At 34.3% G+C, this 68,486-nt stretch overlaps 10 protein-coding genes and 1 non-coding gene across 16 annotated transcripts; 1 reads left to right on the forward strand and 10 right to left on the reverse strand.

The window, feature by feature from the left end:
• Window positions 1-1,263: 1,263 nt before the first annotated feature.
• Window positions 1,264-3,497, reverse strand: LOC129886143 (translationally-controlled tumor protein homolog). Its single transcript, XM_055960695.1, has 5 exons — window positions 3,396-3,497; window positions 2,213-2,286; window positions 1,969-2,097; window positions 1,725-1,882; window positions 1,264-1,585 (listed from the first exon to the last, which is right to left on the reverse strand). Exons 1-5 carry the CDS (start codon window positions 3,421-3,423, stop codon window positions 1,468-1,470), a joined length of 507 nt encoding a protein of 168 aa, XP_055816670.1. The 5' UTR covers window positions 3,424-3,497; the 3' UTR covers window positions 1,264-1,467.
• Window positions 3,498-4,903: 1,406 nt separating this feature from the next.
• On the reverse strand, window positions 4,904-7,454 carry LOC129886142 (translationally-controlled tumor protein homolog). The gene is made up of 5 exons (XM_055960694.1): window positions 7,184-7,454; window positions 5,837-5,910; window positions 5,592-5,720; window positions 5,348-5,505; window positions 4,904-5,209 (listed from the first exon to the last, which is right to left on the reverse strand). The coding sequence occupies exons 1-5, from the start codon at window positions 7,209-7,211 to the stop codon at window positions 5,092-5,094; spliced, it is 507 nt and encodes a 168-aa protein (XP_055816669.1). The 5' UTR covers window positions 7,212-7,454; the 3' UTR covers window positions 4,904-5,091.
• A 1,794-nt stretch (window positions 7,455-9,248) lies between these two features.
• LOC129886144 (26S proteasome regulatory subunit 6A homolog) lies at window positions 9,249-14,931 on the reverse strand. Its single transcript, XM_055960696.1, has 9 exons — window positions 14,698-14,931; window positions 14,439-14,555; window positions 12,920-13,027; window positions 12,326-12,709; window positions 11,548-11,666; window positions 11,271-11,358; window positions 10,941-11,060; window positions 10,688-10,828; window positions 9,249-9,639 (listed from the first exon to the last, which is right to left on the reverse strand). The coding sequence occupies exons 1-9, from the start codon at window positions 14,812-14,814 to the stop codon at window positions 9,562-9,564; spliced, it is 1,272 nt and encodes a 423-aa protein (XP_055816671.1). The 5' UTR covers window positions 14,815-14,931; the 3' UTR covers window positions 9,249-9,561.
• Window positions 14,932-16,079: 1,148 nt separating this feature from the next.
• Window positions 16,080-20,948, reverse strand: LOC129886145 (uncharacterized). 2 transcript variants are annotated; one of them, XM_055960697.1, is made up of 13 exons: window positions 20,709-20,948; window positions 19,740-19,877; window positions 19,563-19,644; window positions 18,826-18,902; window positions 18,617-18,732; window positions 18,416-18,533; window positions 18,218-18,334; window positions 18,005-18,096; window positions 17,699-17,765; window positions 17,536-17,617; window positions 17,355-17,446; window positions 16,840-16,983; window positions 16,080-16,414 (listed from the first exon to the last, which is right to left on the reverse strand). In XM_055960697.1, exons 1-13 carry the CDS (start codon window positions 20,847-20,849, stop codon window positions 16,268-16,270), a joined length of 1,413 nt encoding a protein of 470 aa, XP_055816672.1. In that variant the 5' UTR covers window positions 20,850-20,948; the 3' UTR covers window positions 16,080-16,267. The 2 variants fall into 2 exon arrangements, with proteins under 2 accessions (XP_055816672.1, XP_055816673.1); XM_055960698.1 differs by having other exon boundaries at window positions 19,558-19,644; window positions 20,709-20,841.
• Window positions 20,949-21,329: 381 nt separating this feature from the next.
• Window positions 21,330-26,729, reverse strand: LOC129886146 (probable U6 snRNA-associated Sm-like protein LSm4). Its single transcript, XM_055960699.1, has 8 exons — window positions 26,576-26,729; window positions 26,321-26,357; window positions 26,185-26,226; window positions 25,594-25,692; window positions 25,431-25,508; window positions 22,216-22,255; window positions 21,896-22,054; window positions 21,330-21,639 (listed from the first exon to the last, which is right to left on the reverse strand). Exons 2-8 carry the CDS (start codon window positions 26,321-26,323, stop codon window positions 21,617-21,619), a joined length of 444 nt encoding a protein of 147 aa, XP_055816674.1. The 5' UTR covers window positions 26,324-26,357; window positions 26,576-26,729; the 3' UTR covers window positions 21,330-21,616.
• Window positions 26,730-26,871: 142 nt separating this feature from the next.
• On the forward strand, window positions 26,872-26,943 carry TRNAE-UUC (transfer RNA glutamic acid (anticodon UUC)). The gene has a single exon. It is a non-coding gene; the product is annotated as a tRNA-Glu (tRNA).
• Window positions 26,944-27,760: 817 nt separating this feature from the next.
• On the reverse strand, window positions 27,761-34,622 carry LOC129886147 (F-actin-capping protein subunit alpha). 3 transcript variants are annotated; one of them, XM_055960701.1, is made up of 10 exons: window positions 34,362-34,619; window positions 34,094-34,209; window positions 33,345-33,434; window positions 32,366-32,430; window positions 31,413-31,574; window positions 31,038-31,116; window positions 30,716-30,793; window positions 29,589-29,663; window positions 29,408-29,443; window positions 27,761-28,384 (listed from the first exon to the last, which is right to left on the reverse strand). In XM_055960701.1, the coding sequence occupies exons 1-10, from the start codon at window positions 34,483-34,485 to the stop codon at window positions 28,277-28,279; spliced, it is 933 nt and encodes a 310-aa protein (XP_055816676.1). In that variant the 5' UTR covers window positions 34,486-34,619; the 3' UTR covers window positions 27,761-28,276. The 3 variants fall into 3 exon arrangements, with proteins under 3 accessions (XP_055816676.1, XP_055816677.1, XP_055816675.1); XM_055960700.1 differs by having other exon boundaries at window positions 28,322-28,384; window positions 29,408-29,663; window positions 34,362-34,622; XM_055960702.1 differs by lacking the exons at window positions 29,408-29,443; window positions 29,589-29,663 and having other exon boundaries at window positions 34,362-34,622.
• Window positions 34,623-35,655: 1,033 nt separating this feature from the next.
• On the reverse strand, window positions 35,656-39,275 carry LOC129886149 (uncharacterized). Its single transcript, XM_055960703.1, has 7 exons — window positions 38,810-39,275; window positions 37,712-37,830; window positions 37,573-37,638; window positions 37,270-37,467; window positions 36,970-37,088; window positions 36,525-36,630; window positions 35,656-36,331 (listed from the first exon to the last, which is right to left on the reverse strand). Exons 1-7 carry the CDS (start codon window positions 39,036-39,038, stop codon window positions 35,750-35,752), a joined length of 1,419 nt encoding a protein of 472 aa, XP_055816678.1. The 5' UTR covers window positions 39,039-39,275; the 3' UTR covers window positions 35,656-35,749.
• A 638-nt stretch (window positions 39,276-39,913) lies between these two features.
• LOC129886150 (uncharacterized) lies at window positions 39,914-46,196 on the reverse strand. Of its 2 annotated transcripts, XM_055960706.1 has the most exons (8): window positions 45,615-46,196; window positions 44,929-45,006; window positions 44,699-44,841; window positions 42,432-42,502; window positions 42,145-42,240; window positions 40,514-40,606; window positions 40,320-40,421; window positions 39,914-40,188 (listed from the first exon to the last, which is right to left on the reverse strand). In XM_055960706.1, exons 1-7 carry the CDS (start codon window positions 46,047-46,049, stop codon window positions 40,339-40,341), a joined length of 999 nt encoding a protein of 332 aa, XP_055816681.1. In that variant the 5' UTR covers window positions 46,050-46,196; the 3' UTR covers window positions 39,914-40,188; window positions 40,320-40,338. The 2 variants fall into 2 exon arrangements, with proteins under 2 accessions (XP_055816681.1, XP_055816679.1); XM_055960704.1 differs by having other exon boundaries at window positions 39,914-40,421.
• A 361-nt stretch (window positions 46,197-46,557) lies between these two features.
• LOC129886151 (ATP-dependent Clp protease proteolytic subunit-related protein 3, chloroplastic) lies at window positions 46,558-59,337 on the reverse strand. 2 transcript variants are annotated; one of them, XR_008766182.1, is made up of 11 exons: window positions 58,960-59,337; window positions 58,142-58,243; window positions 55,349-55,471; window positions 51,306-51,365; window positions 50,802-50,898; window positions 50,621-50,694; window positions 49,023-49,076; window positions 48,856-48,939; window positions 48,611-48,736; window positions 47,190-47,274; window positions 46,558-46,954 (listed from the first exon to the last, which is right to left on the reverse strand). XR_008766182.1 is itself a non-coding variant. In XM_055960707.1 (10 exons), the coding sequence occupies exons 1-9, from the start codon at window positions 59,242-59,244 to the stop codon at window positions 48,635-48,637; spliced, it is 981 nt and encodes a 326-aa protein (XP_055816682.1). In that variant the 5' UTR covers window positions 59,245-59,336; the 3' UTR covers window positions 46,558-46,954; window positions 48,611-48,634. The 2 variants fall into 2 exon arrangements, 1 of the variants encoding a protein (XP_055816682.1); XM_055960707.1 differs by lacking the exon at window positions 47,190-47,274 and having other exon boundaries at window positions 58,960-59,336.
• Window positions 59,338-65,032: 5,695 nt separating this feature from the next.
• Window positions 65,033-67,303, reverse strand: LOC129886152 (stress-related protein). Its single transcript, XM_055960708.1, has 3 exons — window positions 67,056-67,303; window positions 66,719-66,943; window positions 65,033-65,600 (listed from the first exon to the last, which is right to left on the reverse strand). Exons 1-3 carry the CDS (start codon window positions 67,092-67,094, stop codon window positions 65,184-65,186), a joined length of 681 nt encoding a protein of 226 aa, XP_055816683.1. The 5' UTR covers window positions 67,095-67,303; the 3' UTR covers window positions 65,033-65,183.
• Window positions 67,304-68,486: the final 1,183 nt, after the last annotated feature.

The following is a 68,486-nucleotide window of genomic DNA, read 5'->3' on the forward strand; positions in this document are numbered from 1 at the left end:
AAATTAAATAAATTATTAAAATTAGTTAAATTAAAGATTAAAGTATTACTATTTTTCGCCCAAAAAAATAATAAAATAATAAAATATAAAATATTTTTTTACCTCACTCCACCACTTTCTATCACCATACCTCCACCCACCCTAATTTTTTATTTTTATTTTTATTTATTAAATTACTTTCATTTTAAAAAAATTCTTACTTCATCTCCCTCTCCCTTTTCCCTTCAAATAATAATTTAGATATTTTATTTTTATTTTTTAAAGAAAAATTCTATCCCACCCCACCGAACTCTCCGTTTTTAATTTTTTTTCTCGTTTTGTGTTAGATATATACATATAATTTTAGAAAAATATTTTTTACTTGCCGCAATACTTTTCTTAAAATAAATTTTTATTTCTATTATATTCGATACGCAAGTAAAAAAAAATATTTTTCTAAAAATATATGTACATATCTAATATAAAACCAGAAAAATATATAAAAAAATAAATATAACTTAAAAGCGGAGGACTAGATGAGGTGGGTATAATTTTTTTTTCCAAAAAATAATAATACTTTTTAGGAAGGAGTTACAGAGAGGATGAAGTATGAATTTTTTAAAAATATTTTATAAAAGAAATTTAAAAAATTTAATAAAATAAAAAGACGGGGATTGTGATGGAAAAGAAGTGGTAGAGTGCGTGTGTAAAATATTTTAATTTTTTTAAATAATCTTTATAAAAAAGTATTTCTTTTATAAAAATTAATTTCTTTTTTTTGGAGATAGAAATTCTTTAGTCTTTAACTTTTAATTAATATTAATAATTTATTTAATTTTTACCAAGATGAAATATTTTATCAATGTGGAATGTCATGTGACAAAAAATTTTCAAAAAAATAAAAAGAATGATAATTACACACAAGATGTGTTTCTCAAATTAGTGTTTCTCAAATTAATAAGTGATGATTTAGGTATGAAATTCACACTTCTAATAATTTAAATATGAAACTCAAAAAAAATAAAAAATTAAATATGTTTTTAACACTTTATCTCATGATTAAATAATAATAAAATGAAAAAAAATTATAGCTTAAAGTGAAAAATAACAAATAAAAACAGCCATTGAGTTAAATATCATATGCGGATAAAAAAGAGAGTCTACCTCCAACACAATCCTCTCCATCACACTTGTTGTATTCTTTTCCCTTCATTCAACAAAGTAGGATAGCTGACCTAAACATATCTCCCAACACATTGATAAAGATGAAATTGGCAAAATTGCTAGTCAATAAAACGAAGTTCCAATTCAACCAAGGATCACTTTACTGTCCCATATAATAAGATCATATAATGAAGAAAAAAGTGCAGGTACTGATTACAAGTACCCAAGGTTTAGAAGAAACAGAAATAAATAAGCAAAAAGGAACAGATATTTAAAACTACATGAAACGTAATCTCTAGTTCAAAACTTCTAGCTGAAGCACATCTAGCACTTGATCTCCTTCAAGCCAGGTGCAAGGTACAAAAAGGTAGGATCAGTTGCACCTTCCTTGTAGTACGCAAACACCAGGGCACCGTCGTCATGCATGCTCTCACCAACAAAGCTGCCAGCACAAACACATAGTATCACTTTCTATTTCAAGGTGCAAAGTATGTAGAAGTAAAACAAAAATGCATTCAACTTCAGTAAGAATTAGCTGTTAGACGATGTCATAAACTGATACAGAGTGAAAACGGACATACAATTGGAAGTCCTTGAGCTTCGGCAAAAGGAACTTAGTTGCTGATTCAATGTTCTTTTTAAATGCATCTTGTGCTTCTCCTTCTAACTTGGGTGTCAGGTTCTTGATGTATCTCTTAATGAATGTAACAAATTGTTTCTTGTCAAAAGTAGGTTGCTCCTGCAAATAGCAAATCGCTACTTATTCACATGTAATTAACAGGTATATAAAAATCGACTGCAATTTCCATAACAATGTATACAAACCTGAAGTCTAAAAGTGTCAACAATATCGACAACCTTGACAGCTTGATCATCCACACCTTCATCGTCACCTCCACCCTCAGCAGAAGGATTTGCCCCAATGTTTACATCAACGGCACCTTGAACAACCCACTGTAATGTAATCAACAAACCACATTATTTAATTTTTACATAGACTAGATAGTCCACAAAAAATTGTTGCTAATATATGGAGATTTTGGGAGCAATCATTATCTGGAGATCCTACCTTCCCTTGAACTTCCCAAATCATTCCATTCTCGAGTTCTTTGTAGGGAAATGAGTCTGAGAGAAGCTCATCACCTGCAATATGTTTTCAAGTGTTTTAAGTTTCAAAAGTAGCAACATATCATGAAAGGGGGCCATATATGAAAACCAAAAATTCCCACAAACTAAATGTCCTCTTTTAAAGTCTGTATAACAGAAATAAGCCTACACGCTCTGAGAATCCAAATCGCGGAGATATATAGGAAGCCCATTGAGATTGAGTGCAGAAAAGCAAGGTAAAACTCGACAGTTTGTCCAAAACCACAGTTACAGCACTCCAAAAAAAATAGGGAACTTGTGCATGTAAAGCAGCTCGGAGGTGCACCTAACAACCAATTAGCTAACCAAAAGAAACGTAGAAGAATCAAAGATCAAAAAAAAAATAAGAAGAAAGAAGCCTGCGTATTCTAGTTTTCTTTATGATTACCGTAGCCCAGATAAACTTTAAGACGTCCAAATTGATATAGAAATTACTTGAATCCACTGCTTTCACACACCAAAAAGAAGCAGACCTATGGGGCTTGCGCAAGAACCCATCTTTTTATGTTTCTTACGTAAAATTGATTATATTTGCACTACAAACAGACACGTAGAGTAAATTAAATGTGGCTTGCTCACACAAGAAACGACCAAAATTTAGACTTCATGGATCAAAGTCACTCCTACACAATACTCAGGATCACAGGTAAAAGACTTTGGGGCTTATATCGTCTAAGATGCGGTTGAAACGTAAAATTCAGATCAGATCCAGTTCCTTCTCCCAATAATTATTTTTTTTTAAAAAAGGAAGCCTTAATAGCTTAGGACCTTGGGAAAACATTCAGTAACACCGTTCAAATCAACCAGATCTTATTGACAGCTGCTTATCAAACATCAAAGAAACAGAAATTCATGCAGAATTCCATTATCGTAGAACAAAAACTGACCCATCAATGAGAATAGATACAAGCCAATCATCCAACAACAAGGTTCAGCGACAACAGAAGGTTAAAACAACACTCAAGATCACAATTTTTCTACCAAAATATTAACACAAAACAAAACCGAAAACGATAACCAGAAAGATTATATATAAAAAAAAGAGCTCAGAACAGAACCAGATTTTTTTTTAAAAAAATAATTAGCATGAAAACGAGAAAGATTACCAGTGAGGAGATCTTGATAAACCAACATGATGGCAGATTAGCCTTTTGCTTTCTCCCGATAAGAAGAGAGGGGAACAAAAAGACGGTTTAGCGAAAGCTCGAGAGGGATACGGGTATTTATAGCTGTAAGATTTGGGATTGCTGTAACCGAGCAGGACTTGGAAATTGACCAAAATAAACCGACCTGTATCCGGAAATTACGTATTTACCTAATCTAATTTGTGTATGGTTTGCCGCCACAGTCTGCACCAGGACACCAACCCCTTGTAACAACGCCTTGTTTGTAAGGTTGTTATTCATTGTATTATATTATTAATTTAAATATAATATTAGTTTTTAATTAATATTTAAATTTTATTATTTTATATTATTTAAATAAGGTAACGATAAAAGAAATTTATTTCATGTAATGTCAATTTGGTACGATCGTGTCATTACTTATTTATTTATTATTTAATTATTTTATTTTATTTTTTATCTTATTTTTTTATAATAGCTCTACATTGTTTTCTATTTTTCTTGTAGGTTTATCATTCAAAATCCGAATGTATGACATCATGTAACAACAAATAACGATACAATCTATTCAAACGTTATATTCATTAAAATAGTACTATGAAACAATACTTAACAACCATTCAAATGGAGTGTAAGAGAAATGGATTAAAATTAACTTGTATTATAGGATATTTTTGTCAGTTGAGGTCAAGGTGACAAACATTCAAACTTGTTTCAAATTCAACTAACATTTTAAAAAAATAATCAAAAAATTCTTACTAATGAAGCAAGTGTGTTTTCTTGATTTAGTTGAGGGACAGTTTTGGTTTTTTAATTAATGTGTCGTGTATTTGTGTATTTTTGTGAAAGAAGAAGGTGAAACTGTGCGTGTGAAGAAGAACAATTTGCCTTTTGAGTGATTCATGTATGTGATATGTTTGTTAGTAGAGAAATTAACTGAGGTGGTGTTTTAATCCTCTAGAGCGTGTGATATGAGTGCTAGTTATGTTAAAAGTGTTGGATCCAAAAGAGGTGGGCGAAAATGATTGTGGAGTATCGACGCCGAAGGATAATCTTGTGAATTGTGATAATCAATAAGTTATTGTCAATGAATGTAACATGGTAGAAAGATGTGGTGGCACATCACAAATGATTTTACTCATATATGAATTTTTAACCTAAAAATTACTTAACTATGAGCTTTTCTATCAAAAAGACCTATAATTATGAAACATCGACCTTTCCTTTAAGGCATCTATTTTTTTCTACTACAAATGAGCAACATATTATTCAGTTATATACCTCATTAAATATAAATAAATATATACAGCGGATACTTATAATAATATATGTTAAATGCTACACGAACGACAAGTTCGAAAGGCCCTCAAATGAGCAGAACGGTGTCTCACCACACCTTTTTCTCCGCCTCATAATAGCTTCGGATTCGCAGAGAGAATAGAATAAAATATCTCTCAACACACTGATAAAAGATCAAATATGCAAATTGCTAATCAATAAAAGAGAACTTTCAATTCAATCAGAGGATCATTTTGCTGTCTCACATAATAAGGATTATATAATGAAGAAAAACTGCAGGTACTGGTTTGAAGAAACAGACATAAATAAGCAAAAAGGACCAGATATTAAAACTCCATGAAACATAATCTCCAATTCAAAACTCCTAGCTGAAGCACATCTAGCACTTGATCTCCTTCAAGCCAGGTGCAAGGTACAAAAAGGTAGGATCAGTTGCACCTTCCTTGTAGTACGCAAACACCAGGGCACCATCGTCATGCATGCTCTCACCAACAAAGCTGCCAGCACAAACACATAGTATCACTTTCTATTTCAAGGTGCAAAGTATGTAGAAGTAAAACAAAAATGCATTCAACTTCAGTAAGAATTAGCTTTAGATGATGTCATAAACTGATATAGAGTGAAAACGGACATACAATTGGAAGTCCTTGAGCTTCGGCAAAAGGAACTTAGTTGCTGATTCAATGTTCTTTTTAAATGCATCTTGTGCTTCTCCTTCTAACTTGGGTGTCAGGTTCTTGATGTATCTCTTAATGAATGTAACAAATTGTTTCTTGTCAAAAGTAGGTTGCTCCTGCAAATAGCAAATCGCTACTTATTCACATGTAATTAACAGGTACATAAAAATCGACTGCAATTTCCATAACAATGTATACAAACCTGAAGTCTAAAAGTGTCAACAATATCGACAACCTTGACAGCTTGATCATCCACACCTTCATCGTCACCTCCACCCTCAGCAGAAGGATTTGCCCCAATGTTTACATCAACAGCACCTTGAACAACCCACTGTAATGTAATCAACAAACCACATTATTTAATTTTTACATAGACTAGATAGTCCACAAAAAATTGGTTGCTAATATATGGAGATTTTGAGAGCAATCATTATCTGGATACCCTACCTTCCCTTGAACTTCCCAAAGCATTCCATTCTCGAGTTCTTTGTAGGGAAATGAGTCTGAGAGAAGCTCATCACCTGCAATATTTTTTGAAGAGTTTTTAAGTTTCAAGAACAGCACCATACCATGAAAGGGCCATCAACGAAAATTTTACAAATCCAACAAAGCTGAATGTCCTTTTAATGTTTGCATAACAGAAAAAAGCCAACATGCTCAGAAAACCCTAATTGTGAAGACAAATAGGAAGCTGCATTTGTGTGGGCACCATAAAAATGTAATGATATTTTCCAATATTTAAAAACCAGGTAAAAGATAGTTACCAGTCCACGGATAAGTAGCTATTTTATTTCTTTTTCATTTTATTACAAGTCCATCTAAACATCTCATTCACACATGCCTTATTTTGTGCTCAAATTCCTATAATATTGAATAAAATTTAGAACCAGCATAAATGTAGTTTATCTAGATATAATGGTTCAGCCAATATAATAGTTCACTCTATTATATATAAGAAAGTAAGACACCCAATTAGTGCACAAAAGCAAAGTAAAACCTCAACGGTATGTCCAAAGCTACTGTTGCAAACAAGCTAAGAAAAGTGAATTTCGCATATCAAGCAGCTACAGCAACTCGAAGGTGCACATAACAATAAATACTTCAATGGATTGCTAACCAAAGAATAAAGATTAAATTATGATTACTGTAACTCATATAGACTTCAAGATGTTTAATTGAACCAGAACTTTGAGACTTGCAAAACACATCTTTTTGTGTTCGTTACATAAATTTGCAGTAACCGGATTTCCTAAATAACATGAGGCACAAGTCTAGCTAAACTAGAAGCAACCAATATCAAGACTTTACGGATCTAAATTACTCATATATGGCTCTTAAATACAGGATTACATCATAAAGCAAGGTCAAAAACATTGGGATCAAATCCTCCACAAGACCGTGTTGAATTATAAGATCCAGATTAGTAGATCTAGTTTCCTTAATTCACAACAAAAAAAAAGAGCCAGCACAGCCTTAATTGTTTAGGGCCTTTATGCAGATCATATACTCAGTAACATCAGTCACAAATCAACCAGATCTTATTGACAGCTTCTAATCAAACATCAAAGCAACGTAAATCTGCGCAAAATTCCATTATCTTAAAACAAAAGCCGACTCATCAACAAGCCCCAATCATCCAATCAAGATTCACCACACAGATTGCTAAAACAAAACTATTCTAACTTCAATATTACAACTTTCTACCAAAATTTTAATACAAAACATAACAAAGAGGGGCAGAAACAAGAAAAAAACAAAACATATTAGAAAAACGGAAGAAGGATAGAAGATTACCCGTAAGAATATCCTGATAAACCAACATGATTGCAGATTAGTAGCCTTTTGCTTTCTCTCTCTAAAAGGGAAGGAGGACGATAAGAAGAGAGAGGAAGAAAAAGACGGACCAGTGAAGGCTCGCGAGGTAGGGATTGCGGGTGATGTACGCGGTCTTTATAGCTGGAGCACTACGGGATTGCTGTATGCGAGTGGGGACTTGGTAAATTGACTAAAATAAACCGACTTGAATCCGGAATTACGTATTTACCTACCCTAATTTGAGTAGGGTTCTGAATGCCGCCGCAGTCCGCACCATGTCCCAACAGGACCAAATGCAATTTTACGCTACTAACAAAATCAATATACCCTAGTCCCAGAATGAAGATTTTTTTTTTTATAAAAAAAATTATGATCTAAAATAAATTTTTAATATTGTGTAATTATAAATTAATTAATTAGATTAAATATTTTTTAAATAAATAAAATTGTTTTAAATAATATAAAAAGTGATTTATTTGAGACATTAGAATTAAAAGTGTGCTACATGAATAAGAATTAAGAGAGTAATAATAAATAAATTTATATAATTCGATCAAAAATCTTGATTTTAATTCTTAGTTATGAAAAAATTCTTAGAAGAGGGGGATAAGTTTCATCGTCGAGAGAGAAAGAGCCCGGATCACCAGCTAAGGTCTCTAAATGACCACTCATAAAGGAGGTAGGGGTGCAGAGACAACAAAGAGGTTTGTCTAGAAGCAACCACCCTTGAAAAAAGAGTGTGTAATTCGAGCGCTCTTGCGTCGAAGATGACTGGGGCTAAGCGATCTGTCGAAACTGTGGGATGTCAAAATACATCGACAAGGATATTTGAATTCCTTGTCCACTCTTTTCAGTATTTTTCGAAAAACAACAATTAGGAATAGAAAATCTATATCAAAGAAAGGTCTAACTGTTGGAATCATTTTATCATCAGAAGACTGTTGGAATCGTTTTATCATCAGAAGTGGCACAAAAAATATTCTCATCATTGAGGCCATACAAATTGAACATTCCAGGACAGGAGATAAACTCTGAATGAGTGTTACATGATGTAAATACAAATTAGTTAGACTTTCAATACGAATAGGAGACCAGAAGGAAAAAAAGAGAGGAAAGACCGACCCCTAGGTTAAATATTGATCCACTTGTTTTATCTTTGAATGGTTAGTATATGATCAATATTGGACATTATAACTATAATTAGTATGTTTAATTTTTGGAAATGTTGGGAAAATCTATAACCTTCGAAAACTATATTTATTCTTGAAAAGTTTTATGGAACGAGGACAATTTGATTCCTTCTTCAAAAGGTATTCTAATCTTTTATTATTTATTTTTTGCTCTTTTATAAGAATCTTCTTCCCGGAATTTGCTTCTAAATTTTAAATTAATTCACCTTCATAATTGGATATTGCAATATGACAGTTTTTAGAAGAAATTTATCCCCAAAAAACTGGTTTGTTCTTTTATTGTACATGCATAGCACCACCATTACTACTCTCAACATAAAATCTTATGATAATGAATATGATCACGGTTGAAATTCCGGGAAATTGTGCGCTTAAATTTAGGTAAAATTTCATTCATATATTGTCAACTAATGTTAAGTCACGTTACTAAAAGATATATTAGTAATAGCTGATTATTAAAACTGATGTTTTTCACTTTCTAAGATCTTACTTGAATTATTTTATGTCGAAATTACTTGAAATATAAAAGCATTTGAGGTTTTCTTTCTCTTTCTGAAATTCCATCTCCGACTTCACAATATTTTGCCTTATTTTCAATACATCAATAATAATTGGTAACATTGCATTAATTTTGAAAAAATAAAAGAATTACGGGTTAGTCCAGAACCAGTCCCTCTATAGAGTTCGGTTTGTAAATCCTCCTAACAGATCCAGGTGAGCCACAACACAACAAATCTCTAAGACTGCTGCTACTCTACAAGGTTGGAGCTGCAACTAAGTCATCCCCAATCACAAGCACATACAAGATCGACTAACAGATCTTATTTTGGGTAGCTATCGTCCAAAACTAAAGATAGAGGTTCCAATCAACATGTCTCAATTGCCAATATAGCTCAAGGCTATTCTAAGTCATTAAGTTATACAGCAGGAAAGTATACAAAAGCACAAATTCAAGAAGAGATCAACATACTACCAGATACCTTTCTGATATCAGCAATCAACAAGCAAATGTTGCACAGAGGCTAATGTCCAAAGCTTCTACCCCTACCCCCTCCCTGGCCAGAAAGAAAGAAGAGGAGAGATATTGAAAGGGGTTTGGGGTGTGGCATGCGGCCATGTTCAGCTTTGAAAAGTTAAAAGCTGCTTGCCATGGCCTCTGCAATAAGTTTAGGCATAGTAGTTTAAGCTGGCTTTCTTCTTGGCTTGAACTTGAATGATGCCTTCATTGAAGTCTTCATGCGTTACCTGCAAGAGTGTGGAGGCGGAATTAGAGCTATCCAGCTTGCCAACCATAAAAAGAATGAGATTCTGTTTTCGCACAGTTGATTAGATCTCACAGGACACATGCAGAAGGGTATTAAAAATCATCACATTTGTTTGTGATGGAATGCAGATTATCGTCCATATTAATCACCACTAAACTGCAAAAAGGACAGACTTAACGGGCGAGTTCAATTTTTTAATTAGGATCATATATGTAATCCTAATTATTGATTAAACCAAAGTACAAGTCTAAATTTCATCGTGAGCTTAAAAATAACATGAGTCAGTAGTTACATAACTGCCAGGAAGCAAATATTTTTTCAAGTTGCAAGGAGGAAAAAACATTTAGCAAAAGATCACTTGGGGGCCGTTTGGTAGAGTGTATTAGAAAAATTAATGCATGCATTAGTTTTGTGTATTACTAGTACCTTGTTTGATACACTTTTTCAACATATGTATAATTAATGGTTATATTAGTTATACACTCTATTGTGTATTGAGGTGTGTATTACTACTACATGAAAATCCAAGGTATTAGTGATGCAAAGGGTTTTAATGCATGCATTAGCATGCTTAAAAGACACAATTGCCCCTCAAAACTTTTTCAACATCTTTTCCACCATATATGTGGAGGGTATTTTTGTAAACAAATCTTTTTTTTAGATATTATGCAATGCATGTTATTTTTGATACACCAAACCAAACATTGCATAAGAAATAATCTTAGCATTACTACTACACCATACTCGGTACTATTCTTATATACCCTAGCAAATGACCCCTTACGGTTTCTTATTAGTTAGTATAATCGTCAATTCTTATACTTCTTCATTTCTAAATCATGAATAAAATTTCTTAGGTTTCTGGTATCGTCAAAGCACTCAAACCATCTGAGCTTTGTAAGCTCCCTAGCATGATACGATGCAGAACTTAAGACAAACATCATAAAGATCAGATCCAGAACTTCTACCCAATTATGCACATCATGCACATATTTGGGAACACAAAAAGTAGGAGAGAGAATGGAGACCTCAGTGGCATCGCGACGGAGTGCTAACATGCCTGCCTCAACACATACAGCTTTCAATTGTGCCCCATTAAAATCATCTGTCGATCGAGCCAATTCTTCAAAGTTAACATCTGGGTTAACATTCATCTTTCTGGAATGGATCTGCAGTTCCAACAAAGAATCCTCAAATGTTAATACTCAAGAACTCATTTCATGTTAGCTAACAAGGCAAGGGAACAAAATGACATGACATATGTTTTGGCAGAATACCCACCTGCAAGATCCGAGCCCTGGCTTCCTCTGTGGGATGGGGGAACTCAATTTTACGATCCAATCGACCAGATCGCATCAAAGCAGGATCCAAAATATCAGCTCTGTTTGTTGCTGCTATCACCTGAAGTGAAGGAAAGAAACCAAAACAATTCATGAAAAAGCAGGAAACCAGAAAACTGAAGATCACTTTGTTTTAGCTTTTACAGTTATCTGCAGCTAAAATCAAGGAACCAACAAGGTAAAATTTTTGGAAAGGAATATCGTGATCAATACCCGAACCACAAAGTAAGGAAAAAAATGTATAGATAAATAGTTTCAGCTACAAAAGAACCTTAATCCGATCATCGCTGCTAAAACCATCGAGCTGATTAAGTAACTCCAACATAGTTCGTTGGACCTCTCGATCCCCACTAACTTCACTGCAAGAGAACAACATTACGCAGTACGAGAAGAATCAGCACACACATCTATGGGGAGGGTAATGGTGCTCGATTCCTTTTTCGCAAGCACACGCTACTCCTTAACCAGTATGCGCCAAGACTGAGGATATTATGGGCATGCAAGGTTAAGTACATATATGAGCAACGGAAAACAAAGATATAGTGCACCTATCAAAACGCTTTGTGCCTATAGCATCAATCTCATCAATGAAAATTATGCAAGGTGATTTCTCTTTTGCCAGCTGGAAAGCATCACGAACAAGTTTTGCTCCATCTCCAATGAACATCTAAAGTTAGTACAGGCATTTGATCAGCAGCATATTTGAGTCAATTACTTTAAATTACAACTTAACAAAATGGTAAAATTCCATGCAGTAGTTGGTTGCTAACTTTAGAAAGACAAACAATAATATAATAAACTATTACACGAAGCAAGAACTAAAATTTGCTAACTTTAGAAAACCAAACAATAATATAATAAACTATTAAGAGCTTAATTAGACGATCATAAAGTAAAAGCAAGAACTAAAATTTCTTGTTTGAAGACGATTAACTCAGGGTCTGTTAGAGCTGTTTGTTTAAAACCAAACCGAGACCAACAGTGCTGCCTTTTGGTATATTTAAAGAACTCAACATGTTTAGTGGTAAATATGAAGGATGATTTTAGACCTTCCTCCAGATATAAAGGACCATATTTGTCATTTTCTCCAGATTAATCTTCCAGTTTCAGTCAAATTCAAGTAGAGAGCCATCTTACATATTAAAAATTTAATATATGTACTTTTAAAAAAGACAAGTGTACTTTGCAGCAGCTCTTAGTCGGAATCGCCAGGAACAGTGAAAAGAGGGAAATCTAGGCTCCCACCATAGGGCAAAAGAGAGTTCAATTTCGTACAAATCTAGTGCAATTAAACACAATAGAATAAAAACACCGAAGATGATCTACCTGCACAAGCTGAGGTCCCGCTAGCTTAAGAAAAGTAGCATTTGTTTGTGCAGCACAGGCTCTGGCCATCAGGGTTTTCCCAGTCCCAGGAGGCCCATACAAAAGGACTCCCTTTGGAGGACGAACACCTAATTTCTGAAACCGTTCTTGGTGTGTCATAGGCAGTACAATTGCCTCGACAAGTTCTTGAATCTGTTTCTCCAAGCCTCCAATATCATTGTAGTCTTCAGTTGGCTTTTCATCAACTTCCATTGCCTTTACCCGAGAATCATATTCAGATGGCAGGGTATCCAATATCAAATAACTGTCTTTATTTACTCCAACCAGATCACCAGGTTTTAAGTTGTCAGGATCAACAAGACCAACAACAGGCAAGAAAATTGTCTACAAATGGCAATAAAAAAGAATTCAATTAGTAAAGAACCTTAGCACCTAAACATAGAAAAGCCCAAAGAACTGAGGTAGAAGGATAAAGCACAAGATCACCAATTTCGTTCAAGAGAAATAGATAAAGGGAATTTTGGATAGTAATACCGACAATATACACCTAGTGACCTAGAAGCAAATGATGTAACCCTATGATTTGACACTTACCTGGCGTGTGGATGTTTTTAGTACAACACACTTGCCCTTCCTTTGTGAGTCAAGATCAATATTTGCACCATCTTCCTCAGCTTCTTCCTCTGGATTCATTTCCAAAATCTGAAAAAGACCGGAAATAAATGAGTTCCTCAAAGCTAGACTTCCCTACCAATACTTCCATGAACCAATATTCCTAATACTCAAAAACAAAAACATAAAGAAAGTCAAAATTTGCATCCTCGCAGTTCAATGTATTAAAAATATAAGACCTGAATCTTCTGAAAAACATACTCAAGCACTGAAAGAAATGGTAGGATATTGGTCATTCTCTTCTGTCCTGCCCAATTTATGTTTTTCTTGATCATCCTCCTATTTTCTTTCTTCTTTTTTGTTACAAAAGGAAAAAGAAATAAGGGGATGGTCCAGAGAACATCTTTTCCTGAGTATAGTCTCCCAAAAATGCAGTTTGTATACTTACATTGACACTTCAATTAATTTCTCCAGGAACTCTTCATTTAATTGAACAGGAAAATGCTTCAAATAAAATCAACAAGAATATATGCATCTTTAGAATGTTAGTTCATTCATAGTCCATGCTATACAGAAGATTATTTCGTGGCACTAAATTATTCCAAGCAAAAGATATACATCAAGTCAGGTACCGAAGCACATTCTAAAAGTTGTAAACCTCTAAATTCTTTGTCGTCGCACAAGAGATGTTCCAAATCAACTTATAAAGTGGCTAGGAGCAAGAACAAGTTTAATAATTCTATTGTACTTGAGATATCATCACAACGGAGCTGTTCCTTCGAGTCCCTTGGAAACCTCCATTTTTTTCCCTGTTGTAACTTCTTAACATCTAGCTTTTGGCATTGAAAATTTAGCATGGTACAGTACTCTTCCTGTTGATGAAACAATTGCTGATGAATTACCCAAGTTCCTCTTCCTATTTTTGTGCAGCCAAAGACCTGCACTCCTTCTGTGATAACACTATTGGTACTTGTCATTATCCCAAAATCTAAAGTTCCTGCCTACGACAAGATTACTCATTATACTCTTGAAGCCATCATGAGGGAAAAAAATCCATTCTTTGAAAGCCAAGAATGTATAAGCCCAATAAAGTGTATGCTGCATAACCCATAAAAAGCTTAACGTGGTACATAAACTTACTGCACAGCAGGCACACTGGTTTTAGCAAAGATTAATAGGCTTCAGGTTCAATGTAGCCAATCCCCATATTCAAAGACGTCCTAAACCCTCTCTGCACTACTCTTAAAAATAGATTCTTTTTCCCCCTTTTTGTCAACATCACTTGCTAAAGATAGGCGTCAAAACAAGGGAGATCCTCATTGACGGAAACCTAATTACTCACCTCAACAACGTTGCCGACCAAGTAACTGGTAACGAAGTTTCTTATTGAGCTCAATTTTCTAAAAAGAAAATTCTGTTTTCCTTTTCTTGTAAATATCACTCACTAAAGATAGGCGTCAAAGCAAGAGAAATACTCATCGAGGAAAACCGAATTACTCACCTCAACAATGTTACCGACCAAGTAAGGAAGTTGCTTATTGAGCTTAATTTTCTCTTGATTCTCCTTTATCTTCTCCTTGAATGAATCCGACTCTAGATTCGTCCTCTGCAGCTCTTCCTATAATTCACCAGTCAAGTCAATTAGTCAGTCTCCTCGGTAAATCCCAAAAATTGAGACAAATAGACAAAACAAAACATTCATCAAACACAAAATAACTCGTGATAACTGTGAATAGGGCAAACTAAGAGAGATCGCAAACCTTTATGATTCGAATTTCGTTGTCAAGCAGGCGTGAAGCCCTAATAATATCTTCAGTGGACATAGCATGGAGCTGGTCATCTTCGAAGTTGCTATCCTCAGCCATCGGCGTTGCCATCGTCGACAGAGATTGTGTTTGTATGGGAATCCGGGCAGAAATTGGAATGAAGGAGTCGATCTGTATAAGCTTGTATAGTCCGAAAGCTTTATATTCTATTCCTTTCGTTGCCAATATTTGCCGTCTTCTTCTCCAAGAAATATATGTTACATGGGCCATTGGTACTGGCCCATGATAAGCCCAATATCCTTCTTCGGTCCGCCGGGAAACAGAACGCCTAGGGCAAATTAAAAAGAAAAAATGGATAAAAATATCATTACCTAAATCACGAAATTGTGCCGTGGAATTCACAACTTTTAAAGGTGAAACTCTGGGTTGAAGTAGGGAATTTTTAAAGGAAAAATTCTTTTATATATAATCTCGCGAAAGTGCGGATATCTCTCTATTCTGAATTTATATTAATAAAATAATTTTGAGCGTTAAAAACTAGACTTATACACCTTAAATTAGTGGGTGGATCACCCCATAAATCCAAGTTCGTATTCATCAACACAACTACATGTGTGCTGGAGTTAATTCCGTATTTTACAAGGATTTTTATTCATATGTTATTTTAGCATTAAAAGTGGCTAATTTTGACTTGCTTGATAGTACATTTTGTTATTTACATTTTGGTCCATCAACATCCGATTCCATTTGTATGTTGCTTCCGGGTCGAAAATAAACATTTGATACTAGTTTTATCATCAACATTTAATTGTCAAATTACAAAAAATAATAAAAATTGATGTGCACCAGCCTAAGGTCCTTAGGTGTTAGTACTGGTAGTTTATAATCTTTCCTATTGCAGCAATGGACATAAAGAATAAAGAATATAGGAAATTCCATTTGGTCGAACTTTGATATGAATTTCAGAAAAAAAATAAAAAATTCATTGAATCAATTACTTAATCATGGTAAATTAAATTAATTTGGCGTAAATACTTACTGCAGATAAGTCTTGTTTACATTGATCACTTATCAGAAAGATCAAGGAGGAAACGATCTTATTCTGTCATCTTATTGGATATATATTAGGAAAAATTACTATAACATGATACCATAACGTATAAATATCACTACACCAATGATAAAATAAAACCTGATTTATAAGAAGATACTTTTAAAATAACAAAAGTCAAATTTAAGACCTGGAGCGTAAACTTTTACGTGTGTGGCTTATGCCCCAAATTCTCCAATGGATCTACTAATTTCATTTGCGCTACCTAGCATTTTGGTACACCCCATTCCGAAACCCGCCTTTGAAAACATTGGTCCAAATAAACTTGAAGATTTGATATGAATTCCAATATGGAAAAAAATAGCTTTCTTACAAGCAAGAAGAACCAATGATATATGTATTGTTCATTTGGATTTTGGACTGTAAGATGTATTGAACTTCATCAAACTGAGATCCATGGCTATATCTTATCTTAAGATAATAAGCAAGCAAAAGGTGCAAATTTCATCAGAACTAAAGCTTCCAGTATATGCCTAATCGATGAAGTAGGCCAGCAACAATAGCCCAAAACAATATCTCAGCAAATATGACATAAAGAAGAGTTCCCACTCTTGTTGAATGCCACACTCCAATGAAAATGTGCTTCTTGATCCAATATATCTGCAAATGTTGAGTTCAATCAGTTTACTTAGACAACTATGAACAGGTACAAGAGAAACATTGTACTGAGTTCACTTCTTATTTTCTGTTCGATCTGTAAAAGGTTTGTTATCAAGCCAGAAGCAACACTTGTAGTATGACCTATTTAAGTTCTGACCAACTAGCTGCAGAGGGACATAAGGCGGATTAGTGCAGAAGTTACGAGGTCATGTTCACCCGAACTCGGTAACTTCTAACTCAGAGACCTTGCATGTGTGCTAAGACAATCACCAAATAAGTACAAATTTCAAACCACCTAGTAACCAATGTGTTGTGGTAGAATTTCAAAATCGAACCCATAATGTTCAAATCCTGAATCCGCCTCTGACTAGTTGTATACAATGGACTGCAGCATATCAAAGTGAGAAGAGTAATGAAAGAAATACCAGCGTGTTATGAGGGTCCTCATAATACCAGCCGTTGATAAAACCTGCAAATATTCCTCCAGCAGCCATTACATAAACAAGCATGGCATTCATACCAATCCATTCTAGTGGCAGAAATAGATACTTCAAGTTCAAAATGTCAACCTGCATTCCAAAGGGAAAGAACTAGGATTAGAAATTTGTGAATCTTGCAATGGTGATCACGCATCAGAATGTTGTCATTCAAAGCTTTTCTTGTTAAAAGTATACGTTCTTCAAAATTCCAGCTACATTCTCATTCTCCCGCTTTATATAATCCAGTACTGATTGATAAAAACATAAAAACTTGGAACGTTTTCCATCAACTTGAACCTCGAGATTTTGTTTCTAATGAATGCCTTACAGTTCAGAGGGAATTGTGATTTAATCGTAAAGTTCTAGAACTTCCAAATCTAATGTACTAAAATTGATCTGTTCAATTTGTAGCAAGGAACAAATAATATAAGTGATCAGATTTTTGGACAAGACTACTGTACCAGAATGTAGAAAGCAGAGAACACTAACGCGGCTGCTCCTGAGGTTACACAGACATAGCTGAAGGTATATAATTGCTTATTTAAAGGAATAGCTGCATTCAGCACCATCAAAGGAAAAATGAGGTAGAGAAAAGAAGATATATCCAGCTTTCGAGTGCATTTCATACACTGGGAATTTTACCATCTGTGAAGTGGAGAATAATTCCTAAAACTAAAAGAGCTATGCCCATGCCAATCCAATGCAGAAGTCTGGATGAGTGATCCTGGAGATCACAAAAATTGGAATATCAGTAACTTGGCTTTAATTTGGTGAGACAGTCAAGTCTAGAAGATTTTGACTTAACCTTCATATGAATAAGGACATGTCCAAAATGAACTCCAAGGACCGTAGAGAGAATAGCAGAAATTGAGCTGTAGTCATAAGTAGAAGAGTTTACCAGACAGGAAAACTTGAACATAAGTAAGTAGCATAAAAGGTATCAGATTTTTAAAACTTTTATTAATCAAGCAAGTAGAAATCCATAGATAAAGATTGTATTTAGTCCTCATTGGAGAACATTTTAACGCCACTCGAGCACACAAGACTAGAAGGAAAAGAGAAGTTATTTCCAGTCTAATAGGCCTTAGAGAATTTATAATATGAATCCTACCTAAGAATTCCTTCAGGTTCAAAAGGAGCCCAACACCATGACGGAGCATCATCCTTAAAAGGTCCCTCATATGGAGAATTTTTAGTGCAAGCCTGCAGAATAAATATCCATCAAAGGTGTTACAGATGAACTTAATCCAGTGATAATGGAGATGGAAAATCACAAAGAACAACAATAGAGGGGAGATAAAAAAAATTGTGAAGAAACAATCACCTTGGATCTCTTCCAAGCCGGACGTGGATACATGTGATTGATTCCAAGCACCTGTCTGTCAATATAACCCACTGCATTGCAAGGAGGATCAAGATTTCCTTTCACATCGCAAGTTACCTAATATCAAAAGCAAAATCCTTTTGACCTGAGATATAGAAATATTAAAAGTAATTTGGAACATGGACGAGTGAAACTCACAGTTAAAGTCTTCCCAAAATCAACACTGTCCGGGTTCTGGACAATAAAATTCCAGTCAGGAACATGTGTTCCATATAATATGGCCAAGTAAACTACTAAAACACATGCTCCAATAACCCTGAAATCATGAAGAAATGTTCAGTACTAACTTGGAGATCCTTAATGCTATCATCACTTCAGAAATACCAAAATAATATTCACCATTGCCAACAGTATAACTTGAATATGGAGAACCATCCCGTTGGTAGTTCTTTGGATTGGGCTTGTCTTGTTGTTATTTCTATTATGGCCACTACCAAGTAAGCGAGAGCAATTCTCTACAAAGATAAGAGGCAGAAGAATTATCACCAACACAAGATATTAGCATTCAAAAGAGAGACAGAAAATGGGGTGGGATCAGAAACTGTTACCTGGAGGATGCCACACCACCTTATCCTATTCATGTCAACACCATATTTTAGCTTGTCAAGATCATGGAAATAACCCCCTTCACAATTCAAAGAATGAAGTTAGACTTCTAATGAGTTTGGGAAGAGGAAAGATGAGATACAATACCAGGTTTCACAAATGGATTCCCACTTGGTTGAAAGTTTCTATCCGTAGCCAAACATAATTATGTTTTGCTAAAGGAAAGCTAATCACTAGATGTCATTACTGATCATTCATTCTATGATAGGTGCATTAGAAAAGAGAAAGGATCTGTAGATTCATCAGAGCTAAAAAATAGTTACAACTTATTGCAATCGCAAAGGTTGGCAGAATCACAGAGAGGGGGCTAATAAAGCAATAATCCCCTAAGGAGAGTATTTGTGGCTATTTTAGGAGATCCAGTAAATGTTTAAGTCCTACAGAGCTATTCATCAACTTCTAAAGCATAGCATTGATTAATTACTACGGATATTCTCTACTGAAGACATCCTAAATTACTTTTTCAAGTTTCCAGCAGATTATACATTCAGTTGATAGCATTAACGAACTGTGAAACTTCACCAAAGAAAGGAGGAAAGGTTACTTCTTTATTTCAGAAGCTAGTACACATTGTAAGCGATTTGATATGATGTACTGGATATGAAGAATGCATCTCTCATGAATTATGGAATCTTGAAGGGAAGAATAAAATAAAAGGAAGGAAAGAAAGATACCTGACCTTGTAAAAGGAGGCCCCAAAATAGAAGTTTGAGTGTCCTTAGAATCACCTTTCTGATGGCCACTAGCTTTTCTGGTATTTTCTACACAATAAGCAGTTAAACACCAATGAGTAGGAACAGTTACCTTACTTTATCTTCTTAAGAATGGGAAGAAGAAAAAAACACGTGGGGATAACCTTCAGAGCAAGTGCTATGGCCATTCCCACAATAAACAGAAAGAATGGCATCACAAAATCTGCAAGATTGCAACCGTTCCATGGTGCATGCCCGATCATAGGCCATTCTCCTCCCGCATCATCAACCAAGACCATCAGCTACAAATTCAACAAACCTTTTTCTGTCAGGAAGTTTTCGAGGCAACAAATGATAACGTCTGAATTAGTGTACATCCAAATGCACTAAGCAGGTTACTAAGTCCAAGAAAATCATGAGACTAAGGAGATGGATTCTTAAGATTATACATGAGGTAATTTAGTAAATATAATGATTTGAATTCATTCAGGAAGATAAACTCTAATATTTGCCAGGTTTCATTTCAGGGGACAAAACAAATAGGATATAGAAATCAATCTCTTCGAGACAAATAGCATGAAGACTTTTTCTCGTGAAATCTTCAAGTCCTTACTGGTCAACAGCTTGACAAAAAGGTTAGAAACGAAGACAGACTTCAGAAGTTTCATACCTTTAAGATCTACAAGCATTACATTCATAAAATTACCAAGGTAATGTCTCCCAAAACTACAAGTATTCAGAAAAAGAAAACAACATTCTAAATTTATCCCTAAGCTTTTCTGTGCATCAACTATTTTCTTTTCTTCAGATCTAAAGTTTAATTGAGATATTAATGCCCTTCGTTTTACTCCAGATGACGGGGATCATTTCTAATCCAATGAACACCTTCCAACATTCCACAGCACCTGTAACAGTAGGTAACTACTAAGGGTGATATGGAGGAAAACATTTTCCAGAAAAATAAGTCATTTTCTGACAATCAAATACCAAAAGATACTTTCTTCGTTTCTGTTTTCATTTGCAATAGTTTCAAAATTTTAGAAAGTGTTGCATAGTGAGACAAAGTTTCTTCTGTTTCAAGAGTCCAGCCATTACCTCGCATGAATCTATGACATATAGATGGTCAAACTTACTGCAACAGTGAGACCTCTGAAAATATCAAGGGAAGCCACTCGCTTTGTCTTCTGAGGCTTTACTTCTTCTTCTTTTTCCATTTCTTGAGATTCAACTATCACATGCTGTTGCTGCTCCATATCTACTTTGATGCCAGCCATCAACTACACTAACGGCTTATGACACAAATGATGATGAGGAGAGAAATATGCCCAAGACAAAAATATATTTTTATATAGCAACATTTTAAAACTCTTTGATAATCAGTTTGTCTTTATACTAAAGATTATGTGACTGCCTTGAAGTGGGTTCAATTATTGGATAAGTTCTCATTCAGAATTGAAAAAGGAAGTACAAAAGAAATACTCGCTCCGTGGCAAATGAGTGACGAAACAAAAATACAAGTCAAAAAATTCATATTTTCGATGACCAAATTTTCCATATTTAAACTATATATAAAGATGCAATAACCACAACCTCTGAAAAATAACAGCTAATACAAATGTTTGCCTCCCTAATCTTAAGTATAGAAAAATTTATTATGACCTGCCAATGAAACTCTGAACGGTTTCGTCTCGTGTTAATTAACATTCTAGGTATAAAGTGAAAATCGACTTTAACTAGAACCTCAACATCTCGGATTCGGTTAAGAAAGCTAGCTCAGTTTTCATTTAAAATAACACACACACATATACTGATGGCCAGAATATTTTTAAGACACGAACTCTTACATATGTCTTTAGAAAGGAAAGAGAGCATTTCAAGCCTACATACATTCCATCTCAAACTAATAATAACTGGAAGCAGCCTTTCCTCCGGTAAGTTTCTTTATAATTTGACAGTACAAACAAAATTAGATACAATATATCTAGTAGGCCTTTAAAATGTCAATTGTCATCTGGCTTCTTTGTCTCTAAAATGACGATGATTAGCCACGTCCACGGCCTCCACCTGTACAATAAATAACATCCAGAATCATCTGATGACTGTTACAACTTAGAAACTTGATGTATGGAGATTAATTTCAAGCGTTGAACATTGCAGGCAGTCTCCTAAATCTACTAAGAATGTATTGCTAGATAGAAATATGCATGACTATGATATCTCACATGGAAATGCAATGCCTCGGATTGAGACTTGTGGATAACATAAAATTTTAGCAGAATGAGAATAAAATTACATATAACTTGCATTGAACACTTCATACCTTTTCCACCAGACTTGGCACCAGGTCCTCCTTTGCCTCGGCCTTTGGCACCCGCATCTTCCATTCCACGCCCAATACCTTTCGCCTGTCTTCCAGCAGCACCTTCATCCCTACCTCCTCTTCCCCTTCCTCGTCCACCTACACCAGGTGGTTTTCTATCTGCAGAAGGAATTAACAATATACTAATCAAGCTGAATGTTCAGAGACTAATTCTAGGCTAGTAGGGCAGTATTTGTAAAATCAACAAACCCCACACTGATCCAATAGCTAAAATAGAGGTGGTTATAACACTTCCTGATAATAACTAGTCAAAGTAGTACCTCCACGGCTTTTTGTTTCTTCTTGAACTTTATCAATTACCTGGAAAAGAACACAAATAGCATAGTTAACCAAACAGCACTAAGAGGGATTTTATCAACTTGCTCAAATGAAGAGCCAATGGCAGATCAAGTGATAAAAATGAACAATTAAAACCAATAAAAACAATGGAAAAGAACACATTTAGCACAGTTTACCAAACAGCACTAAGAGGGATTATTAACTTGGTCAAATGAACAGCCAAGGGCAGACTAAGCTTCCATAATTTATAAACTACTGCGAACTCAGTCTCCAACCCCAGAGATAAAAATGAACTGTTCAAACCAGTAAACGCAAGGTATGTACATATTTTGGAATATATATAATCAAGAATATCTACAAAGCCTACCTCTCAGGAAAATAATGTTGCAATACTGAAGTTATTTCATGTATAAAAGAAAAGGCAATCTACATTCTTTTCCATTTTGTTAGAAGTGGAAGTGTGAATCTGCCATTTACATCTGAAGGTATATAGGAGGTTTTCATTTTTCAGTTACTACAAGTCTACAACACAATTATGAGGTATGTCATGTTTGGTTGACATCAAATCTCAGAAACTACCTAATTATGTTTTTGACACCACTTTGTATCTGTTAACATTGTGAACATTATACATTAATATGGGAAAGTCTCACATGCGAAGAGCACACGATGCTATCAGGAACTGCCCCAAGTCTCAAGAGCCAAATCCTCATGTGTAAACAAGTGATCCAACACAAATTACATATATGCACTCCTTTTTTTGATAGACCTACATATTTTTACTCTTAACATCAATTGAACTGAATTCCCTGAAGGCTTCACCTTTTGACAAGGAGAACCATTCAACTTTATGACTTTCTTTATAAAGAAAATGCTAGCTGCTCATGAAAACTCCTCTCACCTACCTCTCCTTTTCAAACACACCTGCCTCCCTATGTCCAAACAAAGGAGTACAGAAAATTAAGTTAAATACCTGCATTCAAACATCATCTCCCATCCTAGCTAGTATTGAAAGCCCACACAAACAAAAAGAAAAGCATTTAACAGAGGAAACAAACACTGGGAAAAGATGGTTCCTGGCATTCCTAAAAGATCAACAAAAAGATACACAAGTATAGCTCCAGAACACAAAGGCCATTCCTAAATCAACTATGAATGTGTGTGGAAGGCGAATGGACTGAGAGAAGCTAGGATAACTTCCCATATGGGCCTGTCATGAGCTATAAGAAAATAGGGCTGAAGAGTGCATAATACGCTCTAAGAAGAAAAAAAAAACAGAAAGCAGGCACCGCCACTTTATTTAGTCAAAACTGCAAATGTTGGATTTCACAAGGAATCTCTTGTCATCACTAAAGCAGTCTCCCATTTCCATTCATAGAGTTGCACTCCAACCTAAGGTGTCAGAATCAACAGCCCATAGAGAGCACAACAATGTCTGATTTGGCTCAATTGCATCACATCAGCGTAATCAATTCTCCTCTTACAGGAATGTTCTACTCACAGTCATGGGGAAATGAACATACAGTGGACTACAGGCATGCAAGAACAACAACGTCAATAGTGGTTTAATCTTATGATATCTAACATTTTTTAAATCTTTTTTAGTATAGGATATCTGATATAAATAAGCCTGTAGTATTGGGAAATAATTACAGTACATAAGAACTATGAATTATCTAACTTCCAAATCTTATATGAAAACCAATTGGCTACACATCTTATTTGAAAAGAACAATCTGTTCGAAGTCCAAAACGCTAATGTTCCAACCACAGCAATAATTTTATTTCAAGAAATCTATTTTATCAGTATTAAAGAGGCAACAAGAATATGGATGCACTCATATTTAGCCTTTAGGAACATCAGAGTTGTGTTATAAGTTTTTAACCTTCAGTTCCCACCCTGCATTATTGCTTAGACATGTGTTACTGCTGATACCTCTTTTAAATTTTCTACCCGGTTCACTATGGCTTTCCTGCTCTGTTTCCAAGTATGTCAAACAGTGTAGTCAAAGGCGCGCCTAAGCCTTGAAGCGAGGGTCAAAACGTGTTGAGTGCTTCGCTTCGCTTTATGTGCGCTTCAGTGTCGTCATCAAGGTTCTAAGGCAAACTTTTCCTTGTCAATGAGCCTCTACTTAAGAAGTGACACTAAAACAATTCATATTTCACTTTATCATAATTTGTTTTCAATTGCTTTGGTCATATATTTGTCATTTATGTTTATAATTATTAGTCTTGGACTTTCATATATATTTGTATTTTTTTTCTCCCTTTGCACCTTTTTTAATTAAAGCCACACTTTATTTGCGCGTTGTGCTTAAAGCCCCAACAGACCTTAGAGCTTTTTTGTGCATTTCGCCTATGATAACATGATGTCAAGCTAAATTTAGCCCCATAAATCTAGACACCATAGATTAGCTAGTAAGATAACTTCAACTTACAATAGCACAAATGAAACCCACCCCAAAAAGCCCCGTTGAATGAGTAACCAGACAAGTATATCCATGAGTCTGGTCATTCCAAGATTAGCTAGTCTCTTGATTCCACCTACCTATATCAAACCAAGCCCCTACAATGCACCACGACAAAGGCGTAAATGGACTATCTTGCATGTTCTGTAAAAGATTTTATTAAGTAAATAAAAATGTGCTCTACCTAACAAGTAACAACTGAAGCTTTAACATGAGATGATCACACATTTCACATCTCAACATGGTTCAAGTCTCAACCCACCCATTATCAGAAAAGAACTTCTATGTGTTTGGCCCGGGAAAAAGAAATCAGGCCTGCACATTAGGAGGCATGTAAAAAAAATATTATTGTGTAAATAAAAGTGTACTCTCCATGACAACAAACGATTTTACAAACTCATTGTCACGTTGAGTGATAGCACTAAAGCAAGTAGTTTAGGCCTAGTTACTGAAGTAGAAACCACCATTCCAGAACTAGTATACAAATTTTACAGTTGCCCATGCAAAGCAACCATTTATAATAATTACGTACAAAATAGGCACCCTTCTTCTGTTCTAGAACAAGGTCCAAAAGTGCCATAATTTATAATAATTACGTACAAAATAGGCACCCTTCTTCTGTTCTAGAACAAGGTCCAAAAGTGCCATACACACTATGTTGTTAGTGAAAAGCGAATTATACTACACGAAAACATTATTAATCATAGTAATTAAGAAGATAAACTAACCTCGTCAGGAACTCTAAGATACTTTATGGTATTGCCACGAATATAACATTCGGGCATTCTCCAAAATCTATCTCCATCCTGCATTAATTTTTCAAAATCAGGTGGCCTTACAACAATACATTTGAAAACCTAGCAATAACATTTAAGAAAAACAATGAATTACCTTTGACGTACAGATAACTTCACGAAGATGGATATTCATCCAAGTATCACAATTCACCAAATGACCGTTATAAGTCTCTCCATTTTTTAGCTCCACTAACTGTATAAGAAAAAAAAAGTCTCCACATTGAGATAATTATAAGTACAAGCAACTTAAGTGACAATAATCGCATACAGCAATTTGAGTCTTGACTACTTCAAGTGAGTTCCAGGGACTTGTGGCTTATTTTGAAGATATTCTACCAATATACAGAAACTGATACACTATACCAACAACAAATCTGTTACCTTTAAGAATGTTCGCCAAAAGCCCCAACTAACAAAAGGACAAAACATGAAATCCTTATTGTTATTCTCTCTCTAATTTCCCAAACAGCTACAACAGGAGAATTACATTTCTGAATTTGTATAACCATGTTTATTCGAGGGGTATGTTGTTTTTTGTATTTTATTGATAAGTTCGGAAAAAACTAACTGAGCTAACTGCATTACCACACAAAAAAGACCTAAGATCAGACTAAACAATAAACTAGGAAGAGAGGGAAAAAAAAACGAGACACTACCCCTCTTCCACATGAGTTAAAAAGCTTACCATGGGATGACCCTGTGCAGTCTTGAGCAAAGAGAGGGGAAGCTGAGACAGAACAAAAATAAAAATTAGAGCTTCATAACACAACATATAGAACTCAAAACCCTAACCCTACACCTCAGAAAACGACTATCGCTACCATCTTTAGATGCGGGAAATTCCGAATTCAAGATTGTCTGCAAAAGTCAAAACACACGGATTACCAATAAAACAAACTGATCCCGAAGAATTAAACACACACACACACAAAAACAAAAGAACACTTAAATCTTGAAATTCTCTCTTCTTTTACCATCGAAACCTAGAAACCGCATGAGGTTTTACGCAAAAATCTGTGCTAAATACAAACAATGAATCCATTCAATTGATTAGAAAAGGATATTCAAAGCCTTACCAAGCTGATCTTCGTCTTTTTTCTTCCACTTTCTTGAAAAAAAACCGAAAGCGTAGGGTTCCTAGATTACACTTGGAACTATATTCAGTGGAGTCCAGCTTTATTCGTAAATTGAAAATTTTCTGTTGTACCGCCGTTAGGGCTATGAAGTATGAATTGTGTGGGCTCCACGCTCCATGGGCTGTAAATTGAATCGTCTACTACCTTCACTTTCACCGTATTTTAACCAATTTAATTGGACGATATCTCATAGTTATGTTTAATTTTATATTTTAAGTAGAACGAAACATGTAACATCCGTTATCGTCCAGCGGTTAGGATATCTGGCTTTCACCCAGGAGACCCGGGTTCGATTCCCGGTAACGGAACTTTTTGTATAATTCGATATGTTCACTTTTCAACCGAGTTCGGATGGTTATAAAATACAAGTTTTGTTTGAACATACAATTTGAATTTTTAAGTTTATTTTTGACTTATAAACATAAAAATTTCATAAATTATGAAAACTATTAAAATCACATCAATTCTTTATAGACTCTTACGAAATAAGCAAAAGTTCATGACAAAAGTATTACACAATATCACAATTCACAAAGTTATTCTAAAAGAATATAACATTTATTGATTGAACTTTAGTTTAATAAAAAAAAATTGAACATGAGTTGTAGTGTACTACTTTTTAAAATAATCCACAACATTTATAACTATATCATCATGTCCATATTTTATATTTGTAAATACATATATTATTATTATTTTATAAAATATAAACTTGTGGGTCAAGTTTATATTTAAAAAATGTGAAATCATGATATGAAATTCTCAAATCAAGTTTTTTTTTTGGAAAAATTGGGATTTTATCTCATGATTTAGAATAACAAGATGAAATCGCATATCCAAACGTCTACTTAAATTTCATTATATCCATCGTTAGTAACATTGGAAAGTCTAATTTTATATAATGACAGATTTGATTTGATTATGCCATTACCTTGTTTGGTTTTTCTTATTTTATCTTTGTTTATTACCTAATAATCATATTTTATCCTTTATCTCACCCTTTTTATAATAACTACACCTTTGTACCCTACTTTTCTTATAGGTTTGCCCATCAAATTGCTCTAGCATTATGTAACACATGAAATGATACAATCTATCCAAACATTTATATAGTGGAATATAATATAATCCAATACAATATGATTATGAAACAATATATAATAACCAAACAAACAGTCACAGGTTCATATGTACAGGGAAGTCGCATAATTAAGTCAGTCCTACATCAAGGATGCACAAATCTTATGATCCAACAAAATCTTGAATGAAATCACAACAAAGTTCGAACATTTTGATGGTTGGACTCGCCTCGACCTTTCAGGCCTTTCATTCTTTACCACTTACCAGCATCGTTCAGTCATTCCAAGGTTAAAAACCATGAAGAAAGACTTCCAATTCAGTACTATACAACTCTTCACAGCATACACAACTCTCTCAGGCCAACTGGCAAATGAACAACTAAGGGACAATTCCCACATTAACAAACATGGTAAAACAACACAAAATGAAAATCCCTCTCTCAAAGGAATACAATATGGAGAAGACAACAAATAGCCGGAGATGGCAATCTCAAGTAAACTCGCTTGTCATATCAAGAATGGTGTATACATGTTCAGCTTGTATAAAACACAACAAATATTTCTATTTTCCAATTCCAAGTTCTTTTTCAATGTCTCTTGTAAGGCTAAATTGTGCAGTGTTGTGCCATGGGAACAATGTGCGAGTAACAGGAAGCTTCCTCCGCAAGTCCTGCAAAAGATGAGGATTTATTAATTTGTATCCTTTTCATGGTGCAAGGTGGTGAGAGGTGTTTCTGTTATCTCCTGTATTATAGTTAGCGAACCATAAAAAATTAAGATGAAAAGAAAGAAACAGTATCCGATTCCACAAAATTCACTGTGTGTCTTTAAAGGAATTTAATCCCCTCACTGTATCCGAGGTTATGGATTATTTACTCACAGGATAAAACAGATAGACCATTAAAACAATAATAGTACCTCAAACTTCGACAATTCCAGCAAAATCAAAAAGCAGCAACGTAATCACACAAAGACACAACTTTGTTTGTAAGAAAATATATACAGAAAAGGGAGAAATTTCGATGTCGAAAACTGAGAGGAAGCCTCTCTATTTATAGCAACAAAGAGTGCGAACTCACCTGTTCAGAATAGTCTCATCTGTTCAGAACAAGCATAGTGTCTTTTGGGAAGGGAAATATTTGTTCGAAAGGAACAAGTCCTTTTCGAATCCGTGAAATTCAAATTAATTCTGTTTCGCGAATTAATTAATTAACTCAGTTAATTAAATCCGCGATTTAATTAATTCAAATTAATTCTATGAATTAATTCAATGGATTAATTATTAATATTAAAGAAAAAAGGAAATTAATTAATGAGATTGATAAATAAATTGTCTAAAAAATTATCAATCAATCACATCATTTGCCGAAGCCGAAGCCGAGCAACGACGACGACTTTGCGAGGGGGCACCCTCTACTTAATCCTTTAAGAGCTAAAGGAAGTGTTTCCTAATATAAGGACAACATTTTTCCTTTCTTGTACCAATGAGGGAGAAATGACTTTGCATTTTCCCTTCAATTGGTTCCCCACATTTCCCAATTCTTATTTCCCATCACACCTCACTTAAACCCAACAGTTTCTCCCAGCTAAGACATAGTGAGAAAACATGACTGCTGTGAGATTGTAATGACAAGCTCTCATGCATCTTCATTCAAAATATTTTGATCTAAAGGCTTTGAAGTTGAAAGAGTACCTTGAAAGTGGTATCAGGCAATTTCAAGTAAGATATCTGCCAGTAAAAAGTCCATCAGTAACTTGGAACAAAATACCCGGTAACAGAGACTCAATAGAAAAGTGGAAGGAGGGCAAGGGGGAACTGTTAGATGACATGATAGAAAGAGGGGTTGAATGTGATGCAAGGACAACATAAAAACCTGAAGAGAAGCCAGATACTCGGTCTCATGGTGGCGAATAATGTTGACCAAGGAAATTGCAGAATCATCTGGGGACTAAGAAAGACACCACAAAATCAGTAAATTCAAACTTAAACCATTGAATAATATAAACGAAATCACAAGATAGAGTTAATCAAAATTTTATTTCTTCGAGTTAATAAGATTGTTCAAGAAAGAAACTTCTCCTTTTAGCTTGACCTTCAAATTTTACACTAGTTAAAAAAATAGGATTTCCAGAAACAGGTGTCTCACTTTTTATTCTTTCTGTCTATCTGACCATGCTAGTTCTTTTCTTCCCCATTCGATTCCCAATCAGATGATTCAAGTTTTTTTTTCTTCTAATTTTAGCTTTAACAAATATAGGATTTCCAGGACCTGTTGCATCTCACCCTTTATTTTCTTAACATACTACTTCTATTTCTTCCACCATATGATTTCCAATCAGATTGCTTAAGATACAAAATGTTGATACTAATATGACCTTCAATTTCTACACAGGTACACGAAGTAGGATGTGTAGAAGCAGTTATATCATTTTCCATCATCCTGGTTGCCTAACCATGCTAGTGCCTTTTTACTCTCATTGAAAGTATAAATGAGAAGACAAATCATGGTAAATGAAAGAAAAATTATTGAAAAAACCATCATAGACGGAAGTCTGTTCTACTGCTAAAGTTGGATAGTAATGCTTATAATTTTGCTCCAGACATAGTAATCTGGAAACAATACATGCCATGAAGTCGAGAACTAACAGGCTTTCCTTATTAAAGACTAGTACCAACAACCATGTCTCACACTGCAGAAGAGAGGTGAAGAATAGCTCAACTCAAGACCGTCCTTTCACTTATTTTGATAAAATTTATCATGATTTATTTCCAAAAGAATTACTCTCTCGTTGCATTCTCCAAGTACCTTCACAAGGCATCAATCTACAGTCTCTACGTGCTGTTTTGAAACGTTAACACTTAACACTGGTTAAGAAACAAACAAAAGAAGCGGCACAATCTACAGCAGAGAACAGCTGCTATACCCTTATGAGTTAAGACCAGGAAAAGGACACGGCAACAAAGCAAAGAGAAGTTTATGGACAAACTATAGTCACTTACCTGAATTAGCGTTGTATCCTTACATTCATGTTTTGCATCTAGCTGTACATTTCCCTCTTCAAAGTAATGGGCGCCAACCTGAATACAGAGCAGGTAAAGGATATACAAGTTTGAATAATTAAGCTTTTGATACAACACCAAAGCGACAACTACCCTCACCCCTAAACTAGAAGGTCGGCTCAATCCAAAAAGAACAATTAGTAGAGTCCACATTCATGTGTGAAAATCAGTGAAGAAACCAGAAAATTGTGATAAGGCAAAAATAAACATCAGGAAACCAAAAGGCAAACACTAAATGCTCATATTGTTGATGAAAGCATACCTGCATCTCGCCTCTCACTTCTACAGATTGAATTTCATCCTTAAATTCAATATTCCATATTGATCGCCAGCTTCCATTGCTACAGAAGATGCATATAGTATCAGGTTCTTTAGACAAAGCTATAAGAAGTATCTGTTAACCCAATTGTCAAATCAGACGTGCTATAACAAGATATCACTTGACGCAAGTGACAAGTGTGAAGCCGAAAGGAAAAATAGGCAATAGACATCCCTCATTCTTTGTTTATATATAGCAACCTATTACTTCAGTATCTGTTTACGAGTTCTGCACCATGATAAGTATAACTATTTAGGAATATATAAAAGAAGTGTTGCACAAATTAGTCAGAGGTAGTGTTTTAATAATCTAACACACCAGAAATTCTGAGGACTATGCCTAGCAGCTGAAATCACCACAACAAGTTCAAAGTCAAATCCTGGCTCTTCCACATCCTTTCCCTTGGTACAGTAAACTGAACAGACACCTTTTGGATATGTTTCACTCACATACTTCATAATTTCAGCATCCATGGCAGACCTACACAAGAAATACCACGATTAGGAAAATTTGGCAAACAATGGTAATCACAAACCCATTATCAGAAAGAAAACCCCTGATGAGAAGAATAACCAACCATGTTAAGAAGGGAACTACTCACATAAAAGAAAAACATGATCAATATAATCTGCATGTTAAGCATTAGGAATAATTGAAGAATTCATTGCACTCTCAGAATATAATCCTTTACAACTCTTAATACCTCCCAGTAAACCAGTGTTTTATGAATCAGATTTCTTAATGGAATAAATACACGCATGAATCATGATGTAGGATAGCTTATTACCACTTGAGGTGAAGATTACTAAGAATATGTCGAAAGATAAGGCATAGAATGTAATATAGAAGGACAGAGAAGAAATGATACTGATTGAGAAGAAGAGCATTTATTTAGGAGAGATTACCCTAAACTATTTATTTTCAGACTGATTTCATTAACTGCTGACCAAAACATGCAGCTTTTCTTTCAATTAAGATGGAAAGAAAATTTCCACAAGAAATGCAACTGTCCTAGCATATAAATGAGCTCTATCTTAAACTACATTTACAACTACGTATCTGAGTGCCGTCTGAGAACTGAGGTTGAATTTGCAAGTCTTGTTGAGCCTTGTTTAAAAATAAGCTCAATTGGGCGAAGTAATTGCGAATGTCATAACATAGAAAAACTTCAACATCTCAATGGAAAAAACAGAATGAGAGTGTAACTAAAAAGGGAAGAAAAACCACAGATATTAAACTGAGAAATATATTTGATACCAACAAAAGCTTACCTATACTCTTCCACGAAAGCAGATGGAAGTTCTTCATCTCTTGCTGGCCTAACGTCTTTACAAACCTAGAGTACATACATACTGTGAGCTTACAAGAAGGGAGCATATAGTATACACGGCAACAATGACTAGGAAACAAAGAGAGAGAAGGGAAATACACTTGAATTTCACAACCCTTATATTATGAATAAACCCATGCACTTGTTATATTAAGCAGAGACTTATTTCACTTTTCAATCAGCCAGAAGATGTCCAAACATACTAAACTATAGATAAACAACAGGATCATAAAGCCACATTATGTGTAGATTTAATTGCGCAATATAAAAAGGAGTACACCCTGCATTATATGAAGCATCTCTTTCTTCTTTTCTTTCTTCATCCTGTTATTTTTACTTTTTTTTAACTTTCTTTTACAATAAGCACATTTTTGGATATAGTCCCACCATCTCTACCAGGTTCTTTATGTTTGTCCATATTATTGCTTTTTTGAATTACCTTCTAAACAAAATACTCATCCTTATGAACCTGCATTCATTCATTCCTCTTCTATGGATCCCACCACTCCCCACCCCCAACAAAAGGAAAAACATAAGCTTTTCTTCATCATTTAAGCTGATCATTTATTAAGTTCTATCTGCTCAACTGATAGGAACACTGAAATGGGCTTTTTACAATTATAAAAAAGATAATAGAAGTCATAAAATGATTCCCTTCAAGATTATGAGCTTTTAAACTTACATATCATGCAGCTATTGAGGACATTAAGAGACTGAGGATTTGATGAAAAATTCCAGCACCATTCTTGGTGCTTTTGTGTTTTTGCAAGGTAATTTTTCAGTGGCACATGGGAGAGGCACCTCCTTGGTGCCTCATCCAATGAAATTTTTAATCTTATCAACAAGAAGAAAGTCAAAACACCAAACTGTAAAAAATCCAAATATAACATTTAGCATTGTATACTAACTGAACAACGTACTTGCTTGACATGGTCAACTCTGGCAACCTGGGCAGTCCGGGGATCAAGATACTCATCCTTATCAACCTCACAAAATGATGTAATCAGCACCTACAAATTAGTGAGCAGCAACTTTACACAGCTAGATAAAGAAAATAGCTTCCAAGTGGTCATTACTACATAAATAATAAGCATTTCATTTTCTTTTTAAGAAAAGGGGAACAAAATCTTAGACTTCATAAAGAACAGTTCTCCGGAAAGTTTTATTTTTTAAAAATTGTAATGAAGTAATCATTTATCAAAGTAGTGGAAAATTCCCTATATACAAGTGTTAAACAAATGTAGAGAACTATACATAAACATGGTGCTCAACAAACAACACCCAACTCTTTCGTATGTAGTAGCTCCAGCATCCAAGTATCATGAAGTATATATCTATCCTAAAAGCCTTATTTGGAGCCTTATTAGGGTAATCTTACTTGTTTCTCATGCAAAACTTTTTTTATTTGAAGTTTCTCGTGCTTATCTTTTATCCTTTGTATTCTTTCAGTCTTTGAGCTCTAAAAGAGGCATGAAGAGATGACAAACCTTCAATTAAGGAAAATTACAACATCAGTACAATAAGTATTGCTTACAATTTACTTCATTTTTTAATCTTCAACTACCGAAAACTATCAAATCTGAAATTATAAACTTGAATGACACGATTAGACTAAATTACGTTTTCAAAGATCTAACTTACACAATGAGAAAAAAAGAGAGAAACTTACATCGCCACTTCTATTTGGCAATTCGAGACAAATCAAGTGAGATTTGTTGTACGAAGGAAATGACTCCTCAGCCGCTTTCTTATATATATTCTCGTCCTTTAAAATAGCTCTAACATCTGTAAATCAAAACCGAATGAAGCTCAAAACCAAAAATGAAAACAATAAACAGCCGATCGCAAACGAACACCAATGCGGTTACAATTTCAAGCACGAAAAAACGTTCAAAATAAAAATAGCGCAGAAAATAAACGAAAGAGAAGAAGAAGACCTTTAGCGATGTACTGAATTTCGCCGGCGGGGGCGTTGAGAAGGAACCATTTGGCAATCTCAATTTTCTGGTCATCGGTGAGTTGAGTTTCTGATTCCAGAAAATCTTCGTCTTCTTCTAACATTTTCTTCTATTTTTGCAATCTTATTAACAGATATTCTTCTCCATTGAATTCAATTCAAATTCGAAGGAGATACCATCAACCCCACCAGAGTTGCTTTCCCCTCTCTTTTGTTATTTCAGTGGAGTTTCCAGTTTTTTATTTTTCCACTTTTGTCCCTGCTGCTACCCCGGAGAAATATGTACAAGGAGTTGACTGTGGGTCTCACATGAGTTTGATTGAACCGTCAGATGGACGTTATGTTGCTCTTTCAGGTAATTTTAACCGTTCGATCAGTCTTTTTCCTTCCCCAATATGTTCGGTCTCTTGCAACTTATGCCCTCGTTTGATATTTCGTAAAATAATAACAACAATAATAGTTTAACATATTCAGATTGATTGATTAACGTTTTCTAATACATTTTAATTTATTCTTTTTGTTTCACTATATTCTTAAAAATTTGATGCTAGAGTAAGTTGCATTTTGATCAGTCAAATGACATTGTATTGACCCAAAAGTTTGATGAATCTTTCGACTTCAACCAATTGGGTCGATGGATTGAATAAATTACTACAAAATGAGTTGATTTTGTCACTTTCGTGGAAAAAAAACTAGTGTAGACAACAATTAACAATAAAATACAAAGTAAAATCCACAAATAAGCTGAAAAAAATAAAGTATACGCAAATCAAATCCCTACTTCGGTAAAGAATTTGTTTTCAAATGACCCTCAACTCTAGTGTGAAAATCAAAGCAACTAATAAGGAAATAGTAACAACCGCAAAATAATATAATAACCTAAACACAATCAACAAGTGATGGTAGACTCAAAAGCAAGATACTATAAGAATAGTGCTAACCCCCTCAAAAATCAAGATAACACTCCATATCTATCAACCTTCTTCTAACCTAATACACGACCTCCCCAACCTCCTAGTGAGGTCAACCTCGGTAATTTTGAATAATAAAAAAATAACAAGAATGAGGCTTTTATCATTAATATGCGAAAAGAAGCATTACTGTACCTTCCGGTGACGAGTGACCTCACCCCATGGGACCCAAAAGTGGCAGAAAATCAAACTTGAGCACAAGGGCCAAATGAGGAGAAAAATCAGGGGCTACCATGACAGAACAAATTATGCACACCTTGGGAAGGGGATGGGTTGGCGGAGGGACCATGAACCAGACCAAAATAATGCAACAAGATAATTTAACTTGATACGGTATTAATAAATTTATACACACTTTCACCTCGCTAGTTAAACCAAAACCAGTAAAACTCTTCAATTAAAGTAAAATCTCCCGGTTACAAACCTGACTCTCATACAACGGCATCCAAAAGTTGTTCCAAGCCTTCAATGGGGCAATCTCTTGAATGTTCTCAAAATTTTCTTTTACCCTACTATTAGTAACTAAACATCTAGCAGAAAATAGCATTAATTCAGTTGAACCCATGTAACCTCTGATCCTCGACACGATTCCACTTTCCCTGGAGAAGCCCAACTGAAAGTACCTATCCTGACTATTTTCTTCCACCTGCTTCTCAACTAATGGCTGCTCATTACTAGGTTCTTGCCTTGGAGGAGAGACATGATCCTCCTCTATGCTCATGTAATTGTCCATGCCAAGAGCTTCCCAGTCAACGTGCTGCACAATCCCAGCAGCTCGTTCACCAACATGATCATGGTAGTGTCGTGATTGTAGTGCTTCCTCGACAGCTAGTCTGTCGATCTGGGCCTTAAGCATCTGTAATCGATCACCAATTCTTTTTGACACGGCATCATATAATTTTCCTCTAGGCATATTATCCTTTTCTCCCGCAGCAAGCAAGTCATCAAACTCGATGGGATCACCAACAAGAACAGTCACCTGCAGTATTTACACCTCATTAAGAGTATACCAAAGAGAAATGTAAACACAAATACCAGAAGTTGAAAATATAACTAAAGTAGAGCAATTGCAATATGTTCTCTCTTTGATTGCCTTTCTCTATACCTAATAATATTGGTGCATGATACATGACGCTGCATTATTCACCATCCTCAAAATAAAAATTACATACCGTCTTTCCAATCCTGGGAAGCTTGGCTCCTACAGGCATGACGTCCTGCATTCCAGTATGTACAAAAGGGATGACTATTGGCAAATTGTCAGCATCCAGGACCAATCTATTAAGACAACCAAAAGTCTCAGACTTAGCACCAACCCTTGTAAAGACAACATAAATCTAATTAGATAATGGGGGAAGGGCAGAGAGGATGGGGTCTTTTTCATTTTATAGCAGCGCAAAAAATGAGCAGGTAATCAACAGAAACATAACTGAATGAATCTTCCCGTGATATCTACAGAACTACATCAATACCTTATCTCTTGGTCTTTCTTTTTCAAATATGAAATTACAAATTGAACAAACTGGTGTCCATTTTGACAATCATGGAATTCACAAGTTACCTACTTAAGGATATAATCATACAATTCACAAGTTATTACTTGGAGAGAATGAGTACCTTCCGATGCCTCTTTTAATAGAACCCATCGTTTTGCCACCATCTCGAGAGCGACTACCTTCTGGAAATATGTGTACCCATCCACCACGGTTCAATTTTGAAATAGCCATGTCCATCCCCTGTATATGAAGGAATAGACTGAGAAATTAGCCACAACCTACATCAGACTCTTTTACCATTTTAAAGAAAACATCTCAGATGGGATGAGCAAGACATTTAATATATCTTCATCAACAGTGATGTAGAAGCAATTAGAATATCAATAACTTCATCTCACCAGCACCTCAGAAAACAAAATACCTTCTGATAAATACCATCCCCACGGGACACTGGAAGAACTTTGACGTGTTTGAAGAAGGCAGATGTCACTGGATTGCGGAAACATCGATCAGTTGCACAAAGTGTCCATCTCAAATTCTGTGCATCCAAAATAACACTAGGAGGAAGTAATGCAGCAATAACTAGAGGGTCATCCATAGCAGCAACATGATTGCTCACCTGAGTTGATTTACACAATAGAACCAGATATCAAAAGATATAATCCAGGGGTCTGAGGTGAGGCTTAAAAGAAGGAACTAGAAGTAACTCAGGAACATGGCTTACTGTAATAAGAGGTTTACTCTCCATTCGATTTTCCAGCACCTGATGTAATTTTTCTGCACCATATATCTGCGAAAGTTGTCTAGTTATTTTTCCCAATTAGGCAACGGCTGAAATAGTAACTCACCCGGATTTAACTAACCTGAACACGATTGAGGCCATGCATAAACACATGACAAACATTTCCAAGCACAGGAACAGCCACAGCCTGCAGCATGCGAGTCAGGACTGAATCTGCTTCTGGATCTATATCCTTGCTAACTGTAGTCATAGGCATATAGATTTAAAAGTATCAACCATGAAAAGCATCTTGAAGAATCCTCATATAGATTAAGCAGCCAAACTTGCAGTTATAATGTTATTAGACACAATTGCTTCTTGCTTAAAGTGATGAAGGGAGGCAACACAATGATGGTGCACTTTAGTAGGCATTTGGACAGTATTTGAATTGAAGTTGAAATTATGTTTGGGCATGAACATAACTTGAAAGAAAAGTCAATTTCACAAATACACCTTCCACCAATATTTCATTTGAAGTTCAAATAATGAAGCTCGGTATTAGCAAGTACAGAAATAGTATTACATGACCAAACAACCTGGAAGTCATACCAAAGCAACTTTATTGATGTGATCACTTTATGCTCTTACATGAAAGTTACTTGTTTCTATTTTATGAGTTCAAATATCTACGAGTTAGCAACTACAAGTTCAAATAACCTTCCAAGTCATGAAGGGAGCAATGGAAACAGAAAGGCGGGGTTTAACATATCAAGAAATACCTAAATTCATCAAAGGCAAACAAATGTAGGTACCGGGAGTAATTTTAGCAAATAATTTCAGTTGATGATTAATTTTCGGCATGAAATCACACATCTAATGTGAACATTAACTTAAATAGAAGAGAATACAGCAGGGGAGTAAACGGCATACACTGCGGTCAAACCAATATATAGGAAGAACGATTTAGGTCGGTTGGTTTTTCCAATTTCTTCTTACAAAGATCATGAGCTAGTAGATGTTAATTGTTATTAATTTAAATTTAAACTGTTGAAGTTCAGTCATATTGCCAATTTTTTTTAATTGTTAAGACTAAAAAACTATTACATTCTTGAATAAACTAACTACGGTAACTTTCCAAAAAAAATTCTCTAACAATGTTGCAAATTCTACATATGAACAAAAGCGTTTCTGCATTTAGATTTTCGATGCACCAAATTAGATGCAATTGTAAGGAACTGACCTTTTTTACGGTAGAAAGTAGAAGTAGAAGGCAAAGCATCTCTACGGAAATCGCTGAACCGCTGGAGCCATCGTTCGACGGTAGATGATAAATAACCATCATAGATCTTCGGACGGCGACAATGATGATCGACGGCGACTCTAAGACGGTCTCTGAGACGAAGCTGCAGCGATCGTGCCCTATCTTTCCATAGATCCGCTCCAGTTTCTATCCACCTACCTGCAACCATTCTCAATATACTCTTCACCTTCCAATTGTGGTGGGGATGAAGATAATCCAAGCTTTGTATAGAGGGAGTAGCGAAGCGCGAGAGTGGAGAGAGGAGGAAAAAAGCAGAGAAAGCACAAGGGTTTCGTTTAGTTGTTCCTTTTTTTCTTCCCCTTTTACTATATGACTTTAGGGGTACGCAAGGGGGCGTCGTGCGCAAGTCTTGTTCAAAACGGATAAAATTTGAAGTTCCTTAAATATCTTTTGTGGGACCCAAAATCTACGTGGAGATATTATATTGATTTAAGCGATATGATAACATTGTTTTAAATTTACTAATTTATGAAATAACAAAAAAATCTTAATGGTATGTCGACATGAGACATAAAATAAAAAAATTCTCATTTTGACGAAGCGTCAATTATTTTCATTTTAGAACAATCGCCTAAATTTCTTACACATATAACTGCTAGTTTATTTGACAAAAAAAAAAAAGCAAAGTATGTTGCAAAGAATTACTTAATTAATTAGTTGAACATCCAAGACATGAAAAATTGTTACTTTGATTAATTTAAAGAGTTATTTCATTTTCACTTTTATGTTCCGATTAAAAGTCCTATTATCAGTTTTAAAAATCCTATAGGGTTTTGGGTTTAACGATCTCGTTGCCTCGAATTCAAGTTAGTTCATTTTCTTTTTCCTTACGGCAGAACATCTTTGTTTCTTACTTACACTACCATAAGGCCTATATTAGTTCACAATAGCTAAGAGACAACGTAGTGTAAACCCTTTTGAATAGTGATGTTTTTGAGATACAATATTCAATCACAAATGTAGATACACATGATTTAAATTATATAAGCTCCTAAGCAACCTCAAATTAATATATAATAATAATTGAGTTCACAATTAAATATTAGATGTTTAATGAATTTCTTATATTATATATACATGGCATACACAAAAGCTATTGGGTTACAGTGACCCATAAAATTGTACTCTACATCCCCCACCGTTCAATCATTGTTTCATTCTTCAAGCTTCATAGTATAATCAAGAGAGAGTATTCTGTCATAAGGATTGCCCCCTCAAAAACTAAATGATTTAAAGACACTTAATTCCAATAGTAAAATCTCCATCCAACAAATCCTTCAACCATCCACTTGAATGCGCTAGAATCAGATACGAATAGTAAATATTTCAAAGATGCATTTTGGTTCAGGCAGAGAAATTCCATGACATTGATAAGCAATATCTATAGAGCATATCGATTTTCACTTCGTGAAACTGTAAATTGACACACCTGAACCTTCTCAAAGAGGTCAGCAAATGAAAATTTGGAACTTAGGTGTTTCACCTCCTGTGTTTAGGTAGTTGACATCAAAAGCAACTTCCCCGAAATCATCTAGCGAACAGCAAATGATTGTATCAGAATTCATTTCCAAAGTTTTCATGACAAGGTTAACTTGTTGATTCAAAGTTAAATAAAATTCAAACCTTCATAGAGGGTCCTGGCAATTTGAACATACTCGGGTATGAGGTCCTTGTATATGACTCCAGTTGGATGTGCATCCAGGACAACTAATACTCCTGTCAACATGAAACTTTCTACATCAGAAGTCACAAGGTAAACAAACAGGAAACTTGAAACCATTTTTTATCTGCGAGAGAAAACTGGTTCTTCTCTCTCTCTTCCTGATTAATCATTCCTACAGATCATCAGGATGTTAACTGATATCCTAATAGATCGGATTAGTCATTTTGTAGCTTGTACTAGGTACTTTAAGTTAATTGAGCAGTGTTTTACTTGAAGCACAAGAAAATGAAAACCTTTTTCAAAATGATACTATCCATCTTCATCACTTCCTATCATTTCTACTGAACCAAAAAATTTGCCCCTGCCGACCCACCAATCCCCCTCCCTCAAGAGTACAAAAATGTCACTCACCATTCAAGACAAATTGAATGAAGTGTCAACTATGTCTTTAAGCAGGACGACACTTCACTGATAGTCCAGAGAGTTAGAAAAGAACTTCCATCAACGTCATCAAAACAACAGAAAATTAATAATGTGAATTTGTCGAAGGGATCCACAGAAAAAAAGTTGGTTTAGGAACTAAACTTCAGGATAAATATTTCTTTAGGAAACCCACAACAACAACACATTCATGACAACTTAGGACTGTGCTCACTAATATCTTTCACAACTTTTAGCAATCTAGCGCCTTAATGTATTAATGAAGTGACTCTATTTTCTTGAAGACAAACCATGCTCAGTTTATAGTTACTTATGAAGACAAGTATTTAACAGACAACTTGTTCCTCTGCTCTATGAGGCTTTAGAGTTGGAGAATATGAGGCTTCAGAGTTGGAGAATATTGTCAAGATACTGACAAATAATACTTGAGAAACATGGCCAAACATAAGGGAAAGCTAAAAAGAGATGTGAAACCTTGCTAATAAAGATAACAATAACACACCCAGTGTAATCCCACAAGTGGGGTCTGGGGAGGTAGGAGGTCCCAGACCTTACCCCTACCTTAGTTGTAGCAACAGGATCACCTCTCTTTAGAAATTCAACATCATCATGTCCCTATTTCCGATACTTTAGCCAAAGAGAACTCGAAGGTTTTATTAAAAAATAAAGCCAAAGAAAGTTCCTCACTGTGAGTTTGTTTGTCAAAAGGGAATCAAGAGGAAATCTGGGTGATGTGTGAAAGCTCTTATCCCAGTGAGACATGCCAGAACACTGTTCATCAACAGTCCCATAACTTTCTCAAGAATCTTGGAAACACATTAATCCTAAATATAGTTGCATTTCTGCTGCTATTAGTTGTAATTTGTAAGTAACTACTTCAAGTTTAAGCTGATCTAATTAGCTTGGGATTGAAGCATAGTTGATGAACTCCATCACTAAGATTCTACAAACATAATGTACTCTTTATCCCCCACCCCACCCACCCCCACCCACCCCAAAGAAAAAAAAAGACAAAAAGAAGGAAAGAGGTTAAATAAGAGAATGCGTAGACAGAAGCTTCCGTATCTTTGATATGGTGGGGGAAGTAAAGTACACTGCACTGGGAAACATTCCACTGCAAGTGTGATTTGAGAACATCAAAGACACATACCTGGTGCTAACCATTCTGTTGAGGAGTTGCTAGCTAATGGAGCTAGCCACAATATGTTTCGCAAATTCATTGAATCATCATAAGAGACATTAGTTCCTGGGAATAATAAAACCTAAGATGAGTATAAAGAACATCATTATTGTCCTTTTAATATTCATAATACCAAAAAAGTGAAAAGGTTAGAAACACTGTGGGATTGAAGACTACTGATGGTAAATTAAGTTTGAGAAAATCCAATTTTGAACATTCAGTGGATCTCACAAGAAGTGGTTAAGATGCAGACCTACCAATTTGGCAGTAGCCCATGTTGCAAGGAAAGACTTCCTTATCATATGCTGGATACTCCTTAGCATGGAACCTGGAAAAGTGTTTGCACCTTTTAACCTCACAAGTGTCTCACACACACAAGACAACAACAAACAACAATTGCGCCTAAATCATAAGCAAGTTGGGATCACTATATGAATCCTCATCGACCATATCACCCATTTAAGCTTATCCTGAAGACCTGAACCAATAAAATACAAAATACAAAATAAAAAAATAGAAAGCACAATAAGTTTCTATATTTCCTACTGAAATACAAATCTCTGACACGATCAGAAGACTCCTAGAAAACATAAAACCTAAAGTAAACATATTAACATGACTAAACATATGCCAACAATTGGTATCGCCTCTATAGATCTTTTTATTTTATTGCGGCCTACTATTGTGCTAAGTCTACATGGATTCTAAGAGATTGTAGGTCTTTCGAGACAAGTTCCTTCTATTACCATCCCGTCTCAGATAAAGGAGTAGGGTTGCAGCAGGCTCACAACCAGTGTAAAACTAATCAATTTATGATGAATCATCACACAAAAGAAAATAAAAAATATTCGCAGAAATAGAAAGAAACATAGAAAAGAAAAAACTAAGTTCATGAGGAAGAAACAACATTGAAGAAACATCCACGTCCATCTTCTGGTCGACAGATTAGAGAAGCAAAAAGAAACCTTTTCCATGGGAGTGACTGGTTGGAGGAAGGTTCGAACTGAAATGGGATAATGGGTAATCTTGCATTTTGGATTACAGGATTAATGGAATTTCTTACCTTCTCTACTTCTTACTAAGCAAATAAACAAGAGGACCTCCTTATCATATTTAATTAAACGCCAAGTACCTCTTTTAAGAGCTGCCTCTGACCAGCTAACAAACAAGAGGTCTTGTATTTCAGAATTTGGATTACAGGATTAAAGGAATGTGGAATACGATCCTTGATTGCATTTGGTGAGAGATATGGACAAAAAGAAACCAAAGATGTTTTTTAGAGCATATGCAAAAGTACTCATACTCTGAATCATGGATGTATCTCGTTTTTGGATATTTGGTATAGACTAGAAGATGTCAACACAGTGGATAGAATGTTAACCTTCCTCAACGACATAATCTAGTGTATATGGACTTCCCATAGAGCCTAACTAGGCTGCTAAAAGTAAGTGAAGTCCCTCAAACACATAAATTACTGAGTCTAACTCCTTAAGCAAACTGGAGGATTGAGAATTCTACTTCTACAACTAAACGCCTAACAGATGCCCATCTTACCAATCTGGTTCTCAATTGAGAGGAAGTAGTGATGATCCATGAGTGGTTTCCATCCATGGCTCTTTGCCCTTTATCTGAAACCTAGTGCATGTCTCCAGGTAGAACTTCAGTGCACTCATAATGCTAGCTACTACAACACCAAACCCCATAAAGAAAACCAAATCATAAACCAAGAAACCCCTTAGTCTTTTGGAAAAAAAAGAGACTGCAGAGAGAAGCAAAAGCTCCAATTCCTTTGAGAATATGCAGCCAGTGATCAACTACATAGCATACTTTAGTTCAACAATTGAGTATATTAATGCACACTCTCTTGTGGATCTGATCAACAGGATTCACTTTAATTGTGGAGTTTATCCATCTTGTTAAACCATTAGCTTACTGAAAAGCACTATTGCTAGATGATAGCTATGTCTAGAACTGGAAGATTAAGCAGAATACATTGAAGATGTCAGACAACGGAATATGATATATAAGACAAGATAAGGATATTTAAGAAAATACAACAATTATGATTGAGTTTACGATAACCCACAAAATTCACAGAGATCCGATCAGATTGCCTTTCTATCTTAGTAGAAGAAATTTTACGATTCTACTAAATCTGTGTTTATTATCTTCCTGCTGCTATTTAGATGGATTGAAGAGTTTAGGCTATAGACATGCAACCGAATCAACTTAGCTGAGCACCCATCATATTGTTCCAATAGGTTAGCAGTTTTCTTCTCTAGTTTCTCTTATCCTAGTTCACTTTATTATTTGCCAACAGAAGAAGCAAAAGGAACACTTGAAATAAAAAGTATCTTTCCAAATATCCAATTAGCCAAGTAATTAAGTGCAAAACTGATCGTATTTGCTTGATCATTTACTATAACGAGTTCTTAGGGCCTGACTTTTGTGGAACAACTGAGCAATAGAAAGTACCATTTGTGTCATGTGTGCACAAGACAGTGAAGTGTTCATGTCAACTTACAAAATCCCAAGCCTTCCAGAGTCTCTGGCAAGAAAGACATGACCATGAAAGAAGTCAAAGCGCGACAACGATACATTCAGCCCTACACTGGGTCCCCGAGCAACAATCATTTCAAACAAAGATTCAAGGTATGAATTTATCTCCTACAAAACAACAATTGAACTCAACATTAAACAGCAACCAGAAATCCTCATTTCAACAAGATCCAGAAGTTCCATTTTAATTCTGACCTCATTAATAAATAGTCTCCCATAAGGAGTTCTAGTAAGTTCACATCGGTCTTCCTTTGATCCTTCAATGTCAGGAACCTGCAAATTGAATAGGATGCACTTACTGTCAAAAATAGCCGAGAGAGACAATTGAAAGAGGAAGCAGTTCAATAAATTGCTAGTGACTTAGAGACCCTATTAGTAAGGGCCATCTATAAAGTTTTTAGATGGACATCACGAGCTAAAACTGTCTCCTCTTTTCCCTCTGAAATTCGCTCCTTCCACAAGTTATAGGTAAGATACTTTGAAAATTGCATCTAACAACATTGTAAAATAAGTGCACCAACTAAAATTCCAGCCATGTTAGTATGTGATTGATGATCAACCCTCTTTATCCTGCAGCCACCCGAGGCATTACAAAAAGGCAAAGATGTACATATCCTTGTGCATTATCATTTATCTGTTTAGAAACTTTGACACAGATGCTTTCATGAATAAAGAAGATAAAAGCTAGAACTATTTGTTAAATGACGAGCTGAGTTCCATGGTTAACTAGCGTGCATTGTCACCTAATTACAGGTAACTTTCCATTGTAAGCATACTCAAATAAAATATGGTAAGTAACATGTGGTAACTGGTTAAAAACACCGACAGTTAAATCCATTACAGAAAATGCTGTCGAAATAGAGATAGAAATGAAAACTCACAGGGATGACTGTGGGATCAAGAGTCCTTTGAATAGACGCAGTATCACCACCAGAGTCAACAGCGAGCCGAGCAAGCTCCATCACCTGCGCCGGAGGCCACCAAATAAGCTCATTCTCTTCGCTTATACTCCTTCGATCATCACTCAACGAGCGTCTATTTGAAGTCTGCGTACTTGGACAAAAAGGAACGAGGAATTTGAAGCAAGAACGTAGCTGGCGTGCCTCTTGAGAGTTGACAGCAGAGGCTTGTTGAGGTGGGCCCAACAGAGCAAGCAAATCCGCTGCTGAGGCCTTGGGTACGGGCGGCGAAGCAGAGGAACGTAGTTTAAGCTTGCGGAAGGAGTAGAATGTTGGGGTGGAAGTGACAGTGTATGAAGAGGCGAGAGAAAGGGAGAAGAAGAAGGCGAATTTGAAAGAGAACAATGGCTGCCTCATCTTTCTTCTCCCTTATGAAAATTGGGATCATCCCACTAATCCCATTTGGCTTTAAATGCGAGATCCCGTAAAGAAATGTATTGGAGTACCGAGTACTCAATATTTATATAGAGATGGAACTTCGATGATTACAAAACGGTAACCTTTCTTTATCTACATTGAGTATTTTTCTTGAGAAAGTGACAAAAATGTGATCCCTACCCCTTAAGTAGGCAAGTATTGAATAATATTGATTTTTTAAAATTTTCTAAAAAAATTAACGATTTTAGGCTCCTTCAAATATTTTACCAAACTCCATCGGCTATATTTGATTTTACCATCAAAAACATAAGGGACCTATATTTTCTTAGCCCTTTGTTTGTATAACAGAATGCACATAATTTACCGCGCACGTTGATGGCTTTCTCTTTCTTTTATTTGCAGGTTCGCCCCAACAACTTGATCCAATGAAAATAGATTGTAGCCAAAAATTTCTCAGGAGGTGACCTTTCGAATATTCAAGGAAAAATACAAAATAAAAACGTGCATAAATTCATATTTCTTGCCTCACAAAAGCTGTTATGACAAGACAAGAATAACACATATATCAAAAGAAAAATTTGTCGAAGAGGAATCTAGAGAAAAAAAAAGAAGAGTTCATTAGCTAATAATAGTGCAACTCACAAATTCAGAAAAACAACAATTTGTGTACAATGCTTTTTATCCAAAGCAAAAACCCTATTCTTGGTTGCTATGTAGTAAGTATCTCATAATGATACTGTATAATCTTGGAGAGCTACAGCAAGTGCGTCCATTTCAAGACTTGCTCAAACCAGATTTTTCTCTCACTTGGTAACACTCTTTTCTTGTGAAATGAACCGGAGTTTCAGTCCCCTTGACGGTTGAAACGCTTCCGTCAATATTCCCTGCCAATGAATAGCTAGAAGAGCTTAATAGGGATCATAAAGTCTCTAAAACAACTTGACAAGATAGCTGCTTCTCCAGAACATATTCACTACTGAACGCAGCGTATGATACCTAACAAACCAAGAAACCATATAAACTTGACTCATTTAACACTAGAAAAGCGAAAAACTAAATGATTCAACGAACCCTCATGGAAATAGTAAAAACGGGATGGAGAATAACATTCTTGCTAACCATTTTCAAATGGTGTGGGTGTCTAGTTGTGCACACCTAGACTATTCCACAAGCACAGGCACCACATAACTTTATCCACCAAGGCCTAGGCAGATGGAAGGAAATCACATTTTTAGTGTCAATATTCGGATTGTAAAGAGTGACAAAAAAATATACATATTTGAATTAGTCTATTAACAATGTGCAAGTGAAGATATATAGAAATTTGGGGCATCCAACAACATATAATGTCGTAATCTTTATTTCTAATATGGTATGTAATTATTTGATACTTAAAACAAAGAATATTTACCATATGTTGTTTATTAAGTTCAATATATCTAAGCGCACATAATTTTTGTCATAAAATACAACACATACTTTCAAACTCAAACTGGAAAAAACAACTTGAGTTTGCTTGTTTTGAAAACCCAACAGGTTGCCACCAAAATTTCATTATGATGCACAATCATCAAAAGGAAAAGACATGCTAGAATTCTTCTCTAATGGAGTCTTCTGTCATTGGCAATTGCACAAATAGAAAGTACATGGAAATCAAAAATAAAATCAGCCACTAGAAAGAGGTATGGTTTGCAAAATTTCTACGACACTATTAACATAATTTGAATTGGTGAAACAATGACAAGAAAATACAAAGTTAAGAGGAGGGTGCCAGCTGCAGTAGAGATTAGTAGCATTGGTTGTCATGCAGATGAACAACGCCAGTCTCTGTACAGAGAGACAATGGCTATACAGTCATTGGACAGATGAGCGGGTGCCAATAGCAGAGGGAGGAAGGTCGCCAAGAAGAAAAAGTGCCAAACACCAAAAAGAAGAAAGAAAAGAAAATCATTAGCCTGGTATGCTGCATAAGGCCAGGCTCTGTTGGCAGGCCAAATTTCTTAAGACCCTACTAATGTCGTAGAGATTCTTATACCATGTGAAAAAAGATAAGCAGTAGAACATCTGTTGAAGAGATGAACGATGCCAATAGCTAAGAGAGGAAGGTCGGCTGCCAAAAAGAGGCAGTGCTAAATTCCGAAAAGAAGAAAGAAAAGACGAAATTTCGGCCGGGCACCTGCCCACCATATTGCTTAAGTTTTACTGAGATCATAGAGGCTCTGGCTCTGATCCTACGTAAAGCAAAATCAAACATGGATTAACTCAATCTAAAATCTAAATCAAGAGGTGAAAATTGCCTAAAAACCACAAAGAGACAATAAATCATACCCTCAACCAAGGTAGGGCTCTTAAACACTGAGCGCACACCCAAGACTGGACAATTGGATTACGGATAGCAATAACATAAGGGCCCAAACATTGTGAGAAAGCACTACCCTAGATCTTAGTTTATATATAAACCTAAGTTAAGTTTTTGTTTGGTGTGTCATATTAACCCACATTTACCTACTGAAAAGACAAATAAGGAAAGAAGAGAATACCATCAGATTATATCTTGGAATAACCTAAATAGCATCAGCAACTTTGATGCCTGCATTCTTGTCCCACACCTCTGGTGCATCAACACCTGCCATAATCTGCTCCTGCTCCTGGCCACGCCAAAGAATCTGAAACCCAAGAACTAGCGTTAGTTAGAAAAGCCACCAGATAAACCTTTAGCACCTCCAATAACTTCAGAAGATATTTAAGACATGGCACAGTTGGCATAATAATGAAAGTTATTTACCTTATCAATGACGCCAAATTCTCTAGCTCTGATAGCATCCATGTAATATGGTCTTCTCATCACATTGGAAACAGTCTCTTCTGACTGGTAAGACACAACAGGAGATGCCATTACGCCTTCTGTTTGATTTACAAATGGACAACAAGCAAGAAAAGATTACTACTTACATTTCCAGTATGTTGAGCCAAAAGCTTGACAAGAGTGTCTCTGTTTACGATTACCTGCAAAAGAGAACAGTCAGCTGATCGATCCCATTAGAATATATTCAGGTTCAAAAAGTAAGAGTTGATGCCTAAATAAGACAGCTTGCGATGACTTCATCCAGGGATAGTTCAGTTTTAGATGGATTTATCTTGAGAACGTACAACATCCTTTGGGTACACTGAACATGATATAGAGTTCTGAATAAGCCATAATTGACTAAAATATCCTTAACAACTAATTAGCATGTAATTTAATTTGTAGTAATTCTATGGTTACGTACTTTACAATCAATTGTATGTTCTTTATGTTTAGAACACGTAAGTCACAAACTTTGCATGTCGTCGTCAGTGTTTGTTCACACACATAAACAAAAGATATATACATGCAAGCAGTGGTGGAGCCAGAAATTCATTAAAGGGATAAAACAAAATACTATAGTGCCACACTTGACCAATGATTAAAAGGAACTTTTTATGAATCCCCACCACCACCACCACCACCCCATCTCTCTCTTTCTCTGCCACTACATTTAAACCTTCCCTTCTAATTAAAAGGATAACCCAAAAAAAAATGTTTCTGCCCTATGTTCGCGGTACAATTTTTCAGCGAAGGGGATTCAATTGAACCTCCCTGCCTCCCTTTAATTAGGAATCAGCATGCACGAAAAAAACCAGATATAAATGCTAAGATAACGGAACACTTTATAACAGTCAAAGCCAAACTCAAAAAACAATGGGGTAACATATTAACTAAGACCGTGAAAGTTTCAACTTCTATTAATATCACGAACTTTCTTTCAGAAACCATTGGCTGGAAATGTATAGCTACTGATAAATACTAAGGAATTTGGAATTATTGGTGTGTGAACTTTTATCAACTTGAAAAATTAAATTGGCACAATGAGGTTAAATCGTAGGACCAATTACTCACACCTGCAATGTGGCCTCAGAAACTAAACAGACCTCGCCTCCTCAAAACATAAAGGTGTCAACTTTAAGGATATATTTACTAAAAGACCCTCATTTTCTATAATGTTTTTTCATGAGAGATCTTCATTAAAACTTAAGGAAAAGATACAGAGCTGAAACAATTTTTTTAAAATAAGGCAACCTTCTCCAATGGACTCAGCAGGTAGACCAATTGGTCAAGGATCAAGCTAACTCAGTCAAACAAAACTTCATACTTTTCTTTATATCTCTTAGGTAAATAAAAATGATATTTGAAGGTGAAACTAGCAACAATTCTTCATTTTTTATGACGTCATATTCATTTAACCGTTCCACTAATAGGATGTGATGGCAAGGACAGGCCCAAAGTGATACCTTTTTTGAGAATAAAAACAAAAAATCCCACAGTGATACTTAAACCTAGAAAGAAGATTTTTTAGGTCCGTTAAATAGAAGGCCGATCAGAATCTAAACAGTAAGTAAAAACAAAACGTTCATTGATCAAAGATTTCATCAAAAACCATCATACCCTAAAGCTCTACCAGTCACTACCATGAAGACACATCTTTTTGGTAAATTAAAGGGAAGATAACTGAAGAAGACATCACACTAACCTCCTTTGCCCTGATGAAAACATCACTGGCCTGCATTAATCCAGATGATGGCGCACGGGGCTGTTGAATCATGGCTGGAATAGAACATCACCCAAACATCAGAAATCATTAAAAAAAATGAAAATGAAAGAAAATCCATGCTGTCAAAATTATAACTAAGAACGAGAAAACTTGACACTACCTTTGGAATGTGGCATCATAAACCTTTTGCCCTTAGTACCAGCTGCAAGCAAGAGACATGCCTGACCAATGGCAGCACCAACTGCTACAGTGTGTATCTGCATGGGTAATTAACAACCAGAGAATGCTAACAAAATCATAAATGGAACAGGCTAAAATATGCTTTCAGGGGTAAACATGAAGTTTAAATTTCAATGTACTTGGTCTGAAGGCATAGAGATTAAGGCAAACAACAAATTATAGATTGTCCCAATTAAGTTCGACAAAAAGATTGCAATGACTTTGAACAAAGTCAAAACTCTCATGCAGATTCAATACAATCACACAGAAAAGAAAAGAAAACTAACTTATCTTTAAACAAAATCATCAGTCAAAAGGCTTGTTTTTATCCAGTAAATTTGTCTTAAGAAAAGAAGGCCTAGATATGAAAAAATCCTACATTCTAATGCTAGATTAAAATGGAATACTATATAGCAAGAACTATTTTAGTTGTTGGTGAGCTTACCTCGTTTTTTAGTTGCATCATGGCATCATAAATTGCAAAACCTTCTGCTTCCATACCAACCTACATTGATAACATATCCCTAGATCGGTTAATTTGAGCATAACATCAACCCCAACACCAAACACCTATCAAGCACAGAGAACTGTGTCCCATATTTAGATTTCTATTAATAATAAGAGTACGTAATTGTGGACCAAGAAAACTAACAGCATTCTCATGCTTTAGACCAATCTACTTTCCTCATGTTTAAAATGAAGGGCACACCCTGCTCATTTTCATTTTATATAGTAAATTAGAAGTCGATATTGATCAACAAAACAACAACATAGAGTGCATGAGCAGAAAGCTTAGAAAGCCAAAATCTTAGTCATTGTGGTATCTTTTCTGATAAGAACTCTTAACAGGGAGTAGTTTACAGAATTGTGGCATGTTATATTTCGTCATCATAAAAGGTGTTTCCTACAAACGTTGACCATTGACCTAAGAATGTGAAAGCCATGAGCCGATCATCATAACCATGTAAACTGTTATTAAAAGTCATCAATCATCACGTATCCACCAGCAAGCTAGAGCATAACACTTTTAATAGCTCAAGTTGGACAAAGTGTACGTTAAAACCACGTCCTCATATCAAGGATCAAATAGAAGATACAGAAACAACCACTTTAGAAAATAATAAGAGAAAAACACGTCTTGGTATTACTTCATTACTTAGCACCAATCCCCATATATATACACACACGCGCATATATATATACACTAGTTGCAAGAGGCCCGTGCTAAGTCCGAGCCCAAGCTCAAAATATAAAAATAATAATTTAAACTAAAGAGGTATAATTTGTGTCATATTTTTCATGACATATAAGAATAGTAATCGTAATAATTGAAGTTTCTTAGTTATATTGGATAATTTTGAAATAAGAAGTTTCTTAGTTATATTGGATAATTTTTAAATAAGAAGTTACTTATGAAGAAGCAAGTTTGAGAGAAAAATATAAATACCAAATGAATACAAGTGATTTGATTTTCCATAAACTAATATGATTTGAAGTATGACAATTACAACTTGACATAAATCACAAACTGAAAAACATTTTGGCATGTTTAATTATGAATTTGTAGGCATGTGATCATTAGTTATAGATAAAATGGGTTTCTTTTGATATCCACTAATTTTTCACTCATTATTTCATGTTTAATGGTTTAACCCTAGTTTGATATGAAATTCAAGGAAAATCTAAATTCATTAAAATGAACTTCAAGAATCAATTTAGTTCTTCATATATGTTTTATGCTTAAAAGTTTAATTTTTAGTTAATAAAACAAAAGAGATTTAAAAAATATTTAGATCTTTACTGATAATGCTATCTTCATTCCAACACCATATGTCAATGGTCAATAGTTTCTCCTTTCAGTATTTGTAATGGATCATATATATTTCCTAGGCAACAAACATTTTCTATTCAATTAAAAAAAATGAAGTCGGAAAAAAATTTACATGAGAATCGTACTTGATTCAACAAAAACAATATATAACCTTGTTATATAAACACCAAAATTCAGATTTTAACTTCTTACACTTATCCTCCCCTTCGTTCCCCAATCTTATTGAGTAATTTTTTTAAAAAAAAATAAAGGTTTTTGTCCTTCTTTTCCCCCAAAAGATGTTAATTTGTTGATTCTTTAAATATTTTATACACTCTAACTAATCTACTGAAAGTCATTGTACTAACCTTTTTCATAGGAAAACAAAATTAAATACACATTCTACGAAAGAAGAAGAAATGTTATAAAAAGTGACTTGTGCATGCAAATAAATTAAAGATATAAGTGCCAAAAATACACTTGAACTATTTACCTTTTTTGAATTTCATACCTAAACTATTGGGAGTATGAGTTTCATACCCAAACTATCACTTAATAATTTGAGAAACACATCACACTCCACACCTTAACAAAAATTAAATAAATTATTAGAATTAATTAAAATTAAAGATTAAAGTATTATTATCTCCTGCCCAAAAAAATTATAAAATAAAATATAAAATATTTTTCTTACCTCACTCCACCACTTTCTCTCACCATTACGCCCCCCCCCCCCCAATTTTTTTGTTTTATTTTTATTTATTAAATTTCTTTTATAAAAGTTTTTTAAAAAATTCTTACTTCATCTCCCCTCCCCCCACCCTCTTCAAATATTTTTTTTTTTTTTAAAAAAAAAGTTCTACCTCGCCCCACCAAACCCTCCGCTTTCAAAAAATTTCTCGTTTTGTGTTAGATATTTACATATAATTTTAGAAAAGTATTTTTTACTTGCCGCAAGACTTTTCTTAAAATAAAATTTTAATTTCTGTTATATTCGGTACGCAAGTAGAAAAAAACATATGTACATATCTAACACGAAATGAGAAAAATATAAATTAAGAGCGGAGGGTTAGATGGGTTGGGTATAATTTTATTTTTTAAAAAAAATAAAAATAATAATATTTTTTAGGAAAAATGGGGGAGGGGTGAGTATGATTTTTTTTACAATGTTTTATAGAGGAAATTTAAAAAAATAAAAGAACGGGGATTGTAAGAGGGGAGGAGAGGTGGTGGAGTGCGTGAGCAAAATACTTTAAATTTTATTTTTAAAAAAATAATTTCTTTTTTTGGGATAGAAATACTTTAGTCTTTAACTTTTAACTAATATTAATAGTTTATTTAATTTTTGTCAAGATGAAATATTTTATACATGTGGAATGTCATGTAGCAAGGTTTTTGCCAAAAAATAGAGAGAGTGTATTACACACACCACTGATGTGTGTTTCTCAAACTAATAAGTAATAGTTTAGGTTTGAAACTCATACTTTCAATAATTTAGGTATGAAATTAAAAAAAAAGGATAGTTTAAGTGTGTTTTTGACATTTATCTCTAAATTAAAATTCAAACCAAAGCAAGAATATGAAAAAGATAAGTAATTCCAACTATTTTGTATCAATTATTTTTTATTAAACCCATAGAAAAGTAGATTGTGATTATTTTTTTAAAAAGGAAGACATGAATCAAGGTGCATCGAGAAATTAAAAGGTAAATTGACAAATACTTCCAAAATACATAAAACAAAATCTCACATAATAACTAAATTTCCAATATATACAAATAAATTTTCATTTTACTCTTTCAATATTTTAACTATAGATGGAAATGGAATTATTTAGTTCAAGCTCTTATGATATCTTAAGTTCATTTGAAATTTAATAATGTATTTTGTTTACATATGTATTAACAAAGACCCATATTTTCATCTTCTAGAACCATCTAAATAACATAATAAACTTTTCAATAACTTCAAATTTGTATTAATTTATAGTCTTAGTTTAAACTTTAAAGTCTTCCACAAATTCACCTAATAATTTCAAAAGAATAATACTCCCTCTGTCTCATATAACTAGTCCACTTCTCTCTTTACAAGCCCCTTAAAAAAATGATAAATGAGAGGGGTATTTTTACTAATTTACGCTTTAACTCTAATTAATACACTCTAGTTATTTGCCTTATCCATCAATACCAAGATTAACAATGGAGGAACTTTACAATATTTATAATTTTAAAAATAATAATTTTAAGGCAAAAATGAGAAGAAAAAATTACATCTTGCTTTTTTTAAATTGACAAATAATTTAGAACAAATACTTTTAGTAATGTGGACAAGTAATATGGGACGGAGGGAGCAATAAATAATAATTCAAGTACCTACATTTTTTCATTAAGAAGAACGTACAAAAGCATTAATGAGGGCCAAGAAGTCACACTACACGGTACACACCAATTAGAAAGGGCCAGGTGTGAGTGGATTTAGGTAATTAAAGAGGGAAAATGTGAGGAAATGCAGGGCAAAGGCAACTCAGCAGCCACATGTAAGCATAAATAAATTGAGATTCCTATAATACCCCTATGAGGCCTATAAAATTTGTTGTTCTTCCTTATATATAGTAGCAATATAGAGAGAGAGAGAGAGAGGAGAGAGAGGCACTAAGCATGCCCCTATATGAAAACTCACTGTTTCACCATCATCACGGGTAGTCCCAGTAGAATTTATGTATAGATAAATTGGCTCTTTAGGATCCATATACTGTAGGTACATCAACTCTGCAATCACAAGCTCTGTGACTGCTGACACCAACTGAAAAGAAAAATCGTGATTATTTTGTGCTAATAAAGAAATGAAGAGTAAAGGAGTTTACTGAACTGCAATAATAAATAGCAACGCACAAGTTGTTGCAAACCAAACTAGAAATTCAGTACGTCAACATATTTATGTGTGCAAAATATTGCCAAAGCACCATATAAAATATCCCAAAGGCCCAAACTTCGGCAAAACTAAAAGTAGTACATCAGATGGAAACTCCAAATAATAAAACAAGTAGGTATCCGAGAGCATCGCTGTCACTAGAACTTACAGCAATGAACCTATGATGACAAATATAGTGCATATATCAACCGGGAACATTAGAACTATCCTCAAAGTGAGATGAAGTTAACTATTGATAAATTTAATTTTTGTACTATAATTATAAGGTCTTGTGACCTTTTCTGTGGGCCTTATGTTTTTTTAGATGTTTTTTTAGAATAGTCATAGGAACACCCTACCTTCACAAGGTAGGAGGGAAGGTATGCGTAACACTCCCCTTCCCACCCTCCCCAGACCCACTCGTGGGATTACACTGCGTTTGTTGTTGTTGTTGTTGTCACAGGAATGCAGAACTATGTTTCTATTTAAGAAAAATAAACACATCTTGCAATAATCTAACAAGGAAAATAGGATAGTTGAATGGGACAAAACTAAGTGTTCTAAAGTCACAGACACATCTCATATTTTCCTTTTCTTTTGGAAAGGGGCTGGGGCCTTCAGATAGGGCATGAGAACCTTGTAAATAAAATGGAACAGTACATACAAGAGCCATCCAACTAAAGCAGAAAGGTTGCGCTGGAAAAAAAAATAGTTTCTTTGAAGATCTAACAGGTATGTTATACATATTGGATGATAGTGTCCAATACAAGCATCTCAAAGATGTGTCTAATTCACTAAGGGGTCGTTTGATAGATTAGTAATGTAGGAATTAGTTATGAGGAAATTTATGTATTATTTTATGCATCTATTAGTTATTCATGTATTAGTTATTCCACCTTCTATCCTGCATAAATTAATTAACGTATACATGTATTAGTTTTGCATGTTTCTAAAAAGCAAATCAAACCCAGTATTAATTTTATACATGAATAATCTACCTCTTAATTAGCTACCAAACGTGGTATTACTTATGCAGGATTTAGTGTATGCATAACTCACCTCCAAACCAGCTACCAAACGACCCCTAAGCCTTTAAATTGCACACAACTAGCACAACCTTTAAATTGCAGACAACTAGCACAATGTACAAGGGTTCGAGAATATTAGAAATAAAGACTAAAAATTAATGAACGGATAAAACGACTAAAAATGACATTGTATATCTTTAGCGAGAAAGGGGGTAACCCATATTACTTTTCTGACAAGTTCAAAACACAATTGCTATTCCTACTTGAAGATTGTAGCTCTATAGAGTCACCTGATGGACTATCCATTTTCCAGAAAAATAACAAATTGTATCAGTCCGATGACTAATTAAGCTTTCATTACAATCCCAGTCCATAAAATTGTAGACCATAGATCATCCTGATTTTACCAGCTTCAGCAACATCGCATGCACCAGCCAATTCTCTCCTTTTGTCGATCTTGAGGAATCTTCTCGACACAAAATAGCCTTACATTCACCATTCAACACAAGGATACCAACCAAGAAGTGCCCTTTCTCATCAATCACATTTCTTATTTGGCTCTTTATGCTGACTGATAGCAAACAGAACAAAGATGGATGCATCCAAAGTTGTCAAAGGCAAAAAGCGTGGAGAAAGGTCAAGTATCTATTGGGGCTTCAAGGGCAAAGACAAATCCTTGCACGTCTTTAGTGTAGAAACGCACAAGTAAGGAATAAAATGAATGTTTTTAACGATATATGCATGTAATTAAGTAATATCGGACCAAGAAAAACGAAGGAAACGCAATTTAGTGAAGATACAAAATGAAAACCTTGTAATTAAATTCAAAAACAATTATTAATTTAATCATTCAAATAATTTGCTTATTCGGATTAGTAATTAGGTTTCTTACTCTAAATTTAAAACCTGTTGTAACTATGTTTCTAATTACTAGCATATTCATGCATAGCATTTCTTCACCATTGACATATAGCTTTGATGGCTATTATTTCTTTAGTTTTGTCCTCTTTATACAGATTTCATTGGCATTAAGGTACATGCCTTAGATCCATGGTACTCCTCACGCCTTCTATTTAGTTTTCTCTCTCTCTCTCTCCCTCTATGATTCCACAGGCACAGAGAGACACTATTTCACTCACCATCCTAGAAAGACTTACTAACAGAAGAACATCCAGGTATAAGACATTCAACAAAAGGACAGGTTTCTCTGAAACTCATATGGCACATGGATGATTAGCCTATGAACTCCTTCAACTTGAACGACCTTCCACTTTAGTTATATAATTTTTTGTAAGAACATGATTTCTATGAGGAGAAAGGGTGGAAGGGGCAGCTAAATCTACCAGGGTAAGTATATATAGTTTGAGCAACGATAAGGCATTAAAGCACAAGAACGAACTAGGATAAATGGTAGAAGGAACGAGTTGAATGTCAGCCATTATTTCCAATACCTACTTACGCCAAAACGTTGCAAAAATCACTAATAAGCACAGGGTAACTCGGAAAATAACAGATGATGAAGAAGATGACATACCGGCATGCCAATATAAACTATTCTACCATGGAGCAACATAGAGGGTAAGTCTGGTGGAGGTGTACTCGCTCTGTGCTCATTGTATGATACTGATCTCTCCACCTAATTCAAATAGCAAAAACACAGACCAAACAATACCAATCAGAATATAATAAAATCCCAACAAAAAAAGATTCAGAGACTTGATTAATTGCTTTACATATAATCAATAACATTAAAAGAGAGGAGAACAAAATCATTCCAAAGCTAAAAACGAAATGAAGAAGGTAGACCAAATGAATTCAGTACAGAACAGACTCCTAACAACATAAGCATCCAATTGCAGCAGCTTCTTTCCTAAACAATCTCTAATAAAATCAACAACATATTGATAAAAAATAAAAATCCTTCCGTCCGAAAAGAATGTGAGGGTCAGCACATTCAATTTTCGTCTGAAGCTAAACATAGATTTCTTATTCTCTAAAAACAAAATATATATATACATGAATAACATAAAGACCAGAGTACTCTAACTGACATCTTTCCTTTCTTTCTTTCTTTTTTTTTTTTTTGATGGCGGAGAAATGCCCGAAAGGTCCATGGCGCATGGTTGGATACAGATAGTGGTCCAGTCATCTACCCTTCTCCACTCAGATAATGAGATAATAGATAAGGAAGCAAAGTTTCAAACCGTGACTTGCGTCAACACATTTTTTATAGTTAACAAAAATACTCGGAAAATATTTGAAGACCGTTTCACTATATTGCCAACAAATTGGGAGTTTGGACAGAGGACTACCAATTAAGCAATTGAGCCAATGAAAAAATCAACTATATACCTGAGCAGGAGTAGCCATGAGCTTAGGGGAGTCGTAAATGTCCAAAAACGGCGGCGTATCAGAATTTTGAGGCCGAGAGAAGAGTGCATCTGGATTATTTGCAGCAACAGAGGCAAGCTTACTTAGAAATGGGTCGTTAGGGTTTAAAGGAGGCATGGGAATTTTTGCACTGCAATAGCTATTGGCTGCACAACGAATGCTAACGCTACGATGTTTCAGATGCATCGATGAAGATGAAGAACATGGAATTGAGGACGCCATGGGCAACCGCAAGCACGTGGCCATAAGTTTCTCCACAGATGAATTTTGATTCTTCTGGTCACTTTCAACGGAAGCTTGAAAGGAAGAAACTGAGCTCTAGAAGTATCACCTATGAGGATGTGGAATTTGGATAGTGTGACTTAAACAGGTCGGGTCATGAGAGATCGACAAGTCCATATTGGGATGGGCTTATTATAGCCCATGCCGTTACCAACGGAATTTTACTCTAATGGTCGATAATGGACTCTTAATTACCATTATTATAAGGAAAAAATACTTAATTAAGTCAAATTTATAAACTATGTTTACCACATATAGGGATAGTTTCAATAAATAAGCAAATACACAGACGTTAGAGTATTTTTTGGCTGATGGATACAGCTCGGTTGAGGTAGTTTTTGGTGATAATAGAAGCGTATCTCGTAAAATATAAGTGTGATACAATCAAATACAATAATATATAAGTGTTTGTGGTGACGTTTGTGGTGACTTTTGGTGATGATATATATATCTCATAGAATTTATGTGTGATACACTCAAATATAGTAGCATACACAAATATATGTTGTATGTATGTGCTAATACAACTCAAACGGAGTGAGTTATAATATATTTTGATTGCGTGCGAATATAATGTATTCAATGAAATTATACGTGTTGATATAACTAAGTTAAGCAAACAAATACGGTGCATCTAACAAAATCGTATGTGTATAGAATACAGATACAACTCCAAAATAGTATCTATGATGATAATTAAACAAATTATATCTACAAATGAAAACTATACTTCAAATTGTAGCTATTTATCAATTACAAGAATATGCAGTTTAAGATCCTTATTAACAATTAACAATGCATGCATTTACTTTCTTTTATTTACAAAACTAAGTGTTTAATTACAAACTTAACCTTAAATTAATTTCCGAAATTATTTTTATATAGTTTTATTGATGCCATTTTTTCACCTTTTTTATTAATTTACGTGCTAATTTTTAAGAATTTGATAATTAATGATTCTTTGGATTCCCAATCAGAATAAAACTCTCATAAGGTTCTCTCTCTTTATTTTTATATTCATTAATAACAACTTATTAACGTAGTCTCAATTATATCTTTTACATTAATTATATCAAAGGTAAAAGGTGTATCTCACTTTCTATTACCATCAATGCAACTTTTACATCCTTTAATAATATCTTTTTTATTTTTGTAAAAAAAAAAATCTCTCTTTACAAGGTTCATCGATAATTTCTAGGTAAAATAGTTGATTACTCCATTGTTGAGTTGTTCAAGTTTATTACAATTTTCAGATTTTTTTTTAAAGGAGTAAACAGAAATTAGACCATATAAACCACCTTCCACCAGAAAGAGCCCTATGCTCAATCAATCCAACGATGTGTTTTGGAATTTTTTTTTTCTTTTTTCTTCAATTTTATCCTATTTTATCTCTTTGTTTGGAAATAGAATCTTCTCTTTCTCTCTCTCTTTGAAAAAATATTTTTTTCTCTCTCTTTTCTTTAATTTTATTTCAATTTTTTGGACAAATCTCTTTTTATTTCTCTCTCTTCAATTTTATATATTTTACTTATAAAAAGAAAAAAATTAATATTAATGTCCATTTTTAACCATAATGAATAACTTACACCAAAATATAATCAAATTGTACACCTGTTATAAAATATTACACTTAAACCTTGTTTTAGAGTTTTAATTTTAGAGTTGAGTATATTAAATAGTGTACATTGTTGGTTAAATTTGGTGTACAATTTTTTTCCAACACAATAAATAACTTACACTAAAAACAATCAAATTAATAAATAACTAGACCAACATTATATGAAAAAATCATCAGTGTTAAAAAAAAATTATTCGTAAAAAATTAAAATTATAAAGTATTATATCTATGATATTGTTTTACAAAGCAATATCAATATATCAAACAATTATACTAAAATAGATATACAAATTATAATTTTACACCATAAAAATATATTAAATTAAAATAGTTTTTTCCGCAATCTTGATTACGTCTGTCGTGATTAGTGTTTGCATCATAAATGACTCTTTCAATCTTGAAATTCTCATATTTTCTTGTGATACATTTCAACAAAAAGTTAAAAGCATACTAAACACAAGTTTTAACAATCAAATTCGAAATAGATTCTTAAACTTTTTTATATCACCAAAAAAATTCATATACAAAATGATGCACATTATGATTAAATAATGATGTCCAGTCCAATATGATCAATAATATATGACCTACACCAAGATATACGCCAGCAAACATGTAACGACCCATTAGGTCATTTTGAGTATTAGGAATTTTTAGTTCATAAAAAACTCATCCCGTAAATTTTTAATTGGGTATTTTGGATTTTTTCATAACTATGGTTATTTAATTGAGGGATGAATTTAGATAACCTATTTAGTTAATGGGCTAAAGTGATAATATATTTAATACCCTATACCACTTATTCTATATTCATTAAAATAAGTTAATAGGTTTTATCACTTTAATACACAAGGGTTTTAGAAAAGAAAAAAAAAAGGGGGGGGGGGGGGGGGAACTTACCTGCGGCGTCACAAGAAGCGGTTGCACAGTCAGGTAAGACCTTTATAATTGTCAAGTTGTTGAATGTTTAACAAATTGTTAGGATTATAATATAATGATACATTGTTAATGGGAAGACAATTGGAGGGCCAAGGATTTACCAATGAATTCTTAATGATTAAGCGTGAGGATATAGAATTATAGTTATCAAACTAACAATTACAATACTACATCACCATTCTAACTAATGCTAGGCCAAAATATAAAGAATGCTAATTAGAATATTGAAAAACCAGGAAACATTAGCATGTGCTTATTATCAAAATATTTGGGTTCATATCAGTATTATTTTATTATTATTATCATATGAAATTATGAAAGTAATAGGAATGTAATCTGTGAACTTCAATAGGAATTTGGCGTGTTGTTGCCACTGGTTTCGTAATCAGTGGCTTCAATTTTAACTATTATTATATTATTTTACATTATAAATCAAGTTTTGACATATTGAGATATGTAATTAAATATTAGGTGTAGTGTTTATATGAAATCCATCAAAGTTATATTATTTGGAGGAATTAAGGCTTAATCCTAGGCTTGGGCTTTAGGGAATTGATAATAGAATTTGGTGAGTTATTGGGTCTAGGTTAAACATATATATAGTATGGATGTCTACGAACTCGTTTACTTATTATAAATATTGTATACTTGATAGATTGGAAACGTTTTGAGGCATCGAAGAAAGGGAAATCACCGGTGAATTAGCTTGCTTAACTTTGGTTCTTCGGTGGAGGTGTGTTATGGTTTTATTCTATATCATTGATAGACCCTTAATAGTGATTGATATTCATTGAGTAATGTGTGAAGTTTACTATGCATTTAATTATCGTGATTTGGATGGTTGATATGTTGTTGTGATTAGTCTAAAATTCCGAGGCCATGATATCCATAATCTTGAACTTTTCCTATCAAAAATGGTGCCTTCAATAAAGAAGGCTTGGTGAAATATTGTTAATGAAGTGGAATGTAATCATGAAGAATGATAAATTAATTATATTTGGATCGGGTGTCACGTTCCGACACGATATATTTGGATCGGATGTCACGTTCTGACATGGTATATTTGGATCGGGTGTCACATTCCGACACGATATATTTGAATCGAGTGTCACATTTTGGCACGATAATATTAAAGAAAAATAAATTAAAATGACTTAATACTACCCAATCTCCAAAACTCATTTTTTCAAAAAAGTGTGATGTGGAGGCTTGAGTCCTCATGTGTGATCTTGATGTTGTTGATTGGTTATGTAATTATTCATTGGTTGCCGCCTGTTAAGTGTTGTTGTTGATTTCCCGCTATTACTTTATGCATGTTGATTTGTATTTTGAGTCGATCGATGATACCTACTCAGTACATGTTGTCCTGTACTGACCCCTACTTGCATCTTTTCTTGTTTTATTTTGTGGAGTGCAACGAGTGTTCCACAGACTTTGAGTCGACCTCAGCTCTAGTCAGTCTCAAGATCATCGGATTTCAGGGTGAGCTATCCTTCTAGCTCGTGATGGATTCTCTCGGTTATGGCATAGTGTCTTTAGTTTTCGAACACATTTTGTTATTTGTTTATTCTGGTGTTTGATATTTCCAGACTTAGTTTTAGAATTTAGATGTCCTTCATGTGATGTCTTTCAGATTTTGGGGAACGTCAAGTAATAGATTTTAGTGACTTTTGTTATTTCTAACTTTAATAAGATTGAGCTTCCGCAATATTGTCGTGATGTATAAGTTGAATCGTTAATGTAAGTTGGGGTTTGTATCGTTGGTTCTCCCACCTAAGAGGTTAAGTGTGTGTGTCTCTCACGGCCCATTTTAGATCGTGACAAAACACCAAATAAAACCAATCAAATACCCATTATCATAAACCATAACAGAAAATAAACCCATAATAATTCCATAATCAAATCTAAAAAAAATATAAGTATTCTAAATCATAATATAAACTAACCAATACTAGAACAAATCGTAGAAATCATACTGCGATCATATATAAAAAACCAATAAACATATTTTAAAAATTATCAACTGCCATGTACCACATACACATCACAAAAAAATAATCACAATCAAATAAAAAAATATCAACTGCCATGTACCATATGCAAACAATTAGAAATATCATGCATCATATAATATAATCACGATCAAAAATATCATTCATCATATAATATAATCACATACACAAAAAAAATAATTAAACCATAACACAGGCAAAAATCATAAAAATCAACTATTATAATATTTAAACCATAACACAATCAAATCGAAAATAGACCAATTTTTTTTAAAAAAATAATTAGCAACTATAATATATCATATAACTGTCAATGTTAATACCAACTATAAAACACCATATATACAAATCACAAATAACACCATATTCAAAATCAAAAAAATCAACAATTATAATATTTAAATCATAACACAATCAAATCGAAAATGGATCAACTTAAAAAAAAAAATTAGCAATTGTAATATACCATATATACGCCAATAGTAATACCATCTGTAAAATACCATATACAAATCACAAATAATACCATATTCAACCCCCCCAAAAATAAATTATTATATAGCATAAATACCAAATGCTACATAACATTTTCAACCCAATACGATACCATAAATTTTACTTCCTTATTGAAGTTGTGAGATTTCACACCCTTGCCACATAGCAACAAAAAATGTAACTAGTCTTGTATCTGTAATTAGACTATTTCTAAATCAAAAAGACGCTCTACTTACCAAAAATATACTTTTACAACCCTCTTCTTGGTGAATAATCGCCCCCCAATTGACATACAATTTACACTCTTATTTGAAAGAAATATTCTTTCACAATCATGCAAAAAATATTTAACCTAGTTCTTCTTGGAGAATGATTGGCCACAAAAACTATAGTCTATATTGCCCTGTATGAGTATAATATATGGTTAGCAGATGATGTTTTGCTGCTACGATGAAAACATCAATATGTAGTAATAGGGGTTTGTCTTCAGGACCCCCATTATTCTACGTTCCGAAAAATAACCAAATTTATTAGTAGTTTGTAGGAACCCTTTGTGAAGGCACTTGATAGTCTTGAATGAATGAATTGTTTTAATATAGAAACTGAAATCATACAAAATTTGGCTTATGTTGATCAGAGACATCTCCCGAAGGGCAAGAAGGAATACCCGAGCAACAACGAAACCGAATAGGCAAACACAAGATTTACTACACACAGTAAACAATCCACATCACAATAAACAAATAGCAAATGTTCCAAAGTATTCCAGAGCATATGGAGACCCTCACAAAGAACTAAACAACTACTTATGAATCATAGAATAAACCAGTAGGTCCTTCCTAGCTGGAAGCCACAGGCTGAGTACTGAACACCTTAGCAATCTTCTCAGTAGGTACCAATGGAAGATACGAAGCAACCTTGTATCCTTTCACTGCTGTTTGCTGAACCATCACATTGTATTTCTCGGAATAGTAAGCAGCAGTTGGAGCAACTGCTTGAGTGACTTTAGGAACAATGGGAAATCTGTTGAGAGAGAGCCACGCTGATGTAGCATATTGCTCGGCCATTGGCTCGTACTTGGTGTAAAGTCCCTTGGCAGTGGGCTCATACTTGGCATAGACTGTTTTAGCAAGACCTGATGCAGCTCCCATCACACCAGCACTTTTGACATCAGCTGCAACAGAGCGAGCAGCTGCAGGAGCTTGCTTGACCATAGGGGGAACACGAGTCTCAATCTTACGAACAGACTGATCAACCTGCAAAAATGGTTGAATTCTTCACGTCAATCACATATGTTAACATGGTGAGAACTTCATAGCTACAATCCAGTAAAATGGTAAGTAAACTGACTGATCATCAAAGAGGTTCAACAATTTTACTCGATGTTTATTGTTTGTAATAAAAACTAGAACGTTTCAACAAACTGTAGGATCGACTGCCATGACCTATTTTCACAAAAGGAAAAACAGTAACATATTTTGTACATCAGTCTAAGATTATTAAGATGATTATTATCAGATCAACTGACCATCATCAGGTACATACTTGTGCACCTGGATGCCCAAAAAACAAAAGTAATACACACCCAACAGCCCAAAATTTTACAACATTGCGCCAAATCCGAAGAGCATCCCATTACGAGATCCTATGATGGGGATATGTATGCAACTGATTAACAAGACATCACATGTTTTAACTAACTCTGTGTCTAACAACAAAAGCTCACCACCAAAACCAACCTGCATCACCCATGTGGCCGTGTTGTTGCATCCAATCCTAATTATAAATGCTAATTCGGTTCTTGCATGTGCACATGCCAGAAATATTAATTCCACAATGTATAACCTATCCAAATATACCCCACTAATTTTGGTCGCAATTCATGAAATTCATAGAATCAAAAAACTGATCATAAACCAACCAAAGAAACAGGTTTGACTAATGCAACACAAATTAATGTCGAATATCTATTTCAAAAATGTGGATTCACTATAAAATTAATCAAACCCCTAAGAAACACATTGGAAAACAAAGGATATTGTCATGCCCCAGGCGAAAGACATCAACGAACTTCAGGACTTGGATAACAAGACCATGAAACTAATCAATCCAAAAAAAGTGAAGTTCCAATTGTCAAATAAAATAATAATAGATGTAGAATTCCCGTCTCAAAAAAGTGATACATAATAATACAATTCAAACAACATGATAGATAAGATAGGTAAGTTTCAGAAGAACATAATTTCATGTCAATTTTATAGGGAGTCTTGGTTGGCTACCTGAACTTCCACCTCTTGGTTTGATTCCTCAACTTAGAATACCTCCCCATTTTACCTGCCCCCACCCCAATTTTGGAAAAGAAAAAGAGAAATACCTTGCGGTCAACAAACTTGAGGACTTCGACTGGGACATCATGAAATTTATCATAAACAGGGCCAACCACAGTCTTAACGGTGCTTTCGACGGTCTGAACACCAGGCTTCAACGGACCAGAATTCTCTTTGGCGTATCCATACACCTTCACCACACAGAGCGCCGCATGAATCATCGCCACTTGCAAGAATTCCAAATACTTCAATTTCTCTTCCTCAGTCTGAGCCTTCATCACAAAGCCAAATTAAAAATAGAATTTAGACCAAATTTCATCAAATCAAAAAATCGATACAAACAAGGAACCTAACGAAATGGAGATTTGAATTTGAGCGAATTACCATCTCGGGTTGTTGAGGCTTAGGGTTTGTTTCGGCCATGATAAAAAGATCACAGAGATTTCGATATGAACGAAGATTCGCAAATTGAATGAAAGCAAATGTGAACGTTATGAAGCCCGATGAATGAGAAAACGTCGTTTGGGGTTTGTCTTCGGTGAAAGGGGTTATATAGGACCGGGGGCACGCATATCAAGGAGAGTGGACGGGCGAGGAAACTTAACCGCGTGTCCAATAAGAAACCGACTTCCTTTATTCCGTAATTTTATGCTACTTGCGCTCTATTGTGCGGAGGAGGTGGACTGTGCTGACTAAGGTGTATAAGTTAAATGCTTAAGTCAAATTGAATCCATCAATTAAATTAAGTTGATTTGATTGATTTAATAGTGAAAAAAATAAATTAATATTATTAATTTGGTTTGATATTGATAAAAAAAAAAGGTAAATTGAATTTAAATCGAACCAAAATAATATATATATAATTTTTTTTACACACAAAAAAATTATTAATTGTAATATGTTTTGTAAGTATTTTTTAAATTAATTTATAACTTTCAATATTACATATATTATTTTATATTTGAACTTGTAATATAACAAAAAAAATTGATATGCGTTGTGTCTTTTCGTGAGTTTTTGAAATATTTTTCTAAGACAATGTCTTGAAGATGATATTTTACATCTTATTTTTATTTTATTTTATTTATTCAAGTATCTTTGAGATGTCATTAAGCAATATAATCACACAATCAAGGGAATAACCTTTAATTGAAAACTTCGAGTGCGGCATTAAATTACACGATCAAGAAAAAAACCATTTCAATTTGGTCTATTTTTCAATCACGGTGTAATTGTAAAAAAATTGAAAAAATCAAGAAAATTAAAAAAAACGACTAAAACAGAAATCAAAAAAATCGACATTAGATTGATTTGATTTGATTTATAAGTTTAATAAGCCGACATAATTAATTTAATTATTTTTTAATAAAAAAACAAAACAAACCGATCTATATACACCTCTAGTGCTGATTACTTGTTGGCTAATTTTCCCCTTTTCACCATCTTCTAGAAATTGAGCTAAAACTTTAAATTATGGTTCGTTTTGACATGATATATGAAATTATGATCTCAATATATAAGAATGTCACGAAATTGGAGGGAGGGGAAGAAATATATATTTCTGTTTGAATATGCGATTTGAACTAATGATTTAAAATTTAAAATTTAAAATTTTTCTAAAAAAACATGTTACTTTTTATATTTGGTAGCTTTTTTTTTTATTTCAACGTCTTGTATAACATATTTAATATAGCAAAATTCAAAAAATATTTTAATATAGTTCCTACATTTTTAGTCTAAAATCATAAAATTAAAAAAAAAATTAAAATATGTATTTGTTTAAACTCGATTAATAGTAAAAATTGAGAAATATAG

The sequence above is a fragment of the Solanum dulcamara genome, chromosome 4, assembly GCF_947179165.1.
Source record: "Solanum dulcamara chromosome 4, daSolDulc1.2, whole genome shotgun sequence".
Lineage (NCBI taxonomy): Eukaryota > Viridiplantae > Streptophyta > Magnoliopsida > Solanales > Solanaceae > Solanum > Solanum dulcamara.

Bases quoted from the DNA above. Each gene is read 5' to 3' on its own strand.
- LOC129886149 (XM_055960703.1), bottom strand. From the start codon at position 39,038: ATGGTTGCAGGTAGGTGGATAGAAACTGGAGCGGATCTATGGAAAGAT. The intron at 37,089-37,269 runs GTATTTTGTTTT...CTTCATATACAG, and splicing joins GGGATGGTATTTATCAGAAG to GGGATGGACATGGCTATTTC. The intron at 36,631-36,969 runs GTACTCATTCTC...TTGTCTTAATAG, and splicing joins ATTAAAAGAGGCATCGGAAG to ATTGGTCCTGGATGCTGACA.
- LOC129886143 (XM_055960695.1), bottom strand. From the start codon at position 3,423: ATGTTGGTTTATCAAGATCTCCTCACTG. The intron at 2,098-2,212 runs GTAGGATCTCCA...ATTACATTACAG, and splicing joins TTTGGGAAGTTCAAGGGAAG to TGGGTTGTTCAAGGTGCCGT. The intron at 1,883-1,968 runs GTTTGTATACAT...TGCTATTTGCAG, and splicing joins TTGACACTTTTAGACTTCAG to GAGCAACCTACTTTTGACAA.
- LOC129886144 (XM_055960696.1), bottom strand. From the start codon at position 14,814: ATGGCAACGCCGATGGCTGAGGATAGCAACTTCGAAGATGACCAGCTC. The intron at 11,667-12,325 runs GTAGATCATCTT...TACTAACTTTAG, and splicing joins CGGGACCTCAGCTTGTGCAG to ATGTTCATTGGAGATGGAGC. The intron at 9,640-10,687 runs GTCTCCATTCTC...ACACTCTTGCAG, and splicing joins TCCGTCGCGATGCCACTGAG to GTAACGCATGAAGACTTCAA.
- LOC129886152 (XM_055960708.1), bottom strand. From the start codon at position 67,094: ATGGCCGAAACAAACCCTAAGCCTCAACAACCCGAGATG. The intron at 66,944-67,055 runs GTAATTCGCTCA...TTTGTGATGAAG, and splicing joins AGCCTCAACAACCCGAGATG to GCTCAGACTGAGGAAGAGAA. The intron at 65,601-66,718 runs GTATTTCTCTTT...CCATTTTTGCAG, and splicing joins TCAAGTTTGTTGACCGCAAG to GTTGATCAGTCTGTTCGTAA.
- LOC129886145 (XM_055960697.1), bottom strand. From the start codon at position 20,849: ATGGCTGGCATCAAAGTAGATATGGAGCAGCAACAGCATGTGATAGTT. The intron at 17,618-17,698 runs GTTAAGTCAAAA...TGTGATCTCCAG, and splicing joins ATGTCCTTATTCATATGAAG to GATCACTCATCCAGACTTCT. The intron at 17,447-17,535 runs GTAAAATTCCCA...TGCTGAATGCAG, and splicing joins TATTCTCCACTTCACAGATG to CTATTCCTTTAAATAAGCAA.
- LOC129886150 (XM_055960706.1), bottom strand. From the start codon at position 46,049: ATGAGGCAGCCATTGTTCTCTTTCAAATTCGCCTTCTTCTTCTCCCTT. The intron at 44,842-44,928 runs GTCAGAATTAAA...GTTGTTTTGTAG, and splicing joins GGAGACTATTTATTAATGAG to GAGATAAATTCATACCTTGA. The intron at 40,607-42,144 runs GTATGTGTCTTT...TCATGTTGACAG, and splicing joins AACAGAATGGTTAGCACCAG to GAGTATTAGTTGTCCTGGAT.
- LOC129886147 (XM_055960700.1), bottom strand. From the start codon at position 34,485: ATGTTAGAAGAAGACGAAGATTTTCTGGAATCAGAAACTCAACTCACC. The intron at 32,431-33,344 runs GTACGTTGTTCA...TATGTACTCTAG, and splicing joins GAGTTGACCATGTCAAGCAA to GTTTGTAAAGACGTTAGGCC. The intron at 30,794-31,037 runs GTATGCTTTCAT...CTCTGTATTCAG, and splicing joins AAGTGAGAGGCGAGATGCAG to GTTGGCGCCCATTACTTTGA.
- LOC129886151 (XM_055960707.1), bottom strand. From the start codon at position 59,244: ATGGCCACGTGCTTGCGGTTGCCCATGGCGTCCTCAATTCCATGTTCT. The intron at 50,899-51,305 runs GTAAGCTCACCA...TTACCCATGCAG, and splicing joins TGATGCAACTAAAAAACGAG to ATACACACTGTAGCAGTTGG. The intron at 48,940-49,022 runs GTAAGTAGTAAT...GTGTCTTACCAG, and splicing joins TGGCTCAACATACTGGAAAT to TCAGAAGAGACTGTTTCCAA.
- LOC129886146 (XM_055960699.1), bottom strand. The intron at 25,693-26,184 runs GTAAGCTTTTTA...TTTCTTATACAG, and splicing joins CTGCACAGGGTCATCCCATG to TTAGTGGAGCTAAAAAATGG. The intron at 22,055-22,215 runs GTACTACTTTGA...TTCCTTCTGCAG, and splicing joins AGAAACAAAAAGCCGTGGAG to ATAGAAAACCACCTGGTGTA.
- LOC129886142 (XM_055960694.1), bottom strand. From the start codon at position 7,211: ATGTTGGTTTATCAGGATATTCTTACGG. The intron at 5,911-7,183 runs GTAATCTTCTAT...AAAATATTGCAG, and splicing joins TTATCAGGATATTCTTACGG to GTGATGAGCTTCTCTCAGAC. The intron at 5,210-5,347 runs GTATGTCCGTTT...TTGTGCTGGCAG, and splicing joins AAGCTCAAGGACTTCCAATT to CTTTGTTGGTGAGAGCATGC.